We start from the raw sequence: 72,089 nt of genomic DNA, 5'->3' as shown, positions 1-72,089 counted from the left end.
AAAACAACAACAAACAAACAAACAACAACAACAACAACAACAACAACAAAGAGTGATACCTTCATGATATCAGGGATTTTAAAGTATGGCTTCCCATGAGAACATACATCCCTCAAATGAACATTTGCACTTAGCCTTGTACAAAAGACGATGGCTTGGACCTAGGGTCTAGATTGGGCTCATTTTCTCTGCCAGTTAAATAACTAAAACAGGAGAAATCCACAGCATTACAGGCAGCAGTGTTGTGGGGATGTCCATGAGAGAAGACTCCTAGGACATGAGTTTAAACCAATAGAAAGTCTTTATTAGCCAGCAGGCAGTAGTGCTGGGTGTTAGGGATCCCAGGGTTGCACCAAACCTTCCTCAGGATGAGTTTTAAATACCAAAGCCATATTCTAGGTTGACATACTTCAAATGGTAAGAACAGTTAGCCAGAAGCAGAAGTACAATAGCCAAAAATCCTGGTTAGTACATTTAGGGACCTTCCCAGAACTATGGACTTTGATGGATTTTGCTTTTGTTTTATTTATGGTAAATGGTCTATGTGCTCAGTTTTACAGTCTGAATATTAGTTTTATCATATAGACAGTTGTGCTAACTACTAAGTGCGTACTACCATCTATGGCCTTGTTTTATAACCCATTGGTCTTAGTTAATGATTTAAACCATGGACTCATCCTGCTTTAAAGAGGCATAGTTGGTCTTCCTTAGATGATGAACAGCAATAAGGAAGTAGAAGTGAAATAAAACCTTTCCTGCTTAACTTGCTTTTTGTCACTGTGTTTTGTTACAGCAGTAAAAACTCGTAGACAGGGAGTTTGAACAACACTATCTGACTGTGAACAAACAACAACACTTGAAATTCAACTTTGGAGCACTTTCAGGTTCAGGAACAGCCATGCTTGGAAGAAACCATTCTGGGGGTGTTTGGTGATAATTGAGACCTTAAAAGGGGAAGGGGAGGGAATCAGTGAAGGGAGGGAGCTAGGCCACACCCACCCAAACTGAGCTCAGCTATGGTTTCCAGCCAGGCTTGTGTCTCTGCACTCTCTCAGTGTAAAGCTGCTGCTTTGTGTCTTCTGCCCAGTGTGGAACTGTGGAGTTCCCTTTGCATTCCCCAGTCTGTTGCTTTCCTTTTCTCCACATTGGTATTTTTTTCCAAGACATACAATTAATTGTCATTTCCACACAATAAACTCTGCAGTGTCCTAGCCAACCACCCTGCACCCCACGACTCCTGTAACAGCAACTAGAGAGAGGCTTCTGAGCTCTTTGGGCTCTTCTTTCCAAGGAACATTTAGCTACTGTCTCAAGAGTGTTTCTCCTGAAGGATCAGCCAGGTGAGATGTTGATGTGTATACACCCTGCCTGAGAAGCCGCACAGGTCCAGCTCAAGCTGACAGCTCAGCATCATGGGGTTTCAGTACCCTGCCCTCTAAGGCTGGGCCCTAATCACTGCACACTACCTTCCCTAGTGAGCAATTGGCCCTAATTCCAATAAAGAAAAAAATCTTCAAGTGTGTCAAGCAAGAACTTCAGTTCTACCCTGGAGCCTCCCAAGTATAAGATGTTAATATAAGATGTTGGGAAGGTATCTTTGAATTAGTCAAGTTCCTAGGACTACAAAAAGGACAGAGTGGGTCAAGAATATAGATGTTTGTTTTGCTCTCCAGCACTGCAGGTAGAAGCCAGAGTCTGTTAAAACTTTTAGTTAATGTCTCTCATAGTACATTGACTCTGAATGTATTTGTCTAGTTTTGGTACAGAGCTACTACAATAGACAGCCTTGTCCAGTTCCAAGCCTAGGGTGCTACTTAGATGTTTTGCCACATGTGTTGAGGGATACCAGTAGTCTGTTGTTACTGGTTAGAATTTATTTTCTCCTGATGTTGTACTTCAATTTATCACATGATGATGGTGACTGCTGCCAACTCCAAGACTAAAGAATCAAATCCATCATTTTAGGTATCTCCATTTTCCTGTCACCTGTGAGGCTCTGGATACATAGTTCTATAGTTGAGTGTTTGCCTAACAAGTTTAAACTCTTGAATTGCAAAAATGTGTCATGCTGGTTCATATCTTAGGGGGTTAGCATCAGGAGGGTCAGAAGTTCAAAGACATCCTCAGATGCATAGTAAATCCAAGGCCAGCCTTAGTTATGTGACCTCCCATTGAAAGCAAACACATGCAAGACTGAAATAGAATCAGATTCCAGATCCAAGAATAGGAATGCACTGTTTCTGTGTGTAGGATGTTAACCACAGAACAGAAGGTAAGCCTGCCTTATTCCAGTAATGCTGCATGTGGAGTGAGTAGTGGCCACTCTTCAGGGAGCCTACCTTTGGGAACTGCCAGTGCACAGTGATCTTTTGTTTACTTTGTAAATGAAAGTTCAGAAAGATCAGATGTGTGTCACACAGCAAATTAGGAGGCACTGGACACTGTACCCTCCGCCTCATGAATTCACTTTTTTCTTTCCCACCTGCCAGTATGTTTAAGCCCGTGTTGTGTATTTTGGGAAACACCCTGCGAATCATCATTAGGGAGGTCAAAGCATTCTCTTGGGGTTTGTATTCTGGCCTGGAGGTTGTGCTCCAGATTTCACAAAGCTGTTGGACACGCAGGTCATGACATCATAGGCATCTTCATCCTGTGCTCTGATTTCCATTCCATTCAATTTGAGGTAAGTAGGAGGTTAAATATCCAATTTTCAGACTTTCCTTTTTTTTTTTTAATCAAAAAAGACCAAGTCTTATAATGTCTGTTTTGTCTAAACTCTTCCCTGAAGTTATCTAATAGCTAGCACATCTGTAGTTTTATATTTTATTATTTTATAATCATCAGATAATTCATTAATTTATTAGTTGTGGTTCTTCAGAACTTCTTAAATAACTACTTTTTAAGCCTCTGTACATGTGGAAGCCAAATTATGCCCCCCGCCAGAGTCCAAAGAATAAAGCTGTAGAGTTTTTTTGGCTTTTTTCCAAGGGAGCACAGCAGTGTGAATCCATGAGTGCATGTGATATGAAACAAGTCCCTACATATGTGTTGCCTCCATGAGAACTGCTGTTTAGCATGATAAGCTTCTTCTAAATCCACTGTGCTGTGATAGTGTGACTAAACTGTGTATATATGTTACATTTTTATCACAAGATACATTTTATCTTTGTATCTGATAATAAGGCTGGCTGAGTGCAGTGGTTTAGAGTAGGATGAAAGCTGAGTTGTTCAAACAGACATAACAACGTACAATGTGCACACAACCTCTCCTCTATTTTTCTTAATTTTAACCCCATTCTCTTGTTTTCTAAATAGAAAGAAATCCTGTCTTCTGCTTAAACCCCAGCTAATCAAATCTGTTACCTTAGAAGCTTCTTCTGGGACAGTACCCCCTGTGATGGTTAAATCTGTTTGTCACTTTAAGTAGTTTGAAACACACTTGAACTGGTCCCCATGAGTCTGTGAGGGAATTTCCAGAAACAACTGGAACATGACTCAGGAAGGAGTGGGATGGTGTCCACTCCACAGGCAACATCCTTGGATGGAGCGGATACGGAAAGAGTGGAGACGCTTGCACAGGAGTCTAAGTTCTGTTAACCTGCACTGGGGTCTGGGTCTGCTACTCCATCACCCATAGACACCTGACTTGAGTATGTAGCATGGTCTCAGACTTCTGATCCCATCCCCAGCTTTCAGGCTTCACTATAAATTGGTACTGCAACTCCAGCCTGTCTTTTTCTGAGGTTTCCTGAACCTTGAACAGAGTTGCTGTGATTTAGCCTAGATCTCATGCCTAGAGTTAGCCACTAAAGGACCCCTCATCCTCTCAAGTATATGTCAGTCTCATCAGGACTCCATGTTGGGAGAAAGTGGGGAAGGGGAAAACCTGATCAAAACACATTGTATGAAAATTAAAAAATAAAAACAAAAAGACACAGCTGTTTTGGAAGGCGAGAATCCACTATTAATTTAGGAATTCTTGGATTGATCAGGTACACACAGTGATATAAGTCTAGGCAGAGGGAAAATTGGTTTCTCAGCAAGAGGAGTGGAGTCACTTGGTGGCTCCAGCTTAAGAGGAAACTTAAACAAAGGAACACAGGGGCAGGCTCAGCTCACAGGTGCTGGGATTTCCTGCTGTGAAATGAGTGAGGATGGCTGTGCTGAGGCAGAGAGCCAGGCTAAAGCCAGAGCTGCCTGCTTCTTACAAGCTTACAAGGTAATCAAAGAATAGTATCTTAAAGTTTGGTTTAGTTGTTCTTAAAGATAGAAGGGAATACAAATTTTTGTCGGGAATTCTTCCTGGGGTTTGGACTGATTAGAAAGAGCTGCTCACAGGCGCTGGGAGACCTTGCTGTGCAAAGATAGGCTACATGGAGAAAGGCAGAGGCAGACAGTAAAAGGGTGCTGGCCTCCAAAAAGCAGAGAAAAGAGAGAGATAAGGAAATTTGATTTAATTGTTTTTAGGGACAGAAGGGAGTATAATGGTAATCGTTTAAGTACACAGAAATATTAAGCTCCAGAGAAGAGAGATTGAGTGAAAAAATGCTTTAGAAGATTTGAAAAGGTCCTGCTAGGATATACTCAATTTTTTTTTTAAAAAGTGGGCTCCACATGAATTCTGGGATTCCTGGCATGACAGATTAGAAGCTTAAGAATAGGCTTATACAGTAAGCAGAAGGGAATTTAATTATAGATATCAAAATATTGAGGCTTTAGATCTTTAAAAATTAGACTGAAGTCAGGGGATAGAGTGCCTATCTCAGACAGTAGAAATTTAGGCCTTGAGAATTATATAAAAAGAGAGCCTGGAAATAGGCTCATACAGTAAGTAGACAGAGATCTGTTTTTGGGTTTTTTGTTGTTTTTTTTTTCCAAGATAGGGTTTCTCTGTGTAGCCTTGGCTGTCCTGGAACTCACTCTGTAGACCAGGCTGGCCTCAAACTCAGAGATCTGCCTGCCTCTGCCTCCCAAGTTGTGGGATTAAAGGCATGTGCCACCATGCCCTGCAACAGAGACCTTAAACAAATAATTTAGGCCTTGATCTCATGAAGGTTGGAGCAGGACAGTATAAACACTGTACTGGATTTTTGTGTTTTCAGTTTTGTATTTTGTTTGTGTTTTTTATTTTGTTGTTTGTTCTTTGTTTGTGGTTTTGATTTTGTTGTTTGTTGTTTTTTCTGTTTGTTTGTTTGTTGTATTTTTGTCTTTTTTGTGTTTTTGTTTGGTTTTGTCTGCCTGGTCCTAACCCACTGACTGTTTTCTTTTCTTCATTTGCAAACCTTGGCCATTGTCAAATTCCAATCCTATAGTCCTTTTTTGAACTATTTCTGAAGGGAATGCTCATCACGGTGCCATTTCCTGTTGAAGACCAGGAGGGACATCAGCAGGAAGAGGCAGAAGCCCTTCACTAGCATCTCTAATGACAGAGTTGTATGCTGCTAAATTGAAGCAGGGGATAGTGGTGTGGTGGTTTTTTTGTTATGTTTTCATATTTTTTTAAAAGCTTGAAAATAATATGAGAAATGAAAATGAGTTGCACAGGCTGGTGCTATTCTGCACCACCATACTCTGCTGGACCTCTACAGGATGTAGAACTGCAGCCAAACTACTGACTGGACTCCAGGACCACTAAGAAAAGCACCATGGTCATTTAAAGACTCATCCTTTCCCAGACCTGCCTTAGTTTTGGAAGTTGATTTGAAGTAATTATAATGGCAAAAGTCCATTTCTTTTTTCTTTTTCTTTTCTTTTCTTTTGTTTTTTTAATTAGGTATTTATTTCGTTTACATTTCCAATGCTATCCCAAAAGTCTCCCACCTGCTCCCCCACCTACCCACTCCCACTTCTTGGCCCTGGCGTTCCCCTATACTGAGGCAGATAAAGTTTGCATGACCAATGGGCCTCTCCAAAAGTCCATTTCTATCTCAGATCTCATTGAATACAAACCCCATCTATTGCTGTATTGAATTGTTTTGTTTTTTTTTTTTTAAGTTCCAATTAATTAAAATTTTTTTTCTTAAAAAGTTTTGGCATATGTTAAGACAAAAATTGATTTTTTTCTCATTAGATTAATATTCCCACTGTGGGAAATTGGATATTTAGTATTTATGGTTGAAACCACCGGTTATGTAATAATGTAATTTCAAGTGATTGTTTGTATTTAACTTTTCTATTCATTATCTTATGGTTGTGTTTATGCAATTTTTACTTAATAAAGTTTAAAGTTATTTAAACATTTCACAAGATCTGGTGTCTCCTGTTTCTTTTATGGCATAGTAATAAAACCTGGTTTGTGAGGTGACCTGAGAAGCAGGTGTTGAGGGTGTGATTCACCAGCTTAAGCCTTAGATACATTGTCCACACCAGTGATTGTTACTCTGTTCTGGGCCTCTGCAGTGGAGTTGGAATGTTCCAGAGAGCATCCACTCCTTTATAGTGGGTTGTAGAGGGAGAATAATGTGCAGCTCAGTTGAGCTGTGTCCAGCTGAGCTGCAAAGTAGGATCAATGGAGAAATGTATTGATGTGCAAGAGCCCACTTGTCTTTGAGGCTACTCTGCATTACTGTAAATGGGAAGTCAGGCAGGTCCACTCCTGACCCCTACCACAGACTGATACACACACTGGAAAAGGAAACAATATCTTCATACTTTGTACCAAATTTAGGGCCAGAAAACTGGACCAGATTTAGGGTGAGAAAACGTCTCAATTCTCTTTTGTCTATAGCAGCTTGAGTATGTATAGAAAAGACAACACAGAGTTGGGGCAATGGCTCAGTTGGCCAAGTACTTGCCAGTAAGTGTAAGGATCCAAGTTGCACCCAGGGCCCCATTAAGAGAAGCCATGATGGGTGGCCGTGAGCTGGAAGAGCCCAGGTCCTTTATGGCAGAGTGGTTTTCCATCTTATCTCTTTCCTCCTGCCCAACTCCTCCCTTGGGAGTATCTTTTTTCCTAATCAGCCATTCTTGCCTTTTCTGCAAGTATAAATCTGTAATTGATTCCTTGAGGACAGAAGATCCTCAAAATCCTCTGGAAGGTCTTCTGAACCTTGCTATCATCCAATATCAGTAGTGTCTATTTTCAAATGCTTGATGTGTATGTGGAGAGATGGCTGACAAACCTGAAGCTCAGTGGTAGATGGGAGAGCTTACCCACATATGATGTGTGAGTCTAAGTGTTCAGTCATCAGCACCTGCAAAAGGAAGAAAAACAGAATTTGAAACGGTAATGCATACATATTGAAAGAAGTTTTTTCATTGTCAAACTGATAATTACTAAAAACTACAAACTAAAGTTTTATCAAGAAAAAAATACAATATATTAACAGACATACCATCTAATATATGAGCACTTAATAAATAAACGAAGTAAGGCTACAAATGGGGGAGGGCAGTCTCTAGAGAGATGGCTCAGCAATTAAGAACAGTGACTGCTTTTCCAGAGGACATTGGTTCAATTCCCAGCACCCACATGTCACAGCTCTCTGTACCTCTAGTCCCAGGAGATCTGACACCCTCACAAAGGCATACATGCAGGCAAAACACAAACCAATGCTCATACAATAAAAATGAATTATAATTTAAAAAGGCTGATTATCTTAATTTATTTAGAAACCAGTCAATTATGAAGAAACCACCAGAATAAATGTGTCTACACAAAACAGCAAACATTGCAGAGAGTTTTGATCTAAAAATGAGAAAATTATAAAGACAAAACACAAGAGCGTCTAAAGCTTTATTTCATCCTTGCCCAAGGAAGCATTGAGAAGAGTGTTGTTCAGTTTCCACGTGAATGTTGGCTTTCTATTTTTTATGTTGTTATTGAAGATCAGCCTTAGTCCATGGTGATCAGATAGGATGCATGGGATAATTTCAATATTTTTGTATCTGTTGAGTCCTGTTTTGTGACCAATTATATGGGCGATTTTGGAGGAGGTACCATGTGGTGCTGAGAAGAAGGTATACCCTTTTGTTTTAGGATAAAATGTTCTGTAGATATCAATTAGATCCATTTGTTTCATGACTTCTGTTAGTGTCCATGTGTTTAGTTTCTGCTTCCAGGATCTGTCCATTGGTGAGAGTGGGGTGTTGAAGACTCCCACTATTATTGTGTGAGGTGCAATGTGTGCTTTGAGCTTTTCTAAAGATTCTTTAATGAATGTGGTTGCCCTTGTATTCGGAGCATAGATATTCAGAGAAAGCATTTGACAAAATCCAACACCCCTTCATGATAAAAGTTTTGGAAAGATCAGGAATTCAAGGACCATACATAAACATAATAAAAGCAATCTACAACAAACCAGTAGCCAACATCAAACTAAATGGAGAGAAACTCGAAGCAATCCCACTAAAATCGGGGACTAGACAAGGATGCTCACTTTCTCCCTACCTATTTAATGTAGTACTTGAAGTCCTAGCCAGAGCAATTTGACAACAAAAGGAGGTCAAGGGGATAGAAATTGGAAAGGAAGAAGTCAAAATATCACTATTTGCAGATGATATGATAGTATACATAAGTGACCCCAAAAATTCCTCCAGAGAACTCCTACACCTGAAAAACAGCTTTGGTGAAGTAGCTGTATATAAAATTAACTCAAATAAATCAATGGCCTTTCTCTACACAAAGGATAAAAGGACTGAGAAAGAAATTAGGGAAACAACACCCTTCACAATAATCACAAATAATATAAAATACCTTGGTGTGACTCTAACTAAGGAAGTGAAAGATCTGTATGATAAGAACATCAAGTCTCTGAAAAAAGAAATTGAAGAAGATCTCAGAAGATGTTAAGATCTCCCATGCTCATAGATTGGCAGGATTAATATAGTAAAATGGCTATCCTGCCAAAAGCAATCTACAGATTCAATGCAATCCCCATCAAAATTCCAACTCAATTCTTCACTGAGATAGACAGGGCAATTTACAAATTCATCTGGAAAAATAAAAAACCTAGGATAGCAAAAACTATTCTCAACAATAAGAGAACCTCTGGTGGAATCACCATGCCTGACCTAAAGCTGTTCTACAGAGCAATTGTGACAAAAAAACTGCATGGTACTGGTACAGTGACAGACAGGTAGATCACTGGAATAGAATTGAAGACCCAGAAGTGAATCCACACAAGCTATGGTCACTTGATCTTTGACAAAGGAGCAAAAAACATTCCAGTGGAAGAAAGACAGCATTTTCAACAAATGGTGCTGGCACAGCTGGTGGTTATCATGTAGAAGAATGCGAATTGATCCATTCTTATCTTCTTGTACAAAGCTCAAGCCTAAGCGGATCAAAGACCTCCACATAAGACCAGAGACACTGAAATTAATAGAGGAGAAAGTAGGGAAAAGACTCGAAATATGGGCACAGGGGAAAAATTCCTAAACAGAACAGCAATGGCTTGTGCTGTAAGATCAAGAATTGACAAATGGGACCTCATAAAATTGCAAAGCTTCTGTAAGGCAAAAGGCACTGTCAATAAGACAAAAAGGCCACCAGCAGATTGGGAAAGGATTTTTACCAATCCTAAATCTGATAGTGGACTGATCTCCAATATATACAAAGAGCTCAAGAAGCTGGACTCCAGAAATACAAATAACCCCATTAAAAATGGGGTTCAGAGGTAAACAAAGAATTCTCAACTGAGGACTACTGAATGGCTGAGAAGCACCTGAAAAAATGTTCAACATCTTTAATCATCAGGGAAATGCAAATCAAAACAACCCTGAGATTCCATCTCACACCAGTCAGAATGTGTAAGATCAAAAATTCAGGTGACAACAGATGCTGGCAAGGATGTGGGGAAAGAGGAACACTCCTCCACTGCTGGTGGGATTGCAAGCTTCTACAACCACTCCGGAAATCAGTCTGGAGTTTCCTCAGAAAATTGGACATAATACTACCAGAAGATCCCAGCAATACCTCTCCTGGGCATATACTCACAAGAAGTTCCAACTGGTAATAAGAACACATGCTCCACTATGTTCATAGCAGCCTTATTTATAATAGCCAGAAGCTGGAAAGAACCCAGATGTCACTCAACAGAAGAATGGATACAGAAAATGAGGTAGATTTACACAATGGAGTACTACTCAGCTATTAAAAACAATGGATTTATGAAATTCTTGGACAAATGGATGTATCTGGAGGATATCATCCTTAGTGAGGTAACCCAATCACACAGGAAGTTATTAGATATGCACTCATTGATAAGTAGATATTAGCCCAGAAACATAGAACACCCAAGATACAATTTGCAAAACACAAGAACATCAAGAAGAGGGAAGATCAATGGGTAGATACTTCATTCCTCCTTAGAAAAGGGAACAAAATACCCATGAAAGAAGTTACAGAGACAAAGTTTGGAGCTAAGACGAAAGGATGGATTATCCAGAGAATACTGCACCCGGGGATCCATCCCATAATCAGCCACCAAACCCAGACACTATTGCATATGCCAGAAAGATTTTGCTGAAGGGACCCTGTTACAGCTGTCTCATATGAGGCTATGCCAGTGCCTGGCAAATACAGAAGTGGATGCTCACAGTCATGTATTGGATGGAACACAGGGCCCCCAATGGAGAAGCTAGAGAAAGAACCCAAGGAGCTGAAAGGGTCTGCAAGCCTATAGGTGGAACAACAATATGAACTAAACAGTACTCCTAGAGCTTGTATCTCTAGCTGCATATGTATCAGAAGATGGCCTAGTCTGCCATCACTGAGTAGAGAGGTCCCTTAATATTGCAAACTTTATATACCCCAGTATCTGGGAATGCCAGGGCCAAGAAGCGGGAGTGGGTGGGTAGGGGAGCAGGGTGGAGGGAGAGTATAGGAAACTTTCGAGATAGCATTTGAAATGTATATAAAGAAAAATATATAATAAAATAATAGAGTGTCTAAAGCAGAAAAATGGATCAGAAATTACAAAGAAGAGAGAGTGGTATATTTGGTGCTGCTTAGAAACTTAAAATTGATGTCTATCTAAAGACAAGCACTAAGCCAGGGTGGTGGCAAACACCCTTAGTCCCAGCAGGTGTAGGCAAGGCAGACTTTGAGGCCAGCCTGTTGTACAGAGTGAGTTTCAGGGCAGCAAGAGCTACACAGGAAGACCCTGTCTTGAAAATTTAAAAAAAAATAACCCCCAAACTCCAAAAGGCATGCAATTAAAATGCAAACAATATCAAAATTCATAGCAATTGTGACTGAAAAATCTCTATTGTCATACAGTGAGGATGGAGATCTCATAAAACTCAGTAAAATGCTAAGATCTTCCCCTCCCTGAGACAATGAACAAAAATACACAATTGATGAGTAATATGTAAGTAGTCTATAAGCATGGGAAAATATAAACAAAACCAGAACAAAGCAAAGCTTTTCAACCTATACACAGATACGTGTTATCAAACACTTAAAACCAACTGTAGATTTATTTTCTGTGTAGAAGTGTTTTGGCTGCATGTACGTCTGTGTACCACTTGGAAGACTGCTACCCTCAGAAGTCAGAAGAGGGTGCTGGAACCCTTGGAACTGGAATTATGAGTAGCTGCCATCTGATCCCCAGGTTCTGGGAACCAAACCTGGTTCCTGTGCAAGAGCCACAAGTGATCTTAACTGTAGAGCCAACTCTCCAACACCTCCCTCCCATTTTTAAACCATTTTTAAAGAATGCACTTGAAAATACTGAGCTAAGGAACCGGGGATATAGCCTAGTAGTAACATGCTTACCCAGCATGCATAGAGCCCTGGGATTGGTCCTCAGCACACATGAACCAGGCATGGCTGTGCATTCCTACAAATCCAGCCCTGGGGAGGCAGGGCCAGGGAGATCACAAGTTAAAGCAATCCTCAGGAACACAGAAGTCTGAAGCTAACCTGGGGCACATGTGTGTGCGTCTCCCTGAGTTTTCAATCCGCAACAATACTGCTATTGATCCAAATACTGCCCACAGATCCAAAGTCAGTAGTGCCAGGAGCTGGAAGACACGAAGGATATTTTTACAGAAAGCATCAATGGCACAACTGTGTTCTGATGTCCCAAAGTAACTTAAATTGAAGCTATTTCTCATACCCTGTGTTGCCAATGCCATTAACACTCTATTAAACTACTAGAGGTGTCTAATATTTAAGACCCTGGCTATACCCAATGCCAAATGGACCAGAAAGAACATCTGGATTGTTGGACTGAAGGACCTGAAACCCAAAAATCTGTCAGGATATTTCAATAATCAAGAAACATCTGGAAACCTGCTGACATCTCTATTCCCAGGATAAGTCCCTGAGAACCTCTCCATTGAAACCAAAGACTGCAATGCTATTAATAGCATCATCTGTGCAAAACAGCACTGAGGCCTGGCAGCTTAAGAGACCCAGGGATGGGTACCTTTGGTGGGACACAAAGCTGTTCCTTTAAAATGTTTGTGGATGTTCCATTCCACAGGGAGCATGTAGCAGACAGCCAAGCCCAGTAAGAAGATAAAGTTTCCAAACAGTGGTTGTATTGCAGATGGCTCAGTTCCTTCACAGGACAACTCATCATGTTCATGTGGTGTGCCATCGATGTAGCTGGCCTTCAGTAAAGGCAATGCAGTCTTTGGAAGAGCAAAGTGGGCCTGGAAGAGTAGACATGCTGTTACAGTTTTGATTGACATGCTCTAGATGCTTGGAGTCTCTACAATACAATCAGTCCCTCATCCTTTTGGAATTTTCCATCATGAGTTTCATTGAGGCTAAGTAGTGACCTGGGCAGTGATCATTACTGGGCCTGAAAATCCAGCACACTACTGGCCCTGGGTGGATAAAGAGCTTGCTATGCAAGCATGAGGACTTGAGTTTGGATCCTTAGCATTTGTGTGAGAAGCCAGGCATGGCAGCAATGAGTGGAGTCCCAGGATTGGGAGGCAGAGATATGGTCAGACAACTTAGTCAGTCAGTGAGCTCCAGGTCCAATGCACAAGGCAAACAAACATACACTCAGGCCACACACATGAGATAAAAGCAAATAAATCTTTAGAAACAAAGAGCAAGATGAAACCTCAAAAAGGGACAATTACATGTCTTGTAAAAGAGCTTATTTTAAAGCAGGGCATCATGGCCTCTGCCTCTAATCCCAGCATCCAGGACGGAACAACAAAAATGAAATGAAAGAAAACCAGGCTGCTGAGATGGCCTAGCACTTAAGGGTGCTTGCTGCTCTTCTGGAGGATTCTGGTTCAGTTCCCAGCACCCACCTGCTCACTCACAACTGTCTTAACTCCAGCCCATGAGGAGCTGATGAGATCTTCTGGACTCGGTGTATAAACACATAGATCAAGAAAACACCAGAAACATGAAAACCACAAATAAATTTTAAAAAATGAAACAGGCTCAGAGGAGATGGCTCAGCAGTATTCACCCTTAACTGTACATTTTTGTGCAGTTTTACTCCATGTAATGAAAATGTTCTACTGTAGATATCTATTCCTTTTCAATGAGGAACAACTATTAGAAAAATGACTCTGCAAATGACTCTTTATTATCTATCTTGTGCTTGGTCAAACAACTTTGCCAAAATATGATCTCTGCTCCCTGATTAGGACACAAACATGCTTTCAAATACAGAAAAGTGCAATCTTCTGCTTGCTTACACAGATCAATACTCTCTGCAGTGCTCCCCCTGAGGATCTGCCAGTCACACTGTATGGGGTCCTTGGGAATAAAGCAAAATCTGCAGCAGATCTTACTTATGCAAACATGCCTTAAATGCTATCTTTACTGCAGCTCATACACTAGGATATCAGACGAGTCTGTCAAAACCATTATGCAGCAGCTTTCCTTGAGATTTGTCCCGATTTAAAATCTGCCTGCTTTGAAAATTCTTTTCCCTCTCAACATCGAAGTCGGATCTGGGTTCAAAGTTTGCATGCTCTCACTCTCAAGCAGTAATAGCCTGAAACCTATACACTCTGGCACCAGGCATGCTTTGTCTACAAGGAATCTCCTTACTCAGCTCTGCCTTCTGAGAGTTTATGTCACCCTCTGACAACGTTACTGTATGTTCATTGAAATCAAAATACCAAACTGACATGAGATAGATTGATGCTGCTTAAAACAAGGGATGAACTGTAAGTTGACCAGAGGCTTGTGAAATTAGTATATTAGTTAGACCAGAGGTTGCTGTAGTTAGCATGTCACAGTTAGACCAGAGGCTGGTGCAATTAGCATTTTGTAGTTAGATCAGAGGCTGTGGTAGTTAGCATATTATTGTTAGACCAGAGGCTGTGGTAGTTTGCATATTATAATTAGACCAGAGGCTTGTGTAGTTAGCATATTACAGATAAACCAGAAGCTGGTGTAGTTAGCATATTACAGTTCGACTGCTCAGACCTGCTAGGACCAGCAAGGCTGACCAAGGTGACTGTCAATCCTCTGCTTTATTAAAATTCTTTGCCTTTACAATTTGCAGTTCCCATCATGCACCTGACACCAAGGCACATCAGCATCCTGACCCCATCAGTGTAGAAAAGGGAACTAAACCCTATTCTGGAAAATCCCAAACCCATCTTTGGATTTCCCATCTTTCCTCACTTAACTCACTATTTTCCCCATTAACATTTTCCCATAAGTTGAGCTTCCCAAAATCTCAAGATGCAGCTCCTTCAGGAAACCTGAAACAGGCAGGGCAGAAGGAGTTTTTTTTTTTTTTTTGATTTTTAATATTTTTATTACATATTTTCCTCAATTACATTTCCAATGCTATCCCAAAAGTCCCCCATAGCGCCCCCCACTTCCCTACCCACCCATTCCCATTCTTTTGGCCCTGGCATTCCCCTATATTGGGGCATATAAAGTTTGCAAGTCCAATGGGCCTCTCTTTCCATTGATGGCCGACTAGGCCATCTTTCGATACATATGCAGCTAGAGACAAGAGCTCTGGGGTTCTGGTTAGTACATCATGTTGTTCCAACAATAGGGTTGCAGATCCCTTTAGCTCCTTGGGTACTTTCTCTAGCTTCTCCATTGGGAGCCCTGAGATACATCCAATAGCTGACTGTGAACATCCACTCCTGTGTTTGCTAGGCCCCGGCATCGTCTCACAAGAGACAGCTATATTTGGGTCCTTTCAGCAAAATCTTGCTAGTGTATGCAATGGTGTCAGCGTTTAGAAGCTGATTATGGGACGGATCCCTGGATACAACAGTCTCTAAATGGTCCATCCTTTCATCACAGCTACGAACTTTGTCTCTGTAACTCCTTCCCTGGGTGTTTTGTTCCCAATTCTAAGAAGGTGCACAGTGTCCACACTTTGGTCTTCATTCTTCTTGAGTTTCATGCGTTTATCAAATTGTATCTTATATCTTGGGTATCCTAAGTTTTGGGCTAATATCCACTTATCAGTGAATACATATTGTGTGAGTTCTTTTGTGATTGTGTTACTTCACTCAAGATGATGCCCTCCAGGTCCATCCATTTGGCTAGGAATTTCATAAATTCATTCTTTTTAATAGCTGAGTAGTACTCCATTGTGTAAATGTACCATAATTTCTGTATCCATTCCTCTGTTGAGGGACATCTGGGTTCTTTCCAGCTTCTGGCTATTATAAATAGGGCTGCTATGAACATAGTGGAGCATGTGTCCTTTTTACCGGTTGGGACATCTTCTGGATATATGCCCAGGAGAGGTATTGCTGGATCCTCCGGTAGTACTATGTCCAATTTTCTGAGGAACCGCCAGACTGATTTCCAGAGTGGTTGTACAAGCTTGCAATCCCACCAACAATGGAGGAGTGTTCCTCTTTCTCCACATCCTCGCCAGCATCTGCTGTCACCTGAATTTTTGATCTTAGCCATTCTGACTGGTGTGAGGTGGAATCTCAGGGTTGTTTTGATTTGCATTTCCCTGATGATTAAGGATGTTGAACATTTTTTCAGGTGTTTCTCTGCCATTCGGTATTCCTCAGGTGAGAATTCTTTGTTCAGTTCTGAGCCCCATTTTTTAATGGGGTTATTTGACTTTCTGGAGTCCACCTTCTTGAGTTCTTTATATATATTGGATATTAGTCCCTTATCTGATTTAGGATAGGTAAAGATCCTTTCCCAATCTGTTGGTGGTTTTTTTGTCTTATTGATGGTGTCTTTAGCCTTGCAGAAGCTTTGTAGTTTCATGAGGTCCCACTTGTCAATTCTCGATCTTACAGCACAAGCCATTACTGTTCTATTCAGGTATTTTTCCCCTGTGCCCATATCTTCAAGGCTTTTCCCCACTTTCTCCTCTATAAGTTTCAGTGTCTCTGGTTTTATGTGAAGTTCCTTGATCCACTTAGACTTGACCTTAGTACAAGGAGATAGGAATGGATCGATTCGCATTCTTCTACATGTTAACAACCAGTTGTGCCAGCACCATTTGTTGAAAATGCTGTCTTTCTTCCACTGGATGTTTTTAGCTCCCTTGTCGAAGATCAAGTGACCATAGGTGTGTGGGTTCATTTCTGGGTCTTCAATTCTATTCCATTGGTCTATTTGTCTGTCACTATACCAGTACCATGCAGTTTTTATCACAATTGCTCTGTAGTAGAGCTTTAGGTCCGGCATGGTGATTCCACCAGAGGTTCTTTTATCCTTGAGAAGAGTTTTTGCTATCCTAGGTTTTTTGTTATTCCAGATGAATTTGCAGACTGCACTTTCTAATTCGTTGAAGAATTGATTTGGAATTTTGATGGGGATTGCATTGAATCTGTAGATTGCTTTTGGCAAGATAGCCATTTTTACAATGTTGATCCTGCCAATCCATGATCATGGGAGATCTTTCCATCTTCTGAGATCTTCTATAATTTCTTTCTTCAGAGACTTGAAGTTTTTATTATACAGATCTTTCACTTCCTTAGTTAGAGTCACGCCAAGATATTTTATATTATTTGTGACTATTGAGAAGGGTGTTGTTTCCCTAATTTCTTTCTCAGCCTGTTTATTCTTTGTGTAGAGAAAGGCCATTGATTTGTTTGAGTTAATTTTATATCCAGCTACTTCACCGAAGCTGTTTATCAGGCTTAGGAGTTCTCTGGTGGAATTTTTAGGGTCACTTATATATACTATCATATCATCTGCAAAAAGTGATATTTTGACTTCATCTTTTCCAATTTGTATCCCTTTGATCTCCTTTTGTTGTCGAATTGCTCTGGCTAGGACTTCAAGTACAATGTTGAATAGGTATGGAGAAAGTGGACAGCCTTGTCTAGTCCCTGATTTTAGAGGGATTGCTTCAAGCTTCTCACCATTTACTTTGATGTTGGCTACTGGTTTGCTGTAGATTGCTTTTATCATGTTTAGGTATGGGCCTTGAATTCCTGATCTTTCCAAGACTTTTATCATGAATGGGTGTTGGATCTTGTCAAATGCTTTTTCCGCATCTAACGAGATGACCATGTGGTTTTTGTCTTTGAGTTTGTTTATATACTGGATTACGTTGATGGATTTCCGTATATTGAACCATCCCTGCATCCCTGGGATGAAACCTACTTGGTCAGGATGGATGATTGTTTTGATGTGTTCTTGGATTCGGTTAGCAAGAACTTTATTGAGGATTTTTGCATCAATATTCATAAGGGATATTGGTCTGAAGTGTTCTATCTTTGTTGGGTCTTTTTGTGGTTTAGGTATCAGAGTAATTGTGGCTTCATAGAATGAGTTGGGTAGAGTACCTTCTGTTTCTATTTTGTGGAATAGTTTGTGAAGAACTGGGATTAGATCTTCTTTGAAGGTCTGATAGAACTCTGCACTAAACCCATCTGGTCCTGGGCTTTTTTTAGTTGGGAGACTATTAATGACTGCTTCTATTTCTTTGGGGGATATAGGGCTGTTTAGATCATTAACCTGATCTTGATTCAACTTTGGTACCTGGTATCTGTCTAGGAACTTCTCCATTTCATCCAGGTTCTCCAGTTTTGTTGAGTATAGCCTTTGGCAGAAGGATCTGATGGTGTTTTGGATGTCTTCAGGATCTGTTGTTATGTCTCCTTTTTCATTTCTGATTTTGTTAATTAGGATGCTTTCCCTGTGCCCTCTAGTGAGTCTGGCTAAGGGTTTATCTATCTTGTTGATTTTCTCAAAGAACCAGCTCCTTGATTGGTTGTTTCTTTGAATAGTTCTTCTTCTTTCCACTTGGTTGATTTCACTCCTGAGTTTGATTATTTCCTGCTGTCTACTCCTCTTGGGTGAATTTGCTTCCTTTTGTTCTAGTGCTTTTAGGTGTGTTGTCAAGCAGCTAATGTGTGCTCTCTCTAGTTTCCTTTTGGAGGCACTCAGAGCTATGAGTTTTCCTCTTAGAAATGCTTTCATTGCGTCCCATAAGTTTGGGTATGTTGTGGCTTCATTTTCATTGAACTCTAAAAAGTCCTTAATTTCTTTCTTTATTCCTTCCTTGACCAAGGTATCATTGAGAAGAGTGTTGTTCAGTTTCCACGTGAATGTTGGCTTTCTATTATTTATTTTGTTATTGAAGATCAGCCTTAGTCCATGGTGATCTGATAGGATGCATGGGACAATTTCAATATTTTTGTATCTGTTGAGGCCTGTTTTGTGACCAATTATGTGGTCAATTTTGGAGAAGGTACCATGAGGTGCTGAGAAGAAGGTATATCCTTTTGTTTTAGGATAGAATGTTCTGTAGATATCTGCCAGATCCATTTGATTCATAATTTCTCTTAGTTTCTCTGTGTCCCTGTTTAGTTTCTGTTTCCATGATCTGTCCATTGGTGAAAGTGGTGTGTTGAAGTCTCCCACTATTATTGTATGAGGTGCAATGTGTGCTTTGAGATTTACTAAAGTTTCTTTAATGAATGTGGCTGCCTTTGTATTTGGAGCATAGATATTCAGGATTGATAGTTCCTCTTGGAGGATTTTACCTTTGATGAGTATGAAGTGTCCCTCCCTGTCTTTTTTAATGACTTTGGGTTGGAAGTCAATCTTATCAGATATTAGAATGGCTACTCCAGCTTGTTTCTTCATGCCATTTGCTTGGAAAATTGTTTTCCAGCCTTTCATTCTGAGGTAGTGGCTATCCTTTTCTCTGAGATGAGTTTCCTGTAAGCAGCAAAATGTTGGGTCTTGTTTGTGTAGCCAGTTTGTTAGTCTATGTCTTTTTATCGGGGAGTTGAGTCCATTGATATTAAGAGATATTAAGGAAAAGTAATTGTTGTTTCCTGTTATTTTTGTTGTTAAAGTTGGCATTTTGTTCTTGTGGTTGTCTTCTTTTAGGTTTGTTGAAGGATTACCTTCTTGTTGTTTCTAGGGCATGGTTCCTGTCCTTGTATTGTTTTTTTTCTGTTATTATCCTTTGAAGGGCTGGATTCGTGGAGAGATAATGTGTGAATTTGGTTTTGTCGTGGAATACTTTGGTTTCTCCATCTATGTTAATTGAGAGTTTGGCTGGGTATAGTAGCCTGGGCTGGAATTTGTGTTCTTTTAGTGTCTGTATAACATCCGTCCAGGATCTTCTGGCTTTCATAGTCTCTGGTGAAAAATCTGGTGTAATTCTGATAGGCTTGCCTTTATATGTTACTTGGCCTTTTTCTCTTACTGCTTTTAGTATTCTATCTTTATTTAGAGCATTTGTTGCTCTGATTATTATGTGTCGGGAGGTATTTCTTTTCTGGTCCAGTCTATTTGGAGTTCTGTAGGCTTCTTGTATGTTCATGGGCATCTCTTTCTTTAGATTTGGGAAGTTTTCTTCTATATTTTTGTTGAAGATGTTTGCTGGTCCTTTGAGTTGAAAATCTTCATTCTCATCCACTCCTATTATCCGTAGGTTTGGTCTTCTCATTGTGTCCTGTATTTCTTGGATGTTTTGAGTTAGGATCTTTTTGCATTTTACATTTTCCTTGATTGTTGTGCCGATGTTCTCTATGGAATCTTCTGCACCTGAGATTCTCTCTTCCATCTCTTGTATTCTGTTGCTGATGCTCGTATCTATGGTTCCAGATTTCTTTCCTAGGGTTTCTATCTCCAGTGTTGCCTCATTTTGGGTTTTCTTTATTGTGTCTACTTCCCTTTTTAGGTCTAGTATGGTTTTGTTCATTTCCATCATCTGTTTGGATGTGTTTTCCTGTTTTTCTGTAAGGACTTCTACCTGTTTGATTATGTTATCCTGTTTTTCTTTAAGGATTTGTAACTCTTTAGCAGTGTTCTCCTGCAATTCTTTAAGGGATTTTTGTGTTTCCTCCTTATTGTCTTCTGCCTGTTTAGCAGTGTTCTCCTGCATTTCTTTAAGTGTGTTATTAAAGTCCTTCTTGAAGTCCTCTATCATCATCAGGAGATATGCTTTTAAATCCGTGTCTAGCTTTTCCGGTGTGGTGGGGTGCCCTGGACTGGGCGAAGTGGGGGTGCTGGGTTCTGATGATGGTGAGTGGTCTTGGTTTCTGTTAGTAAGATTATTATGTTTACCTTTCGCCATCTGGTAATCTCTGGGGTTAGTTGTTATCGTTGTCACTGTTTAAAGATTGGAGCAGAAGCTGTGTTCCACTCACCAGCAGTCTCTAAATCCTGCGGCGGGGGTCGTGGGTAGCTGAAGGTACCCCGGTGCTGGTCCAGCCGGAAGAGGCCTGTGGTCCTACTCAGGACGGTTTTCTGCTTCCCTAACTAATGCAGTCTCTGGTCCCGCGTGCAATTGGATTGGAGCAGAAGCTGTGTTCCATTCTCCAGAAGTCTTAAGATCCTGTGGCGGGTGTTGTGGGTAGCTGGTGAGTGTCAGCCGACCCTGCGCCCCAGCTGCCCTGGTGCTTTTCTGACCAGAAGAGGGTTGTGGCCCTATGTAGGCCGGATTTCTCTCTCCCCAACCAGAGCAGTCTCAGGTCCCGAGTGACTGGACTGGAGCAGAAGCTGTGTTCCACTCACCAGCAGTCCCAAAATCCTGCGGCGGGGGTCGTGGGTAGCTGGCGGGTGTCAGGCAACCCTGCGCTCCCGCTACCCCAGTGCTGATCCGGCTGGATGAGGCCTGTGGTCCTACTCACGCCGGTTTCTGCTTCCCTAACTAATGCAGTCTCAGGTCCGGAGCAATTGGATTGGAGCAGAAGCTGTGCTCCACTCACCAGAAGTCTTAAGATCCTGTGGCGGGTGTTGTGGGTAGCTGGCGAGTGTCAGCCGACCCTGCGCCCCAGCTGCCCTCCAGAAGGAGTTTTAATCCCAGTACTTGGGAGACAGAAGCGTGCATGTCTCTATACATTCAAGGCCAGCCTGGTCTACAGAAATTTTCCAGGACAGCCAATGTTCCATGAAGAAGCCTCGGCTTGAAACATAGTTCCCCACCAAAAACAAACCTGATCCACCCCTGGGGTGGGATCCTTTGTCCTGTAACAGTCTTCACCCAAATTGCGAACTTTATCTGGTCTCCGAAGTCTTTCTTTGATGGAGACAGGGAATACTGGAAAGAGATTTCTATATGGTTTCTAACTTTATGGTCTTCCCAGCCTACCCCACACACATACCATCTATGAAAAGTCACTGAAGGCCGGGCGTGGTGGCGCAGGCCTTTAATCCCAGCACTTGGGAGACAGAGGCAGGCGGATTTCTGAGTTCGAGGCCAGCCTGGTCTACAAAGTGAGTTCCAGGACAGCCAGGGCTATACAGAGAAACCCTGTCTCGAAAATCAAAAAAAAAAAAAAAAAAAAAAAAGTCACTGAAAGTACAGGGTCTAAACTGAAACAGTAAAAATAGCAATCTACAAAGGATACACATAGCCTATTTTGTTCTGAAATGTGTATTTTCAAGGATTTGATTGTTGGTTTTTTAATTAATTAATTAGTTTATTGAGAAAGGGTGTCTTTATGTAGCCCTGGCTGTTCTGGAACAGTTATGTAGACCAGGCTGGCCTCTAACTCAGAGATCTGCCAGACTCTGTCTCTTGAGTGCTTGGATTAAAGTCGTGAACCATGACCACCTTGCTGAGTTTTTTCTTTAAAAACTTGTTTATTTTTATTCCATATGCAATGATGTTTTGTCTGTGTGAGGGTGTCAGCTCCCCTGGAACTGCAGATATAGACAGCTCTGAGCTGCCATGTGAGTGCTGGGAATTGAACACAGATCCTCTGGAAGAGCAGCCAGATTTCTTAACCCTTGAACAACTCTGCAGCCCTGAAACATGTATATTTCATAATGAAATTACTGTAAACAGAACTGTCGTTACATCAAAGCTGTGTTGATTCATCAAAGCTGTGTTGATTCATAAGTGATGATCCCTAGATAAAAGGAGATGAAACAGAATTCCAGCCTTCAGCAAGAAACAGAAAACCATCAGCTTGGTTACTGCGCCAACAGGCATGCACACCCTCATCCTTCTCCTCAGGGAATCCAGCAAAGCTTACCCACTTCCAGGTGAACCCGGGTCCAGTTCCCAGCACTCACCTTCAGCACACACCCCGAGGCCTTAGGGCTCCCCACTCAGTTTGCACCTCAGGTACTCGGAGTGAACCATTTTCTCTGGCCTGGTGTGGCCAGCAGGCTCTGCTACTGTCCAATCATCTTGTGTGATTTCACTCTCTGCTGGAGCAGCCAGCAGCTCTTACTCTAGGGGATCCAGCAGGCTCTGTTACTATCCAATCATCTTGTGTGATTTCACTATCTGCTGCCAGAAGCTCTTACTCTAAGGGATCTCCCAGCAATCTCCCAAGTACCACTTAGTTTGTGTTAGTATTTTGGTTACAAAGTTATACACCTTCATTAAGTGGGCTCCTGCCACTCTAAACATTCTAATTACATTTTATTCAACTTGATATTTATTAGGCCATAGAAAAACACCCTGTTATAACACTAGAGACTCTTGTTGGTTTCTATGTAACTCTGCTGACTTGAGACTTGCTGGGATTGGCTTTGAACTTGCTGTGATCTTCCTGCTTCTGCTTCTGGGGTGCTAGCATTCCAGGACTACACTTTAATACTGGCTTTTTACAATAAAACTTGCCATAAAACAATTTAGTGGTTGAGAGTCAACTTTTTTTTCAATAAAACAGGAAAAATTCCTGCAATAACTACACTTCCCATAAAGAGAAACAAGTGGTATATGATTAAATGAGCGTGTTTTGTTTTTCTGACACAGGGTCTCACTCTTCAGCCCTGGCTGGCCTGAAATTTGCTATGTAGCTCAGAATTCACAGAGATCTGTGTGCCTTATTCTCCTCTTGAATGATGGGACTAAAGGCACATGCCATCAGGCACAGCATAAAATATTCTGATTTTATATGGGTGATAATCAAAATGGTTTATTTCAAATTGACATGTATTCCTATAATATTTCAAAATACAAGACATTGCAAAGTGGCTTAAAAGAAAATCTTAGTGTTAGATATTGAAATGTTATAGAAATTTTTTATAGAAATGACGACTAGTTTTAGATTCAAAATGCCATTGAAGGAAGGAATGTGCTAGTCTTGTAATTTCCTTCCTTTCCTTATTTCCTCCCTCCCTCCCTCCCTCCCTCCTTCCCTCCCTCCCTCCCTCCCTCCCTCCCTCCCTCCCTCCCTCCCTCTCTTCCTTCCTTCCTTCCTTCCTTCCTTCCTTCCTTCCTTCCTTCCAGTCTTCTGTCTTAGGGTTTCTTTTATCGTGAACAGACACCATGACCATGGCAACTCTTATAAAGGAAAACATTTCATTGGGACTGGCTTACAGTTCAGAGGTTTAATCCATTATGATAATGGCAGGGAGCATGGTGGTACACAGACAGACATGATGCTGGAGAAGAAGCCAAGAGTTCTATATCTGCATCAGCAGGCCAGGGGAGAAGAGTACCACACTAGGCCTGGCTTTGAGCATCTTAAACCTCAGAGTCTGTCCCCAGTGACACATTTCCTCCAACAAGGCCACACTTCCTAATAGTGCTGCTTACTCCCTATGAGCCTATGGGTACCATGTTTTTTCAAATCATTGCTCATTCTTTCTTTCTTTCTTTCTTTCTTTCTTTCTTTCTTTCATTCTTTCATTTTTTTTCATTCTTTCTTTCTTTGATACAGGGTCTCTCTATGTACTCCAGGTTGTAGTGAAACTTCCTATGCAGCCCAGGCTGGCCTCAAACTCATAGAAATCCCTTTTCCTTTGCCTCATGTGTGCCAGGATTAAAAGTGAGCTCTAACATGTCTAATGATGCAACATTCTTAATGGACCAGTCAAGCCTGAAACACCCACATTTGACACAATGAAAAAAAAAGGATTATTTTTCTAGAAAATAATTATTAACTGTGAACCCAACACTGCCTAGAGGACCTAAAAAAAAAAAAAAAAAAAAAAAAAAAAAAAAAAAAAAAAGGTCTCAACTGAGTAATTAGCTGTATAAAGCTGGGCTGTGGGCATGTATCTGAGAGCTTGTCTTCATTATCTTAATTGATACAGGAGAGCTTAACCCATTGTGGGTGGCACTATTCCCTGGGCAGGTGGTCCTGGGCTGAACAAGGAAGCTAACTGAGCACGGCTGGAACATCTTTCCTGCAAGGGTCTTCCCTCAGGTTCCTTCCTGCCCTGACTTTATTCAAACATGGATGTGACCTAGACATGTAAGCCAAACACACCTTTTCTTCCCTAGGCTGATGTTGGTCAGTGTTTTATCACAGCAACAGAAAGGAAACTAGGACATGTATGTTTAAGAAGAAGTTAGAATAAGGCAAAAGTAAAATAGGCTATTAGGTTTCTTTGCAAGTTAAAAAAAGAAAATGGAGCCAGGCGTAGTGGCACAACCCTTTAATCCCAGCACTTGGGAGACAGAGGCAGGTGTATTTCTGAGTTCCAGGCCAGCCTGGACTACCAAGTGAGTTCCAGGACAGCCAGGGCTACAGAGAAACCCTGTCTCGAAAAACCAAAATACCAAAAAACCAAACCAAAACAAAAAGAACAGACTTACTCTTTCTTTGAAATAATTCTTCCATACCAATTATATTATATAGCTTATATTTAAACATACCCAGATAAACAATATAGAGGTTCAAAAACAAGTTTTCAAGTACATCTGTTTTTCTTCAGTGCTGGGACTGAATCCAGGACCTCACATATGGGGAGCAAGCACTCTGCCAACCTACAATACCAGCAACAACAAAAAACCTTCCAATTATGAAAACGAAAAAATAAAAACAAAATATCAATTCTAGAGGGATGTAAAGAACAGACTTCGAAGCAGAACATGATTATGATCGGCTGCTTCTAGGTGGTAATTTCCAAAGTAAAAACTGTGGCTCAACAAATCTGTGAGTCTCACTTTCACATAGCTAGGGCACAAAGCGCCACCTACTAGGAGTTCCTGACTGAATTCGAAAGCTCACTTTTAATTTATACTTGAGGAGTTTAACACCAATGTTTGAAACTTTAAGGGATTTTACAACTCATCGACGTATAGTTATTTGTTTCTTGTTCCCATACAGATAATTTTCATCATTTCCCGTCAGAACCATCCTAGCCTCACCACAAACGTCAGGGCCTCCATATTTCTCTGTTTTTCCACTACCTCTCTGCAACATCTCATCATGCCTTCCATTCCCTCCCACCCTAGGTGCGTCTCCACGTGGGTGCTGAGAACAAAACCCAGGTCCTTTGCAAAAACAGGTGCTCTTAACCTCGGAGCCAACGCTCCATCCGCCTCCCACACTAGGATCCGCACCTTCCAAAGCCCACTGAGGGATTTCCGCTCTGACCCCCTGAGCCCCCGCGAGTTTCCGGAGCTCGGCTGGGTGGGTGGGAATGTGGTGCGCTGGGGAGGTATAGATCGCTTTGCTCAGCGCCTGCCCGGAGGGGTAGGGAAACTTCTGCCCTCCTCCTGTTGCTCCACACTAGGACTCTGCCTGTCCCGCTCCAAGCCCCTCCCTCAATCTAATTGCTCTACACCTGGACTCCGCTTTCTGTGCTCCTAAGCCCCGCCCTTGGCCCAATTACTACAGACCCGGGCTCCGCTTTCATCGTTTCTAAATTCTGCCCTCATAACTGTTGCTCCCCTCTGGGCTCTGCCTCTCGCGCACCAAGCCCCGCCCTCAGCCTATTTCTCCACATCCGGGCTCTGCCCTCTGGGCCCCTGAGCTCCGCCCTCAGCCTCTGACTTCACACCGAGGCCCCGCCTCCCACGTGCGGGCTCTCCCAGGGCTCGCGGGTCCTTCCAGCTGTCCTCCTGTTGCATGCAACCAGCAGTGAACTTTAGTAGGGGTGGGAAGCCGGTGACTCCGGGCAGCCGTGATAACCCGGCACAGAAGCAGAGTCGCATTTCGGAGCGTCCACCCGTAACGCGGTTTCTCGCACACGGAGCCCGTAGTCCAGGGGAGAGGAGGCCAGAGCGGCCCTGGAGAGGTTGTAGGTGCAGGCGGATCGGCGGTGGAGACCCCGTCGGGCACAGAAAGGCACTGTTAGCCGCACCGAGCTGAACCCCTTTCCCAGACAGTAGAGTCTCCCTTCCCCCTCCGGGGACCTTTACCTGTCACCTCCTGAAGGATCGAACTGGGATTGTTCACTAAAGTGGCCTTAGGCACCATTTGTCTAGAGCACGCTGGCTTGTGACCTCAGAAGCTGCCATGTGGGTGTGGGAATTGAACCCAGGTCTCTGGAAAAACAGCCATTGCTCTTGAGTCATCTCTCCAGCCCCTAGAATATTTATCAAGACATTTCTCATCTGTGCCTTAAAGACTAATAGAACTGTTACTTTTAAGTGTATCTTAAAGGTTATTTTTTTTCCTGGAAGAAAGGTTTATTGCATAAGGAAATCAATAGTGTGAAGGTAATTGAAATATTTTTAATTTATGCAAAACTTTCATGTGTATGAAAGTTTTTCTTTGCTGCATTGTAGTATTCAAGAAGTTCTGGAGATTTTCAGATTTTCAAGATTTGGGACATTTAATCGTTTGGTTTTTTATTTTTTGTTTTCTTTGAAGTTTTGGGTAGTTTTACTTTCTATTACTTTCACATTTGGGGGTGGGGGGCTGTCTCAATATATGGCCTGTACCTGTCTCTAACTCCAAGGCACAAGCAATTCTCCTGCCCCCATCATATGCTGGAATTACAGGATTGTGACTTCATAAATTTTTACCTATATTTTGATAAGATTTTGGATTTATAATTTGATAGTGAAGTGGAATAAGAATTTGGGGACTGTCAAAGACATATATGAGAACTTAGAAGTCTCAAGAGCAGAGTGTTATGGATTGAATTAGGTTCCTTAAAAACTTATATGTTAGCCTGGTACGGTGCCACATATCTATAATCACATCACTTGCAAGGTAGAGATATGAGAATTCTTGGATAAGGCCATTCTTGGATATATATATAGTGATTTTGAGGCCTGGCTTGGCTACATGAAACCTTGTTTCATATGTGTGTGTGTGTGTGTGTCAGTCTGTCTGTCTGTATATATACATACATATATATGTGTGTGTGTGTATATATATGTATATGTGTGTGTATATATATATATATATATATATATATATATATATGCCAAGAAAAATTTTACACTCCCCAATGATATCATATGGCTGCCCTCACAGACTAATACAGCCATTGTCAAGAAAGTAAAATGGCCCAGGTACAGGGTGTATGCCTGTCATCCCAGAACCCGGTACAGCAGGGCAAGAGCCTGGGTTACATAATGGCACTACCTGAAGAAGCAAATGGAAAGACAATACAGAAGGCTGGAGAGATGGCTCCCTGGTTAAGAGCTCTTGCTATGCCAGGCATGGTACAGAGTCAGGCTGATCTCTGTGAGTCCAAGGCCAGTAAGTAGAGGGACCCTTTTAACCCCCCTCCAAACAACAACAAGAATCAGCTCCTGTTGCTTTTGCAGAAGACCTAGGTTTGGTCCCCAGCACCGACATGGTAGGTTACAGTCTATTATAACTACAGATGAAGGGGATCTGATCCCTCTTCTGACCTCCGTGTGCACCACCACACCTGTGAAATCACACAGATACATGCTGGCAAAACACTTGTACACATTAAATCTTTAAAAAGTTTTCTTTTTAAAAGATAATACAGATTGGGAAAACAATTTGCACATTCTGTCTCTTAGAGTCTGTCTTAAATATATGAATAACTCTAAACTCAACAAAAGACATCCCTATTTAAAAATGAGAAATGAAGCTAGGCAAGTGGCTAAACTCTGTAATTCTAGCTACTGGGGAGGTAGAGGCAGGAAGATCACAAGTTCAAGGCCTGCCTCAGCAACTTAGTGAGACCCTGTCTCAAATTTTAAAAAGGAAAATGAGGACAGAGTGTATAGCTATAGTAGAACAGTGAGGGGAGAGAGAGAGAGAGAGAGAGAGAGAGAGAGAGAGAGAGAGAGAGAGAGAGAGAGAGAGAGAGAGAGAGAGAGGAAAGGATAAGAAGGAGTTGAAGAGATATTTCTTCTTTCTTTCTCCTTTCTTTCTTTCTTTCTCTTTCTTTCTCTTTCTTTCTTTCTTTCTTTCTTTCTTTCTTTCTTTCTTTCTTTCTTTCTTTTTGTTTGCTTTTTATTGGATATTTTCTTTATTTACAATTCAAATGTTTTCTCCTTTCCAGGTCTCCCCTTCAGAAATCCCCTATATCATCCCCCCATCCCCCTGACTCTATGAGGATGCTCCCCACCCACACACCCACTCCTCTCTTTCCTCCCTGGCCTACACTGGAGCATAGAACACCCTCAGGCCCAAAGCCTCTCCTCCCACTGATGTTCAACAAGGCTACCCTTGCCACGTATACAACCAGCACCATGAGTCCTTTCATGTGTATTCTTTGGTTGGTGGTCTAGTCCCTGGGAGCTCCGGGGGTGGTGGTCTGGCCTGTTGACACTGTTGCTCCCTCCATGGGGGCTGCAAACCCTCTCAGCTCCTTCAGTCCCTTCTCCAACTCCTCCATCTGGGGCTCCTGTGCTCAGTCCAATTAATGGTTGGCTGCAAGCATCTGCCTCTATTTGTGAGGCTCTGGCAGACCCTCTTAGGGGACAGCCATATCAGGCTTCCATCAGCAAGCACTTCCAGGCATCCACAATATTATCAGGGTTTGGTGGCTGTGTATGGGATGGATCCTCAGGTGGGAGAGTCTCTGGATGGCCTTTCCTTCAATCTCTGCTCAACACTTTGTCTCTGTATTTTCTTCTGTGAGTATTTTGATCACCCTTCTAAGCACTGAAGCATCCATATTTTGATCTTCCTTTTTCTTAGGCTTCATATAGTCTGTGAATTGAATCCTGGGTATTCCGAATTTTGGGCTAATATCCACTTTTCAGTGAGTACATACCATGTGTGTTCTTTTGTGACTGAGTTGCCTCACTCAGGATGATATTTTGAAGGGCCATCCATTTGCCTGCGAAGTTCATGAAGTCGTTGTTTCTAATAACTGAGTAGAATTCCATTGTGTAAATGTATCATGTTTTATGTATCCATTCTTCTGTTGAGGGATATCTGGGTTGTTTCCACCTTCTGGATGTTATAAATATGGCTGCTATGAACATAGTGGAGCATATGTCCTTATTACATGTTGGAGCATCTTCTGGGCATATGCCCAGGAGTGGTATAGCTGGGTCCTCAGGTAGCATTATGTCCAATTTTCTGAGGAATTCCAGACTGATTTCCAGAGGGGTTGTACCAGCTTGCAATCCCAGCAGCAATGGAGAAGTGTTCTTTCTCCACATCCTCACTAGCATCTGCTGTTACCTGAGTTTTTAATCTTGGCTATTTTGGCTGGTGTGAGGTGGAATCTCAGGGTTGTTTTGGTTTGCATTTCCCTGATGACTAAGGATGTTTCTTTAGGTGCTTTTCAGCCATTCAAGTCTCCTCAGTTGAGAATTCTGTTTAGCTCTGTTCCCCATTTTTTAATAGGATTATTGGGTTCTCTGGAGTCTAACTTCTTCAGTTCTTTGTATATATTGGATCACATCTATCAGATGTGACATTGGTAAAGATCTTTCCCCCAGTCTGTTGGTTGTTCTTTTGTCCTATTGACAGTGTCCTTTACCTTACAGAACTTTTGCTATTTTATGAGGTCCCATTTGTTGATTGTTTATCCTAGAGCGTGAGCAATTAGTATTCTATTTAGGAACTTTCCCCCTGTGTCCAAGTGTTTGAGACTTTTTCCCACTTTCTTTTCTATTAGATTTAGTGTATCTGGTTGTATGTGGAGGTCCTTGATCTACTTGGTCTTGAGCTTTGTACAGGGAAATAAGAATGGATCAATTTGCATTCTTCTACATGATGACTGCCTGTTGAACCAGTACCTTTTGTTGAAAATGCTGTCTTTTTTCCAGTGGATGATTTTAGCTCCTTTGTCAAAGATCAAGTGACCATAGGTGTGTGGGTTCATTTCTGGGTCTTCAATTCTATCCCATTGATCTACCTGCCTGTCTCTGTGCCAATACCATGCAGTTTTTATCACTATTGCTCTGTAGTACAACTTGAGGTCAGGGATGGTTATTCCCACAAAAGTTCTTTTATTTTTGAGAATAGTTTTCACTATCTTAGGTTTTTTGTTATTCCACGTGAATTTGAGAATTGCTCTTTCTAACTCTATGAAGAATTGAGTTGAAATTTTGATGGGGATTGCATTGAATCTGTAGATTGCTTTTGGCAGGAGAACAATTTTTACTATATTAATCTTGCCGATCCACAAGCATAGGAGATCCTTTCAACCTCTGAGGTCTTCTATTTCTTTCTACAGACACTGAAAGTTCTTCTCATACAGATCTTACACTTGTTTGGTTAAAGTCACACCAAGATATTTTATATTGTTTGTGACTATTGTGAAGGGTGTCATTTCATTCTCAGCCTGTTTATCCTTTGAGTAGAGGAAGGCTGCTGATTTGTTTGAGTTAATTTTATATCCATCCACTTTGCTGAAGTTGTTTATCAGATGTAGGAGTTATCTGGTGGAGTTTCTTTTATTTATTTATTTATTTATTTATTTATTTATTTATTTATCTTTTAAAAAAATTAGGTATTTATTTCATTTACATTTCCAATGCTATCACTTAAGTCCCCCACCTGCTCCCCCACCCACCCACTCCCACTTCTTGGCCCTGGTGTTCCCCTGTACTGAGGCAGATAAAGTTTGCACGACCAATTGACCTCCCTTTCCACTGACGGCCGACTAGGCCATCTTCTGCTATATATGCAGCTAGAGACACCAGCTCCGGGAGTACTGGGTAGTTCATATTGTTGTTCCACCTATAGGGTTGCAGATCCCTTTAGCTCCTTGGGTACTTTCTCTAGCTCCTCCATTGGGGGCCCTGTGATCCATCCAATAGCTGACTGTGGGCATCCACTTCTGTGTTTGCTAGGCCCTGGCATAGTCTCACAAGAGCCAACTATATCAGGGTCATTTGAGCAAACTCTTGCTAGTGTATGCAATGGTGTCAGCGTTTGGAGGCTGACTATGGGATGGATCCCCGGATATGGCAGTCTCTAGATGGTCAATCCTTTCGTCTCAGCTCCAAACTGTGTCTCTGTAACTCCTTCCATGGATGTTTTGTTCCCAATTCTAAGAACTGGCAAAGTGTCCACACTTTGGTCTCCATTCTTCTTCAGTTTCACGTGTTTCGCAAATTGCATCTTATATCCCCGGTATACTAAGTTTCTGGGCTAATATCCACTTATCAGTGAGTACATATTGTGTGAGTTCCTTTGTGGTGGGGTTACCTCACTCAGGATGATGCCCTCCAGGTCCATCCATTTGCCTAGGACTTTCATAAATTCACTCTTTTTAATAGCTGAGTAGTACTCCATTGTGTAAATGTACCACATTTTCTGTATCCCTTCCTCTGTTGAGGGGAATCTTGGTTCTTTCCAGCTTCTGGCTATTATAAATAAAGCTGCTACGAACATAGTGGAGCATGTGTCCTTCTTACCAGTTGGATCATCTTCTGGATATATGACCAGGAGAGGTATTGCGGGATCCTCCGGTAGTTCTATGTTTCTGAGGAACTGGCAGACTGTTTTCCAGAGTGGTTGTACAAGCTTGCAATCCCACCAACAATGGAGGAGCGTTCCTCTTTCTCCACATCCTTGCCAGCATCTACTGTCACCTGAATTTTTGATCTTAGCCATTCTGACTGGTGTGAGGTGGAATCTCAGGGTTATTTTGATTTGCATTTCCCTGACGATTAAGGATGTTGAACATTTTTTCAGATGCTTCCCAGCAATTCTGTATTCCTCAGGTGAGAATTATTGTTTAGCTCTGAGCCCTATTTTTTAATGGGGTTATTTGATTTTCTGGAGTCCACCTTCTTGAGTTCTTTATATATATTGTATATTAGTCCCCTATCTGATTTAGGATAGGTAAAGATCCTTTCCCAATCTGTTGGTGGCCTTTTTGTCTTATTGATGGCATCTTTTGCCTTGCAGAAGCTTTGCAATTTTATGAGGTCCCATTTGTCAATTCTCGATCTTACAGCACAAGCCATTGCTGTTCTATTCAGGAATTTCCCCCCTGTACCCATATCTTCAAGGCTTTTCCCTACTTTCTCCTCTATAAGTTTCAGTGTCTTTGGTTTTATGTGGAGTTCCTTAATCCACTTAGATTTGACCTTAGTACAAGGAGATAGGAATGGATTAATTCGCATTCTTCTACATGATGACCGCCAGTTGTGCCAGCACCATTTGTTGAAAATGCTGTCTTTTTTCCACTGGATGGTTTTAGCTCCATTGTCAAAAGTCAAGTGACCATAGGTGTGTGGGTTCATTTCTGGGTCTTCAATTCTCTTTCATTGGTCTACTTGTCTGTTACTATACCAGTACCATGCAGTTTTTTATCAAAATTGCTCTGTAGTAAAGCTTTAGGTCAGGCATGGTGATTCCACCAGAGGTTCTTTTATCTTTTTTGCTATCCTAGGTTTTTTGTTAGTCCAGATGAATTTGCAGATTGCCCTTTCTAATTTGTTGAAGAATTGAGTTGGAATTTTGATGGGGATTGCATTGAGTCTGTAGATTGCTTTTGGCAAGATAGCCATTTTTACTATATTGATCCTGCCAATCCATGAGCATGGGAGATCTTTCCATCTTCTGAGATCTTCTTTAATTTCTTTCTTCAGAGACTTGAAGTTCTTATCATACAGATCTTTCACTTCCTTAGTTAGAGTCATGCCAAGATATTTTATATTATTTGTGACTATTGAGAAGGTTGTTGTTTCCCTAATTTCTTTCTCTGTCTGTTTATCCTTTGTGTACAGAAAGGCCATTGACTTGTTTGAGTTAATTTTATATCCAGCTACTTCATTGAAGCTGTTTATCAGGCTTAGGAGTTCTCTGGTGGAATTTTTAGGGTCACTTATATATCGTATCATATCATCTTCAAAAAGTGATATTTTGACTTCTTCCTTTCCAATTTATATCCCTTGGTCTCCTTTTGTTGTCGAATTGCTCTGGCTAGGACTTCAAGTACAATGTTAAATAGGTAGGGAGAAAGTGGGCAGCCATGTCTAGACCCTGATTTTAGTGGGATTGCTTCCAGCTTCTCACCATTTACTTTGATGTTTGCTACTGGTTTGCTGTAGATTGCTTTTATCATGTTTAAATATGGGCCTTGAAATCCTGATCTTTCCAAGACTTTTATCATGAAGAGGTGTTGGATTTTGTCAAATGCTTTTTCTGCATCTATTGAGATGATCATGTGGTTTTTGTCTTTGAGTTTGTTTATATACTGGATTACATTGATGTATTTCTGTATAATGAACCATCCTTGCATCCCTGGGATGAAACCTACTTGGTCATGATGGATGATTGTTTTGAAGTGTTCTTGGATTCGGTTAATGAGAACTTTATTGAAGATTTTTGCATCGATATTCATAAGGGAAATTAGTCTGAAGTTCTCTATCTTTGTTGGGTCTTTTTGTGGTTTAGGTTTCAGAGTAATTGTGGCTTCATAGAATGAGTTGGGTAGAGTATCTTCTCCTTCTATTTTGTGGAGTAGTTTGTGAAGAACTGGAATTAGATCTTCTTTGAAGGTCTGATAGAACTCTGCACTAAACCCATCTGGTCTTGGGCTTTTTTTGGTTGGGAGACTATTAATGACTGCTTCTATTTCTTTTGGGAATATAGGACTGTTTAGATCATTAACTTGATCTTGATTTAACTTTGGTACCTGGTATCTGTCTACAAACTTGTCCATTTCATCCAGATTCTCCAGTTTTGTTTAGTATAGCCTTTTGTAAAAGGATCTGATGGTGTTTTGGATTTCTTCAGGATCTGTTGTTATGTCTCCCTTTTCATTTCTGACTTTGTTAATTAGGATGCTCTCCCTGTGCCCTCTAGTGAGTCTGGCTAAGGGTTTATCTATCTTGTTGATTTTCTCAAAGAACCAGCTCCTTGATTGGTTGATTCTTTGAATAGTTCTTCTTTTTTCCACTTGGTTGATTTCACCCTTGAGTTGGATTATTTCCTGCTGTCTACTTCTCTTGGGTCAATTTGCTTCCTTTGGTTCTAGAGCTTTTAGGTGTGTTGTCAAGCTGCTAGTGTTTGCTCTCTCTCTCTCGTTTCTTTTTGGAGGCACTCAGAGCTATGAGTTTTCCTCTTAGAAATGCTTTCATTGTGTCCCATAAGTTTGGGTATGTTGTGGCTTCATTTTCATTAAACTCTAAAAAGTCCTTAATTTCTTTCTTTATTCCTTCCTTTACCAAGGTATTATTGAGAAGAGTGTTGTTCAGTTTCCATGTGAATGTTGGCTTTCTATTATTTATTTTGTTATTGAAGTTCAGCCTTATTCCATGGTGATCTGATAGGATGCATGGGGCAATTTCAATATTTTTGTATATGTTGAGGCTTGTTTTGTGACCAATTATGTGGTCGATTTTGGAGAAGGTACCATGAGGTGCTGAGAAGAAGGTATATCCTTTTGTTTTAGGATAAATTGTTCTGTAGCTATCTGTTATATCCATTTGTTTCATAACTTCTGTTAGTTTCACTGTGTCCCTGTTTACTTTCTGTTTCCATGATCTGTCCATTGGTGAAAGTGGTTGTTGAAGTCTCCCACTATTATTGTATGAGGTGCAATGTGTGCTTTGAGCTTTACTAAAGTTTCTTTAATGAATGTGGCTGCCCTTGTATTTGGAGCATAGATATTCAGACTTGAGAGTTCCTCTTGGAGGATTTTACCTTTGATGAGTATGAAGTGCCCCTCCTTGTCTTTTTTGATAACTTCGGGTTGGATGTCGATTTTATTTGATATTAGAATGGCTACTCTAGCTTGTTTCTTCAGACCATTTTCTTGGAAAATTGTTTTCCAGCCTTTCATTCTGAGGTAGTGTCTGTCTTTTTCCCTGAGTTGGGTTTCCTGTAAGCATCAAAATGTTGGGTACTGTGTATGAAGCCAGTCTGTTAGTCTATGTCTTTTTATTGGGGAGTTGAGTTCATTGATATTAAGAGATATTAAGGAAAAATAATTGTTGCTTCCTATTATTTTTGTTGTTAACATTGGCATTCTGTTCTTGTGGCTGTCTTCTTTTAGGTTAGTTGAAGGATTACTTTCTTGTTTTTTTCTAGGATGTGGTTTCTGTCCTTGTATTGGTTTTTTTCTGTTATTATCCTTTGAAGGGCTGGATTCATGGGAAGATAATGAATAAATTTGGTTAGGTCACGGAATACTTTGGTTTCTCCAGCTACAGTAATTGAAAGTTTGGCTGGGTATAGTAGCCTGGGCTGGTATTTGTGTTCTTTTAGTGTCTGTATAACATCTGTTCTGGATCTTCTGGCTTTCATAGTCTCTGGTGAAAAATCTGGTGTAATTCTAAAAGGGTTGCCTTTATATGTTACTTGACCTTTTTTCCTTACTGCTTTTAATATTCTATCTTTATTTGGTACATTTGTTGTTCTGATTATTATGTGTCGGGAGGAATTTCTTTTCTGGTCCAGTCTATTTGGAGTTCTGTAGGCTTATTGTATGTTTATGGGCATCTCTTTCTTTAGGTTTGGAAATTTTTCTTCTATAATTTTGTTGAAGATATTTGCTGGCCCTTTGAGTTGAAAATTTTCATTCTCATCTATTCCTATTATCTTTAGGTTTGGTCTTCTCATTGTGTCCTGGATTTCCTGGATGTTTTGAGTTAGGATCTTTTTGCATTTTGTATTTTTTTTTGATTGTTGTGCCGATGTTCTCTATGGAATCTTCTGCACCTGAGATTCTCTCTTCCATCTCTTGTATTCTGTTGCTGATGCTCGCATCTATGGTTCCAGATTTCTTTCCTAGGGTTTCTATCTCCAGTATTGCCTCACTTTGGGTTTTCTTTATTGTATCTACTTCCATTTTTACGTCTAGTATGGGTTTGTACTTTTCCATCATCTGTTTGGATGTGTTTTCCTGTTTTTCTATAAGGATTTGCAACTCTTTAGCAATGTTCTCCTGTATTTCTTTAAGTGAGTTATTAAAGACCTTCTTGATGTCTTCTGCCATCATCATGATATATGCCTTTAAATCTGGGTCTAGGTTGTCGGGTGTGTTGGGGTGCCCTGGACTGGCTGAGGTGGGATTACTGGGTTCTGATGATGGTGAGTGGTCTTGGTTTTTGTTAGTAAGAATTCTACGTTTGCCTTTTGCCATCTGGTAAACTGTGGAGTCAGTTGTTATAGTTGTCTCTGGTTAGAGCTTGTTGCTCTCGTGATTCTGTTATTCTCTACCAGCAGATCTGGGAGACTAGCTCTCTCCTGAGTTTCAGTGGTCAAAGCACTCTCTGCAGTCAGGCTCTCCTCTTTCAGGGAAGTTGCACAGATATCTGGTCTTCAGACTTGCCTCCTGGCAGAAGATGAAGGCCCGAAACAGGACCTGTCCCAGAATCTGTTAGCTTCTGTAGTCCACATTCTTACCTGTGCAGACTAGTCTCGGTGGAGTCCAGGATCCAAGAAGTCTCCCGAAGATTCTCAGGCAAAACCCTCCCGGGCCGGGTGGACACCTATCCTCTGGCAGGGAACGTGCCCAGATGTCTGGATCCCGAAAAGGGGGCTGCCTCAGAAGCTCTGTGTCTCCTGCCTGTCCCAAAAGCTGTTAGTTTCTGTCCTGGTGGAGTTTCTAGGGTTACTTAAGTAAACTATCATATCATCTACAAATAGTGATATTTTGACTTCTTCATTTCCAATTTCTATCCCTTTGACCTTCTTTTGTTGTCTAACTGCTATAGCTAGAATTTCAAGTACTATGTTGAATAGATAGAAAAGAGGAGACAGCCTTGTCTAGTCCCTGATTTTAGTGGAATTGCTTCAAGTTGAAGAGGTATTTCTTTAATGTTATACAAGTAGTACTCTCTGCAAAGACCCAGTGCTAAATGGTACATAAGGAAGCAATACTGTCTATTTAGCTTTTATCGCTGTTAGACTGTCCCTAAGACCCCAAATGAATACATGATCACCCACTCGTCTCTGCTTTGGAAAGGTATTCTGGAGGCTCTCTGCCGACTCCCTAGCCCCTCTTGCTCTTCCTGGCACTCTCCTACCAGAGCCTTAGAATCCGTCCCCCATGTGTGTCAGGGTGAGACAGAGAGATGACAGACTGACTTATGTCAAGGTTTCCAGTTTTAGATGCCATTTATCTCCATCTTCTTGAGCATAAAGGGGAAGCCAGGCTGTACCCTTAAAGTGGATTGCAGCCTAGAGAGGGACCAAAGAGCTGGGTGTCCCTGGCAATGAGGCAGACTGGACCGGTTTCTTCTTATTTCTTCATCACACTTGTGAGTGTCAAGAGAAGGAAGTAGCAAGAGAGAAACTGATAAAACTCTACACCTCCAAAAAAAGACAGGAGAATTGAGGGGCACAACTTGGGAGGAAGAAGTAGCCTGGGAAGAGGAGTGGAGAGGATAATGATGAAGCTAAATATAATAAAAGTATATTTATGAAGTGTCATAACAAAAACTATCATTTTCTATAATTAAGAAATTATTTTTATCAATTATAAAATAGTATAAATGGTCCTGTTTTATAAACATGTAATACATAAATAATATATAACACGTACAAGTATATAGTGTTATATATGTAATAAGTATATGTCAAAATATAAAATGATATAAACATATAAAATAATAAAAATTAACAAAATAAACTCGCCACAGATGAGGAAACACCACTTGGGAAGTCACCAGACTAATCTGCTCTGATAGGGGAAGGATGTCTGCCTCTGAGGCTCTGGGAAAGAAGTTTCCCCTTGGTGTGGGAAGCAGTTTCCACTGTGCCTGCATGGCCTAATTGGTAGACAAGCAGTGTGCGCATGTGCAAGAGTGTGTTCGCGCCAAGTCACTGCCCATGCTGGGGCGTGCTGAGAGAGCAGCCAATCAGGTGTGGACACACCGCACTGAGGTGTATATAAGCAGTGCCTTTTTGGGGCTCGGGGTCTTCCTCTTCATGCTGAAGCTAGCGTAATAAAGAATTGCTGCAGAAGGATCCGGTTGTTCGCGTGTGTGTTCTTGCTGGCGAGACGATAGTGCGCGAGAGAAGTGATGCCAAAACCCGGGAACGCCTTACCATCGCCGGCATGGAGGAGACACTCCTTCGCGGGGTGGATTCAGAACTGCAATCAGGTTGGTTTTTCAAGGTAGGCTCTGAGAGGCATGTTTGGTTTTGGTCTTTCTCCACAACTAGAAGGGGGCAGTGGAAGCCTTCGTAATTGTTCTTGTGGCACTTATCCTTTTCCTTATAGTGAAAGCAGGACAGGGAGTGCTGGAGGAGGTTCAAGACAGCATGTCAGAAACAGAGCGGGGTAAAAGATTAGGAGCTCAAAGGAAAAAGGATATACCTAAGAAAAAAGGCCCTTCCACAGACCCTGAATTCGAGGAAGTGAGAGAATGGTGAAAGGACGCCCTGGGAGAGAAGAGAGAGGAGCGGAAAAAGAGGCCCCCAAAAAGAAGAGCCTTTATCTGGTAAAGGAACTTGAGGCTCTGGGACTTGATGGTTCGGATTCAAGTGAGGAGCTTAGTCCCACTGATGAGGAAGATCTGGAGGAGGAAGCAGCTCGTTATGAGGAAGAGAGATATCATCCTGATGAAAGACGGCCTAGCGAATCAGAGAGGAAGTCCAAAAGGAATGGAAGCAAGGGTCAGGTCTTTGTTCGGTCTTTAGGCCCTAGTGCCCCTCCACTTTATGTGGAAAATTTTTGCTCAGATTCTTTTATCCCTTGAGACGAGCGGCAAAAATTACAGCAGATGTTTCCTGTCTTTGAGGCAGCAGATGGAGGACGCGTTCACGTATCTGTGGAGCACATACAGATCAAAGAACTTGCCAAGTCAGTCCGTAATTATGGAGTTAGTGTGAATTTCACTTTATCTCAAGTCGAAAGACTTGCTACTTTGGCCATGACTCCAGGAGACTGGCAAATGGTGGCAAAGGCTGTGCTCACTAATATGGGGCAGTATTTAGAATGGAAAGCTGTGGGACGCCTGACTTGCCAGCAAGAAAGACACCACAATAGGATCCTTCTGCACAGGTTTATTGGGCTGCACATTGACTGTGTAGGTGAAAGACTCCGAGCCCTGGGTCTCTCACTCTTATATACTATCAGTTCCCATCCACTCACAGCAGGCCACATCACCTCACCAGGTACGCAGCTTCAGCTAATCAGGGCAGCAGGGGCATATCTCCATTAAAATGGCTTCGCCAGTAACCTGGTACACCTGCACAGCTCTCACGATGTTTGTGGTTTATATGAGGAAGTCAGGTGCAAGTCATACGACTTAGCTGCAGTCCCTGGCGCCTTTGGAACTGCCGCCACACCCGTTCCCCACAGAAAGCCTTATGGTATGACGCCTCTCAAACGCTAGCGAGGGCTAATGCCGCCGCTGAAGGTGATCAGAGAAATTGGACGTTTGATTTGCTGACAGGTCAGGGACCATATGCAGCCAATCAGACAAATTATAATTGGGGAGCATATGCTCAGGTTCCACTGCTGCCATTAAGGCGTAGAAAGCACTTTCAAGGAAAGGAGAGGCAGGAGGACATCTGACAAAAATTATACAAGGACCTCAAGAGTCATTTTCAGAATTTGTAGCCAGGATGATGGATGCTGCAGGAAGAATCTTTGGGGATCCAGAGCAGGCAATGCCCCTAATAGAGCAGCTGGTCTTTGAACAGGCTACACAGGAGTGCAGGACAGCAATTACACCTAGAAAGAGCAAAGGATTGCAGGACTGGCTAAGGATTTGCCGAGAGCTTGGAGGACCTCTCTCTAATGCAGGTTTGGTGGCCGCCATTCTGCAAGGGCAAAAGCACTCGAATATAGCGGAGTGCAGAGTTTGTTATAACTGTGGTAAGCCAGGACATTTAAAGAAGGATTGTCATGCCCCCACCCGGCGGCAGGCACCAGGGCTGTGCACAGCATGTGCAAAAGGTTATCATTGGTCCAATGAGTGCCGTTCAGTTAGGGACATTAGAGGACAGCCTATTTAGAGGAAAGGAAGTGAGGAGGAGTCAAAAAACGGGTATCAGGGCCCCATGCTTCTAAGAAACTATCAATATTTGGAATGAATCTGTAATGTGCATTTCCCCTCATGGTATGACTGTTGTGCAAGAGCTAAAGGGGGAAATGGAGGTTTCCATTAGAAGCAGGGATATTTGGTCTGCAATTTTATAAATGGTGGTAATATCCTAAGTGGGTAACTGTGAGTTACACCACGTAAGGCTTTCAATGGCGAACTTTGAAGCAAATGGCACACAGCCTATTTGTATACGGATTTCTGAGAAAACCTGTTGTGGGGAGCCATTCCGGACTTCCAGGCCAGCTGAACAGGAAATTTGCTCCAGGTAGTAAACAAGCCCATGTTTGGTGGATGGCCCGCCCTTAATCCCTGATTGGCTGAGCAAGCCTGCCTGGTGAGGTGATGTGACCTGTGGTAATTGGTGGGGGCATGGTTGTGGCTGGAGTGGAGAAAAGCACTTGTAACCAGGGAGGCTGGGGGATTTTTAAAGAGAAGCTGCCTGAGTAAACTGCTTTAAGAAGAACCTGGTGGTTGCATCTTTCTTGCTGGTCAAGTGGGATGCGACAAGCTGTAAAGAAAGAACTGTTCCTTGGAAAGTCTGGAGAAAACCTGAACTGTGTTCAAGAAGCAATAGCTGACGTTCCTCCCCTCCCCTCCTACCTTGGCTGAGGCCAAGGCAGCAGCTGCCAGAGCAGGGCTCTAACTTTCCCTTGAAACGACTGCTCTTTGAAAATGTTATTTCAGGCACTAGGAGTTAGTTTCTGATTTCTTTTTTCCTCCCAACCTCAGACTTTATTTTTTTCCAACTTCATTTGTGCAAGTTTGGATTAGTATGGGATACAATAGACAAACACAATGTCAAAGCCATTCCAGTGGAACCTTGCATCCTGTGGACAAATTATTAAAAAACATAACCAAGGCCCGAGAAGAAAACAACATGGTCAGAGGGTTCACAACATCAAAGCGATGGTGTTTCTTTTAACCCTCAAGTATAATGATCTAGCTAGGTCACCATTTGATAATTGGAAATGCCAGAACTTGAATATTAATATGAACTTCAACTTAAAAAATTATCTTGTTACTAAATCGACTTTCTGAAAATCTTTCCTTTGCATTTTTCTGCTAACCCTGTCTACCTATCTCTCTGTACACACTCAAGAAAGAAAGAAAGAAAGAAAGAAAGAAAGAAAGAAAGAAAGAAAGAAAGAAAGAAAGAAAGAAAGATGAGAAAGGTTTTTAAGAGTGTGGAGGCTTTTGAAACTTGCCCTGCAGGCTAATGCCTCAGAGTCTCGGAAAATCTTTTCTATACTTACACCCGTTACTGCGATTTCTCACTTTCTTGGCGCACTCAGGCAACTCCAAATAAAACCATCCCAAGAGAAACATCCCAGGAGGAAGAGGAGAGGGCAGGAGCAGGAGCAGCAGTCCGGGAGCCTTCCCCAGGGCGGAGAGTCAGCCCACTGCCCGCCCCACTCTGCCCGCCATCGATCCAGCCTCCCGCATCGCCTGCCCTGGAGAGCTCGTCCCATGCCCACCATGCATGCTGGCCAGCTTCTGCTCAGCCTCCTGCCTTGTCCTCACTCTGCAGCTGATTTTCTCTGTCTACTCTGTGGGTCCTAGGGCTTGAATTCTGCTTATCAAGCTGGTTCCCAAAACACTGGCCTGGGTTAGTATTTAAAACACACAGAGAAGACCTTTTAGAGGAAGGCTACTATTGGACCTGCAGGGACAATGGTCTTGTGTCCTGTCTCTTTAGGATATTTAGCAGTTTAGTGCTCACACAGATAGCAGTTACCTGGGATCAGGATCTCTGGTCCCAGAAGGAAGAGTTTGAGACAGAGCTCACTGGAGTCCACAGAAGCACTAGTCTAGGGACTATATTAAAAGAACAAAACATTCGCTCAACTTAAGGGTTAGTCAACTCAATAACAAATGATTAAATCATAAACACCTGGCCCAGAAACACATCTTCCCACTTTAAAAACTAAAATGCCCATGTTCCTTATGAACAACTGTCCCAAGAGCAGTGATGGTCCCTGGCTGGTCTGCAAACAGCTGTAGGGGAAGGAAGGCTGGCAGAGGGCCAGGGTTGTGGAGCCCTCCAGAGGGCTGAGCTGCACAGAAGATGTGGAGTCTAGGTGACCAAAGCCAGTGCACCCATTGATCACATTATCAGGTGGCACCACGTGGTACAGAAGTGACGTGATAGCATCGCTCCTGGGCTGGAGGTCCTACCTAGGCCCCTGCCACTTTTTTCTTTTTGGCGTAAATCCCAGAATTTGTAGCAAGGTATGTGGTTGTTCCTAATAGTCTGTCCCTGACTACTGCACACTTTAAAAACATTAAATACTTACAAAACCAGCAAGTTGAGAACTCGATTTTTACCTAGAAAAGGGGCTACTGATTTCTGGCTTCTCTTCAGCATATTCTAGAAGAGTAGCATGTTTTTTAGAGTTTAGATACTGACATGATAGGTTTTGTTTTTTTGTTTTGTTTTGTTTCTTTGTTTTTGTTTTTTTCTTTTTTACATATGCTTGCTTTTGTTCCACACCTATAGAAGTTTATTAGTAAACTTGATCTTAGTAAATTTGGTCTTAATCAGACCAAACATAGAGTGCAGGCTGCTTCCTAGTCAGCTTCAATTTTATTAACCTATTGCTAGAGATCTCAGCTTGATTCAACAATCTATTATGGCTACTTCTCATAGCTTCAGGTTCCCCAGAAGTCAAAGTTGCCCCGACACAAGGACTTCAGGGCAAGCCATTTACTTGGAAGGCCACATAGAGGCATATCTTTTGGGAGTGTGACAGATAGGAAGTGAACAGTAAGGAAGGATGGCAATAAAAGATACATATATTGGTGGCAGTCTCCTGTGGGTCTGTGTGTCCCTGTGTCTGTATGTCCATGTGAGTGTGTTTCTGTGTGTGTGTGTGTGTGGGGGGAGTGGTTCAGGAGGCTATGATTGCAGTCACAGGGGTGGGGTTGTTCCCCAGTCTGTAAGTCCTGTATCAAAGCTGTCAATGAGGACTCAAGTATATGTAACAGTAAGCTCCCTTCTCTGACCCTTACTGCTAAGCCAGCAAAACCAGCAATCAGAGTTCCCTTTGTGAAGGGGCACCTAGTCTGTGGTAGGGTCAGTCAAGCTGAAAGAGATGAAAAGAGAAAGAGACTTGGTTATCTAGAGAAAAGGGAAAAGAGGCAGTTTTAGTTACGATCTCAATAAGTATGGGAAAGGCATTTGACAAAACCCAACACCATACCTCATAAGAATGTTCCTCTCACTGGAAACAAATGGGCATTTAAAGAGAAATTTAACACTTCCCTTCCAAGTGAGATGTTGTCATCTGCTCGGCTTCAGATTGAGCGAAACGAAGGGCTAGAGTGTCCACACCAGGTTATGTCACATGCAACAGAGATACGTTTGCCTCTTTCTGTTTAATATGGGGCCTTTCATTTTATTTCCTTCCCCTGGAAAATACCATTCATTTCCAGTCAGATGAACATTCGTATGAAGAGGCATTGGGTTTTGTCAAATGCTTTTTCCACAGCTATTGAGATAGTAACTAAAAATACCTCTTATTTTTATCAACATGATATGTTTCATTGATTTATTTTTTATTTTTTTGTCTTAGTTAGGGTTTTGCTGCTGTGAACAGACACCATGACCAAGGCAACTCTTATAAGGACAACATTTAATTGGAGCTGGCTTACAGGTTCAGAGGTTCAGTCCATTATCATCAAGGTGGGAGCATGGCAGCATCCAGGCAGGCATGGTGCAAGAGGAGTCTTCTAAGAGAACTCTGACTTCCAGGCAGCTGGGGTGATAGTCTTATAACCCACATCCACAGTGACATACCTACTCCAACAGGGCCACACCTTCTAATCCTGCCACTCTCTGGGATGAGCATATACAAACCATCACATTTTTGAATGTTAAAATCATACTTTCATTCCTAAAATAAATCTTGCTTCATCATAGTATAAAACCTCCTTTGTGTGTTTTTGGAATTTATTCTTTAGAATTTTTTTTTAATCCTTGTTTACTATCCATAAGAGATGCTGGTTTTGGGCTGAAGAGATGGCTCAACAGTTAAAAGCACTGACTGCTCTTCTGAAGGTCCTGAGTTCAAATCCCAGCAACCACATGGTGGTTCACAACCATCCGCAACGAGATCTGACACCTTGTTCTGGAGTGTCTGAAGTCAGCTACAGTGTACTTACATATAATAAATAAATAAATCTGAGAGTTGGCTGAAACCCGCCAGCTATCCAAGACAACCGCCACGGGATCTTAAGACTTCTGGTGAGTGGAACACAGCTTCTGCTCCAATCCAATCGTGCGGGACCTGAAACTGAATTAGTTAGGGAAGCAGAAAACCGGCCTGAGTAGGGGCACAAGCCCCTTCCGGTCCAACCAGCACCGGGGTAGCTAGGGCACAGAGTCGACTGACACCCGCCAGCTACCCAGGACACCTGCCAAGGGATCTTAAGACTTCTGGTGAGTGGAACACAGCATCTGCTCCAATCTCTAAACAAAGACAACTATAACAACTAACTCCAGAGATTACCAGATGGCGAAAGGCAAACGTAATAATCTTAGTAACAGAAACCAAGACCACTCACCATCATCAGAACCCAGCACTCCCACTTCGCACAGTCCAGGGCATCCCAACACACCGGAAAAGCTAGACCCGGATCTAAAAGCATATCTCATGATGATGGTAGAGGATATCAAGAAGGACTTTAATAACACACTTAAAGAAATACAGGAGAACACTGCTAGACAGGTAGAAGACATTAAAGAGGAAGTACAAAAATCCCTTAAAGAATTGCAGGAAAACCAGACCAAACAGGTGATGGAATTGAATAAAGCCATCCAAGACCTAAAGAGGGAAGTAGACACAATAAAGAAAACCCAAATTGAGGCAACGCTGGAGATAGAAACTCTAGGAAAGAAATCTGGAACCATAGATGCGAGCATCAGCAAAAGAATACAAGAGATGGAAGAGAGAATCTCAGGTGCAGAAGATTCCATAGAGAATATCAGCACAACAATCAAAGAAAATGCAAAATCCAAAAAGATCCTAACTCAAAACATCCAGGAAATCCAGGACACAATGAGAAGACCCAACCTACGGATAATAGGAGTAGATGAGAATGAAGATTTTCAACTCAAAGGGCCAGCAAATATCTTCAACGAAATCATAGAGGAAAACTTCCCAAACCTAAAGAAAGAGATGCCCATGAACATACAAGAAGCCTACAGAACTCCAAATAGACTGGACCAGAAAAGAAATTCCTCCCGACACATAATAATCAGAACAACAAATGCACTAAATAAAGATAGAATACTAAAAGCAGTAGTAAGGAAGAAAGGTCAAGTAACATATAAAGGCAAGCCTATCAGAATTACACCAGATTTTTTCACCAGAGACTATGAAAGCCAGAAGGGCCTGGGCAGATGTTATACAGAAACTAAGAGAACACAAATTCCAGGCCGGCTACTATACCCAGCCAAACTCTCAATTACCATAGATGGAGAAACCAAAGTATTCCACGACAAAACAAAATTCACACATTATCTTTCTATGAATCCAGCCCTTCAAAGGATAATAACAGAAAAAAAAACAATACAAGGACAGAAACCACATCCTAGAAAAAGCAAGAAGGTAACCCCTCAACAAACCTAAAAGAAGACAGCCACAAGAACAGAACGCCAACTCTAACAACAAAAATAAAAGGAAGCAACAATTACTTCTCCCTAATATCTCTTAATATCAATGGACTCAACTCCTCAATAAAAAGACATAGACTAACAGACTGGCTACACAAACAGGACCCAAAATTTTGCTGCTTACAGGAAACTCATCTCAGAGAAAAAGATAGACACTACCTCAGAATGAAATGCTGGAAAACAATTTTCCAAGCAAATGGTAGGAAGAAACAAGCTGGAATAGCAATCCTAATATCTTCATACTCATCAAAGGTAAAATCCTCCAAGAGGAGCTATCAATTCTCAATATCTATGCTCCAAATACAAGGGCAGCCACATTCATTAAAGACACTTTAATAAAGCTCAAAGCACACATTGCACCTCACACAATAATAGTGGGAGACTTCAACACACCACTTTCACCAATGGACAGATCATGGAAGCAGAAACTAAACAGGGACACAGTGAAACTAACAGAAGTTATGAAACAAATGGATCTGACAGATATCTACAGAACATTTTATCCTAAAACAAAAGGATATACCTTCTTCTCAGCACCTCACGGTACCCTCCCCAAAATTGACCACATTATTGGTCACAGAACAAGCCTCAACATATACAAAAATATTGAAATTGTCCCATGCATCCTATCAGATCACCATGGACTAAGGCTGATCTTCAATAACAAAATAAATAATAGAAAGCCAACACACACGTGGAAACTAAACAACACTCTTCTCAATGATACCTTGGTAAAGGAAGGAATAAAGAAAGAAATTAAGGACTTTTTGGAGTTTAATAAAAATGAAGCCACAACATACCCAAACTTATGGGACACAATGAAAGCATTTCTAAGAGGAAAACTCATAACTCTGAGTGCCTCCAAAAAGAAACTAGAGAGAGCACACATTAGCAGCTTGACAACACACCTAAAATCTCTAGAACGAAAGGAAGCAAATTCACCCAAGAGGAGTAGACGGCAGGAAATAATCAAACTCAGGGGTGAAATCAACCAAGTGGAAACAAGAAGAACTATTCGAAGAATCAACCAATCGAGGAGCTGGTCCTTTGAGAAAATCAACAAGATAGATAAACCCTTAGCCGGACTCACTATAGGGCATAGGGAAATTATTCTAATTAACAAAATCAGAAATGAAAAAGGAGATATAACAACAGACACTGAAGAAATCCAAAACACCATCAGATCCTTCTACAAAAGGCTATACTCAACAAAACTGGAGAACCTGGATGAAATGGACAAGTTTCTAGACAGATACCAGGTACCAAAGTTAAATCAAGATCAGGTTAATGATCTAAACAGCCCTATATCCCCTAAAGAAATAGAAGCAGTCATTAATAGTCTCCCAACCAAAAAAAGCCCACGACCAGATTGGTTTAGTGCAGAGTTCTATCAGACCTTCAAAGAAGATCTAATCCCAGTTCTTCACAAACTATTCCACAAAATAGAAACAGAAGGTGCTCTACTAAACTCAGTCTATGAAGCCACAATTACTCTGATACCTAAACCACAAAACGACCCAACAAAGATAGAGAACTTCAGACCAATTTCCCTTATGAATATCAATGCAAAAGTACTCAATAAATTTCTCGCTAACCGAATCCAAGAACACATCAAAACAATCATCCATCCTGACCAAGTAGGTTTCATCCCAGGGATGCAAGGATGGTTCAATATACGGAAATCCATCAATGTAATCCAGTATATAAACAAACTCAAAGACAAAAACCACATGATCATCTCGTTAGATGCTGAGAAAGCCTTTGACAAAATCCAACACCCCTTCATGATAAAAGTCTTGGAAAGATCAGGAATTCAAGGCCCATACCTAACCATGATAAAAGCAATCTACAGCAAACCAGTAGCCAACATCAAAGTAAATGGTGAGAAGCTGGAAGAAATCCCACTAAAATCATGGACTAGCCAAGGCTGTCCACTCTCTCCCTACCTATTCAACATTGTACTTGAAGTCCTAGCCAGAGCAATTAGAAAACAAAAAGAGATCAAGAGGATACAAATTGGAAAAGAAGAAGTCAAAATATCACTATTTGCAGATGATATGATAGTATATATAAGTGACCCTAAAAATTCTAGCAGAGAATTCCTAAGCCTGATAAACAGCTTCAATGAGGTAGCTGGATATAAAATTAACTCAAGCAAGTCAATGGCCTTTCTGTACACAAAGGATAAACAGGCGGAGAAGGAAATTAGGGAAACAACAGCCTTCTCAATAGTCACAAATAATATAAAATACCTTGGCGTAACTCTAACTAAGGAAGTGAAAGATCTGTATGACAAGAACTTCAAGTCTCTGAAGAAAGAAATTAAAGAAGATCTCAGAAGATGGAAAGACCTCCCATGCTCATTGATTGGCAGGATTAACATTGTAAAAATGGCTAACTTACCAAAAGCAATCTACAGATTCAATGCAATCCCCATCAAAATTCCAAATCAATTCTTCAAGGAATTAGAAAGGGCAATCTGCAAATTCATCTGGAACAACAAAAAACCTAGGATAGCAAAAACTCTTCTCAAGGATAAAAGAACCTCTGGTGGAATCACCATGGCTGACTAAAGCTTTACTACAGAACAATTGTGATAAAAACTGCATGGTACTGGTATAACGACAGACAAGTAGACCAAAGGAACAGAATTGAATACCCTGAGATGAACCGACACACCTATGGTCACTTGACTTTTGACAAGGGAGCTAAGACCATCCAGTGGAAAAAAGACAGCATTTTCAACAAATGGTGCTGGCACAACTGGCGGTCATCATTTAGAAGAATGCGAATTGATCCATTCCTATCTCCTTGTACTAAGGTCAAATCTAAGTGGATTAAGGAACTCCACATAAAATCAGAGACACTGAAACTTATAGAGGAGAAAGTAGGGAAAAGCCTCAAAGATATGGTTACAGGGGAAAAATTCCTGAATAGAACAGCAAAGGTTTGTGCTGTAAGATCGAGAATCGATAAATGGGACCTCATAATGTTGCAAAGCTTCTGCAAGGCAAAAGACACCGTCAATAAGACAAAAAGACCATCAACAGATTGGGAAAGGATCTTTACCTATCCTAAATCAGATAGGGGACTAATATACAATATATATAAAGAACTCAAGAAGGTGGACTCCAGAAAATCAAATAACCCCATTAAAAATGGGGCTCAGAACTGAACAAAGAATTCTCACCTGAGGAATACTGAGTGGCAGAGATGCATCTGAAAAAATATTCAACATCCTTAATCATCAGGGAAATGCAAATCAAAACAACCCTGAGATTCCACCTCACACCAGTCAGAATGGCTAAGATCAAAAATTCAGGTGACAGCAGATGCTGGCGAGGATGTGGAGAAAGAGGAACACTCCTTCATTGTTGGTGGGATTGCAAGCTTGTACAACCACTCTGGAAATCAGTTTGGCGGTTCCTCAGAAAATTGGACATAATACTACCAGAAGACCCAGCAATACCCCTCCTGGGCATATATCCAGAAGATGTTCCAACCGGTAAGTAGGACACATGCTCCACTATGTTCATAGCAGCCTTATTTATAATAGCCAGAAGCTGGAAAGAACCCAGATGCTCCTCAACAGAGGAATGGATACAGAAAACGTGGTATATTTACACAATGGAGTACTACTCAGCTATTAAAAGGAATGAATTTATGAAAGTCCTAGGCAAATGGATGGATCTGGAGGGCATCATCCTGAGTGAGGTAACAGAATCACAAAGGAACTCCCACAATATGTACTCACTGATAAGTGGTTATTAGCCTAAAAACTATATTACCCAAGATATAGATACAATTTGTTAAATGCATGAAACTCAAGAAGAATGAAGACCAAAGTGTGGACACTTTTCCCTTTCTTAGAATTGGGAACAAAACACCCATGGAAAGAGTTACAGAGATAAAGTTTGGAGCTGTGATGAAAAGATGGACCATGTAAAGACTGCCATATCCAGTGATCCATCCCATAATCAGCTTCGAAACGCTGACACAATTGCACACACTAGCAAGATTTTGCTGAAAGGACCCAGATATAGCTGTCTCTTGTGAGACAATGCCGGGGCCTAGCAAACACAGAAGTGGATGCCCACAGTCAGCTATTGGATGGATCACAGGGCCCCCAATGGAGGAGCTAGAGAAAGTGCCCAAGGAGATAAAGGGAACTGCAACCCTATAGGTGGAACAACATTATGAACTAACCAGTTCCCCAGAGCTCTTGACTCTAGCTGCATATGTATCAAAAGATGGCCTAGTCGGCCATCTCTGGAAAGAGAGGCCCATTGGACTTGCAAACTTTATATGCCCCAGTACAGGGGAATGCTAGGGCCAAAATGTGGGAGTGGGTGGGTAGTGGAGTTGGGGGGGGAGTGTATTGGGGACTTTTTGGATAGCATTGGAATTGTAAATGAGTAATACCTAATAAACAAATTAATTCAAAAAAAATTAAATAAATAAATCTTTTAAAAAAGAGATGCTGGTTTTGCCTTATGACTTTGGTTTTGCTATTATGATAATAGTGGTACCATGCAATGAGTTAGAAAATATTTGCACATCTTTTATTTTGGGGGTGGGGAACTGATCTCTGAATAATTAATAATAAATCTTTGGTAGCTTTCTTGAGTGAAGCTTTTCTTCTTGAGAAGTTATAAAATTACTAATTCTTTTATTTATTTCCTTCCTTCCTTCTTTTCTTCTTTCATTTGTTCTTCCCTCCCTCCCTCCCTCCCTCCCTCCCTCCCTCCCTCCCTCCCTCCCTCCCTCCCTCCCTCCCTCCCTCCCTCCCTCCCTCCCTTCCTTCCTTCCTTCCTTCCTTCCTTCCTTCCTTCCTTCCTTCCTTTTCCAAGATAGGTTTCCCTGTGTAGCTTTGGCTGTCCTGGAACTCACTCTGTAAGGTGGGTGACCCCACCACCTGGTCTTCTACTTTTTATTAAACTTTTGATAGGCCTGTATAGTCTGTTGGAGTTGCTATTACAAAGTACCACATACTGGATGGCTGAAACAATAAGAATTAATTTTCCCACAGTTCTGGAGTCTCCAAGACAAGTGTGAAGACTCATGAGAAGGTGCTGCTCTAGGCTGCTTTCTGGCTTTCACACAGCCACTCTCTCTCTACTCACCTGTCTACAGCTCTTTGTGCACACACAGCTTTGATACCAACTCAAGAAGAAACAGAAAATAGGAAAATCGACCTATTTTGGGTTAAATCTCCCTCACTTCCTCAAACTCATCTGGGGAAGCCCTAATTCCCAACTCATCAAATACTACTGCATTTGTACATAGAGGCTTTGAAGATCCTGAGGTCGATGAATGGGGTCCAATGTGCCTCACTAGAAACTACTGAAGGAAAAAGGAGGAGACCCTAGGGTGTCATTCACACAGAGAAAGGCCAGTGAAGGTTCAGCCATCTGCAGTCCCAGGAGAGAGGCGCCAGAGAAACACCCTTGCCACACCATGGTCTTAGCCCATCCCTTTGCAGAATACATCTGTGAAGTAAGCCATGCATTTTGGTGCTGAGTTATAGCAGTTCTAGGCAGTCAGCACACCCAGGCCATAACCTGGTGGCTTTGGGGAGCCGGGGATGAGAGTCTAATTCTTTCTTGTCCATGTCTCTTTCCTCCCTCTTCTCATTTTGGTGTGTGATCTCAAGGCTAGGTCGGAGAAGGACCGAGAAAGAGGAGGAAGCTCCTGTCTCTATGAATCTGACTCTTTATAACAGTCCTTTCATTATTGCTGCTGATTTTATAGTCACACGGAGTACTCATGGATAATTGGTATGAGGCAGGTCTCCAAAGACTAGCTCTCTTGTAGGGCCCAGATGTTGATTCCTTGAAGGGCCTTTGGTATCTCTTCATAGCACCGTCCACTGGCACATGAGAACAGACCAACGCAGCTGATGTCCAGGAACTGAGCCAATCTCACAGCTAGTCCACAGGGTTTTTACAGGTTGACCTGAAATCAGCAGCTAGGCCTCAGTATTATTAGAAGCCCAGCTGATGCTTGCAACTGAGCCACACTGTTGTCCTGTGGGGCATAATCAACCTCACAGATCATCTTCTTTAGGCAAGGTCATTGTGTCACCCAGAAATACCAAGTGTCACCTCCACTGCTAAGTGAGACCGCTTTACAAACTACAGCTCTATCTTGCTGCCGTCCGCCTTCCTTCCAGATAAGATATTCCTAGGGAAGACCTCCCAAGAGTATGCTTGGAAGCTTAGATGGTATCAAACTATATGTGCTATGCTTTTTTTTATTCTCCAAATGTGCAAACTTCTGATAAAATTTAATTTGTAAATCAGTCATAGTAAGAGATCAGGAACAATGATAATTAAAATGGAACAATTATAACAACATATTGCAGTGAACTTCTTTAAAAAATGTATGCATGTTTTACTTCTGGAATTTTCTGTTTAGTATTTTAGTGTTTTGAGTGTGGATAATTGAAATGGGGAAAGCAGAGTTTCAGTAGAGGAGGGGTGACTGTGCTCATGGGACAGTCCCTGTGTCACAGGACTGCCCTGTTCCCTGGCAACACCAACCCACAGCCAGCGCCTCCCTCCCTTCACTCAGCTGAAGTTCAAGCCCTCTAATAGGTTCTTCCAACACTCTTTCACAAGAACCTTATGGTTCCGCTTGGTATCCACTCTCCTGTAGTAAATCTTGGACTTTCTTGACTTATTCAACTATAAATGTGACCCTCGTGATCATTGACCAAAGGCCAGTGAGACATGGATGATTTCCTGTCTCATGTCTTTCACAGACTCCAACCCATAATACACTCTGGAGCTCTTTGCTGATGGATCTTTGCTGAGCTGTGGCTGACACATCCTGCTCCTCTTCCTTCTCCTCCTCTTCCCTCTCCTCTGCATCTTTCTCCTCTCCTTCTCTTCTTCCTTTCTTTCCCCTCCTTCTCCTTTTTGAGACCACTGCCACTCAGTCTAGCCTGGAGTTATCTATGGAGCTCAGGGTGGTCTTGAACTCATGATCCTTCTAGAAGTAGCACAGGTATCTGCCCTCAGGCCTGGCTCATGAACTATTTTTCTTATTGAGGCATCTCCAACATTTTTCAGTCCAACACTCTTCATGGCTTCTGTGGAAAGCACCTGGTACTGTGCCTCTTTCCTCTGCTATATCCTCTATTCTGAGCCTGCGCGTGGTAGACTTCTGTTCTTGGGCAGAGCCTGACTTGAGAGTGGGATGCTTGTCTCCTTACAAGAATCATGAATCCCAGAGTTCCTCTCTTCTTGGTTTGTTTGCTTTGGGTCTTGCAAGAATGGGGAAAGCAGGCTGGAAGGGGAGTGGGAATTCCTTCTGCATTTGCCACTGGGATCTCACTTATCCCAACCTGCCTTGCAGGGACTGGGAGGATAGCGCACAGGGTTGGGTTCATCATGATAGTGACACTTTGAACTGTGGAGGAATCCAATTTTTGGGTGGGCTTTCTTTAGCATATGGGGGTGTATAGCACCTTTTGAATTGTGCATCCTAGGGCTGTTATTTGGTGAGGGGAGAAGTTCTAATCCCTACTCTGTTGTACTAGTACAGCATCTTTTGTCTTCATTTTTCTCTCACATCAGCATCACTGTCATCATCATCATCAGTAGGAGGGAGATTGTCAGGGTGTGATCAGTGTATATGATCATTGTAGTCCAGACAACAGTGCATGAGCAGGAGCCAAGCCAGTGCAAATCACTTAGGCACCCTCCAGCAACCAGAGGAAGCCCAGTCTAGCTGAAGAGAGTTGGTAGAAAAATGAAAAGCAATGGGGCTAGAAATAGGGCAGATATTGGTAGCTCAAGGTCCTTGCATACAATGTGTTGAACTTCCGACTGGACCTTATAGAAACTATAGTATAGATGATGGTGAGCTATTGAGAGATGCAGGTGAGAGGCAGGATCAGGTCTGTAGGGTACAGAGGTTGCCATATAAGTAAAAAGGAACGGTTTCTAACAGGAATAGACTTCAAGAAGGAATGGGATTTCCACCCTGTGTACATGGTGCCGTTTGGGGAATTAGAAAACAGTAACCACATTGGGGGGACTGTGATGCAGAGGATTAAAGATATAGCAAGTGGGTGGTACCATTGTGGAAGCCCTGTGGGAGGTAGGCCCAGCCTGTTCCAAGGTGAATGGTGTAGCATTTAGAGACGAGGTCAAAGTGCAGACGCACCTTCTGGGTTGGGAAGTAATCCAGCAGGGAGGTTCAGAGCCAACCTTGTTTCTGGTACAGAAATGGTGCTTAATTAAAAGAATTAAATGTTTGTGGATAAAAGACAAGGATATCTGGACAGCTACTCTGACAGGACTCCCTGAAAACTTGAAGTTTGGTCACAGAATAGAAGGCAGAGACTATCACGTGTGCCCATTCCTTCACATGTTGTGACAGAAAGGGTTCACTCTCCATAATTACTGCAGGGACCAGGCCTGGATGGAGATGGCATTAGACGATGAGAGACAGGGTTCCCTCACACAGAGGGGTGTGGTAGACAAGAGAGTTTACAAGCAGAATCTGCAGGCCTTGAAAAGTGGCTGATTGTGAGATATCAGTAGAGGCCCTGGCATTTCTCTTATGGGGGACTGAGGTAAGGAGGAAGCTGTTTGTAAACTGGACTGTGTTGGGGGAAGAGAGCAAGCAGAGCTTTCTCACTGTTTATTTGAAGTCTGTCCTTTGGGAGTGGGAAGCTGGACCCTCCCCAGTGATCATATCATATTGTTTTAGAAACATTTGTAAGATATAGATTTGGCATAAGTTCTTGAAATACCCTCTTTTCCCCATAGAAAAGTCTCATTGGTAAATTTTCTTGGTGTGGAAAAGGACAGAAGCTGATTTTTTATTAGTGTTTGTCTCCTCTCTTAAAAAGAGGTGCAGCTAGATAGGGAAATCCCTAGTGATATAACTGAAAGGGGATTAATAGCTTACAGAGTTCACTGTCAGAGAACCTGGAGGCGTCTAGAGGTCACTTAAAGCTCACTGAATATGTAGCAGTCCGTGAGCCCTGATCTTCAGGTGCCATGGGCCAAAATTATCTGAAGAATACCATCAAGGAGAACACTTTCGGTGGTCTTTCTGTACTCTGATCCACTCATGGCAAAAGCATTGCAGAATGGCACTGTATAACAGCTAACTTGCAAATGTGCAGAGGATATGCAAAGAAAAACTAGATTTTTTTCAACTCTAACCCTCTCTTACCTCTACCACACAGGCCTGGTAAGTCTCTAACCACTTTGTTTTCTGCCTTGGCATTCATTGTTTTACATTTTAGCGTTTGAATTAGCATAGGGTTTTACACGTATGCCACCCTATTAAATGAACAGGAGAGAATGTCTTTTTGTGACAAGTTGAAAAAAGTGTCTTTGGGTTATTCCATGATGAGGCTTCATCCTCACTTTGTAGTGAGTAAGGTAAAAGGGAATGGTTTCTAACAGGAATAGACTTCAAGAAGGAATGGAATTTATTTAGTAGGAAAGGGGGCAGGGCTCCCTGTTCATCATCTCTCAGATATCCGATTCCACAGTTCACCTTGGCAGATAGACAAACAAACAAAAAAGCCTCTTCACTACCTGGGTGATGAGGCACCGAACCTGGGTGAAGAAAACGTGTCAGTGGGTTAGTTTCAATCACAGCTGAGAGAAGCTGGTCTAGGAAGGTGCCTCTGAGGGGCCTTGGAGGGTTGGTGAGGGTGGGTCTCAGCACCCAGCAGGTGCCAGCAGCTGGGACAATCAGCTGGTAGAATAGGATCTTGAATGACAATGCTCTGCCAGGGATACTGTTTGTTTTTAAGCTTGTTAAAGTGTCAGGGCAACAACATCCCTTTCACCAAACCAAAAGGCTCACTTAAAAAAAATGCCTGACACACAAATGATGTTAGTGAGTGTTTGCTAAAGCTTCATAGGCACCTGGGGGGCTTGTCAGCCTCTGGGAAGAGAGGGGAGTGGGAGAGATGGAGGGAGGGAGGGAGGGAGGCAGGGAAGGAGGGAGTGGGGAAAGAACAGACAGACAGATGGACAGAAACACACAGAAAGACAGAGAGATAGGCAGAAAGAGAGAAAGGCAGACACACACACACATACACAGAGGGACTCTAAAGAGCAGTGATGTTTATTTGCCAATGGCAGGGCACTACAATGGGAACACCTGTCAATTCTGAGCCTGTCAAGGGAGGTTGAGGCAATCGGAAGTTGTTACAGGGCGAAGCAAAGAGGAGAGGATTGCAGGAGAGGTATCAAAACACTCACTCTTGGCCACCAGGATTAATAACAGGGAAGCATCGGTCCAAGACTAGAAAGTTAGCTGTGAGGATTAGTAACAGGGTAGCATAGGTCCAAGACTAGACAGTTAGCTGTGAGCCGAAGTCTGTGAAGGGGTATTTTGCCTGTTTGCCCTGGCTCCTGCCCAGGTGGGATTCCAGCAGAGCCTTCTGCTGTGATTCTGTTCCTTAGTCATTTGTACGAGAGCTCCTCTCCTTCACAACCTCCTGGCTTCCTCTTTCACTCACTTTTGTTGGAGCTTGATACAAATTACTTCATTTTGGTGCCGACACATTTGGCACTGCCAAGCTTCAGATCGAAATCTCTTAATGCCAAGGCACTACCCTCGGTGATACTGGCTCCGGAGTCAGTGTTTGCTCACCGCACTTGTTTTGAAAGAGAAGTGCTGACGGCTACGTTCATGGGAATATTGGAAACTAAGAGGCCATGTTTGTACTGCCTTACTGAGAGGTGGCAGTTTTAGGCTTTCCCCCAAGGTTTAAAGGTAAGATTTCTGTCCTTACTTTACTTAGTATGGGTTCCTGAGAGCCCACAGAAAGCATCAATAAAGTTGGTTACTGGCTTGAGTGTCAAGGTCTTCAGAATTAGACAGGTTGCTCCACAGATTTCTGATCCTTGGCAAAATGATTGGAAGATGCCAGTAACTGACTCCATAGGCCTTAGAGAATTTTCTGTTGTTCTTCTGGCTCCAGTTTCAGGAATTCACATGGCAGGTGAGTATATTGCTGGTAAGATCTGTTGGGGGGGGGCGCAGAAGAGCCGGGGTGGGGGTGGAGGGTGGGAAGCGTTGGTCTGTTGTTAAGTATATAAATGCTAAATTCTGCCAGGTGGTGGTGGCGCATGCCTTTAATCCCAGCACTTGGGAGGCAGAGGCAGGCAGATTTCTGAGTTCGAGGCCAGCCTGGTCTACAAAGTGAGTTCCAGGACAGACAGGGCTACACAGAGAAACCCTGTTTCAAAAAGCAAAGCAAAACAAAACAAAACAAAAACAACAACAACAAAAGGCTAAATTCTGAACCCTAAGATCTATCTGGTTGCCATCCAGATAGGGACATTCTCACATACATAGGCCTGTGTTGTATAAACCTTGCTTCCCACCTTAAAGCTATTGGTTAATAAAAGGCCAGTGACTGGACAGTAGAGAGAGAAACACAGGACTTGTGGATCTAGTGAGGGGTCTTAGGAGAGACCACAGGAGAAGGAAAAAAGACAGAGGGAGGAGGAGGTTGCCATCAGAGGAGATGGACCAGGAGCAAGTGGCTGATAGGAGTGCACCCTGAGGAGTGACTGATGGAACGGAAACAGCCTGGACAAGACTCAAACAGCAAGTAACAGGGGGCATATGGTTTGGATAGAGGGGAGAAGAGCATAGAGCCTGCCCAGTCGAGGCTTACAGCCTGTAAATAAAACACCAGGCTTTTGTGTCTTATTTATGGGCAAGCTAGAATAAATAATTCATTTATAGAGATTGGTGGAGGCCTGACCGGCTCTAAGAATGGGATACAGACACAGTGTAGGTTTCTGGGAGGCCAACAACAGAGTGTTAAGAAGGGCTATTTAGGGGAGAAAGGCAACCTCCACCTCTTTAGTCACTGGGACTAAAGGATAGGGACTGAGGGATAGATACAGATGTTTTCCAGATCCGTGTGTCTCTCAGAGGCTATCTTATCAACCTTTGAAATCCTTTTGGTCACAGATTTTAGGTAATTCTACACCCACAGTGTTAGTGTCAAGTGGCTCATTGAGGACTGAGTGTATGCTATCTCCAATTGAGTATAGTGGCTGATGCCTTAACAATTGGAAGGCTGAGGCAGGAGGAATACAAGTTTAAAGCAAGTACGGGCTACATAATGAGTTCTAGACTAGATCGTGCTACAGGGTGAGACCCTATTTTAAAACCAATCAAACAACAATCCAGATCAAACCAAATGAAACCAACCCATTTCAAGGTATATCTGCCTCAACCCAACAGAGATTCTTATTCTTGGCTTCTTAAGCATTCCTGGACAATGGAAAGTTTCTACTATGAAAACTTGCATGTAAAAATGGAATCTTTCCTGGCACGGTCTATTAAAATGGAGCCAAGAAGCCTCTTAGGCCTCAGCTGCCTGCTTCAGGGAATATCTTTTCAGCTCAAGCCAATGGAACAGCTGGCATAGCTTTACATTGCAGCTGACGATGGCCGTGACTTTGTTCTTATGTGTAACTGCTGCCACTGGGCAATCAGCGCTTGCTAGCTTTGACCACCCAATACAGAGATTCCTTTCAAAACAACACATGGCTTTCTCTGTCCTAATAAAACCTGTCTTTTCATGGTCTTTAATATATCTGACTGCACTTTGGCCTGCACACACACATGCCCCAATTGGCAAGCCTATTTTGTGTTGTTTATTCTGAACTAGAATTTTTTAATTGGCTTTGCATTTTTTTATTCTGGCAACACCCATAAGAACCCCATTATTTTCTAAGGAACAGAGGCTCATTCCAGTTGTTTTAAAGAGAAGCTTTGCAGTCCTGGTCTCTGACTGCACTGCCCCAGCGTTGCCCCATTCTAGGCTCTAGAACACCCATCTCTTCCAGAGCTCCCATGAGCTCTTTTTTAATTTCTGGAATTCCCCAGAGGCTGATTTCTTGTTTCCTTCACTCTTGGAGTCTGGCGTTGGGTTCAATTCTGGGAATCTTCTTGCTCCTTAACCCCAGCCAGGTCTGGAATCCTGGATGCCAGCCACTTCCACACGATAGATGTCTTCAGTTAGGAAGCCCAGCTCCTCTTGCTGCCAGCCTGGGTTTGGCTGACATTGGGATGGCTTGCCTTTGTCTCTGGTTGTGTCTTTCAAATGCATGTGTACCTACCACCTACCAGGCTGTGCACTTCTTCTTGAACAACTCAGACAGACAGACAGACATCCTTCCTGTCTGCCTTTCTTCCCTCCACATCCCAGCTTACAGCCTTTCCCATCTATCTACCAGCTTGACCTGGGTGAGCAGTCTTTGTTAAGCCTCTTTTCTTTCCCTGGGGGCCTTTAAGGTGGGAGTGAAAATGAACTCTGACTGGGCTTCTCTGGAATCTTGCTGTGCTGTGTTTTCCTTTCGAGTTTATTTTAAGGGATTTTTAAGAGTTGATTTAAATGTTTACTCAGGATCCGTGGGAAGGAAAGGAACCCTTCCCAAAGCAGAATTAAGAATATGCACCTTCGCTTGGACCACACTATAAGACACCAGAGAAGCAAAAAGGCAGTCACAGAAGCCCAGACCTCTGCTGAGCACGCACACCTGTGCTAGTGTCCCAAGTGCGTAGGAATTGGTGGCACATTCACAGACCCCATATGACCATAAATCATGGACCTCTTTAAAACATTAGTACTTATAAGCATTTGAAGACATTGAACTTAGGAAGCCACAAAATGGAGAAATTCTGGAAATGAAATATCTAAGTAAGAAAACAGGGACTACAGATGCAAGCATCCCCTATAAAATACAAGAGATGGAAAAAAGAATCACAGGACTGAAGTTACAATGAAATATATCCATCAAAAATGTTGAATTCCAAACTCCCTGAAACAAAACAACAGGAAACTGGGATACCATGAAAAGACCAAACCTATGAATAATAGCAAGAAAAGGAGAAGAACCCTGGTTCAAGGGCCTCGAAAATATTTTCAACAAAATCAGAGAAGATAATTTTCCACTCTAAAGAAGGGGATGCCTATAGAGATACAAGCAGCATACGGAACAGTAAATAAATTTTACCAGAAAGAAGGCCTACAGAGCCAATGGACTGGACTCAAGTGGACTCACTACCTGGATCTGAGTTAGATACTCTGCATGTATTTTATGGTTGTGTAGCTTAGTGTTCTCACAGGACAGACCACTGTAGCAGTGAGTGCTTCTCTGACCCTCTTGGATGCACTTAAGACCCTCTTCCTCTTCCTGGTTTACCTCGTCCAGCTGTGATACGAGGGTTTGTCCATAGTTTTCTTGTAACTTGTTAGTCCATGTTCACTGGATCCTTGAGAGGCCAGCTCTTTTATATCAAGGGCTCTGGAGGAGGAGGTGTGAATATAATAGAGACAAGAGGTGGGGAGGGGAACGTGGAGGAATGGAGAGAGAAGAGACTGTACTCAGCATTTAATGTATGAGAGAAAATTGAATAAAATAAATTTAATAATGGAAAATCACAAAAGGATTCCTGAAACAAGGAACTCTATATTTGAAAGGAAAAAAAATGATGAGACATGTTAGGACTCCGTCTTCTCTCTCTCTCTCTCTCTCTCTCTCTCTCTCTCTCTCTCTCTCTCTCTCTCCCTCTCTGTGTGTGTGTGTGTGTGTGTTTGTATGTTGTGTGTCCAACCAGATGTAAAGAATACCCATCAAATGTAAAGTTTAAGGGCAAATGCACATTCAGAGACTAGAGGTGGAAGATTTGTGAGGGCTTCAGGATCTCTTTCAGTGTGAATGCTGTAGTAATGATGTAGTAATGATGCTTTGGAGACCTGCAGCAGAGCTGTAGGGCTAAGCTGTCTCTGTCCACTTTGTATTCACTCATGGACTCCAATGGACACTTATGGCTTATCAGTTCTGTTGCTACCTCTAACTTGATCAAACATATCTATTGGTCACGTGCAACAGGTCAGGTCCTCTGGTCCTTGCTCTGCCTTCAGGACCATTGACTGCTCAGCTGACAGGTAAACCTGGAGCCAGCCAGCTGAACTGACATTCTCACGGTGCATGAAGGTTCTCTAAAATCTGCTGTTTCTTCTCAGTTTTCTTGGTAATCACCAGCACTCCATGGATCTTTGATCCAGGGGCTTCTGAGTCCTGTGAAGAATAAGAAGAATACACTGGGCCATGGCTATTCTGGGACTTTGCCAGAATTTGCATTCAGTCCTCAAGGAAAAATCTTTTCCTCTTTCTTTCTTTCTTTCTTTCTTTCTTTCTTTCTTTCTTTCTTTCTTTCTTTCTTTCTTTCTTTCTTTCTTTCCTTCCTCCCTCCCTCCCTCCCTCCCTTCCCCTCTCTCTCTCTCTCTCTCTCTCTCTCTTTCTTTCTTTCTTTCTTTCTTTCTTTCTTTCTTTCTTTCTTTCTTTCTTTCTTTCAACTAGTTCATTAATGGATGCGCCACACATACACATGAGAGCTTCAGGGAGTAACCTGAAAGGGAGGTTAGAATTTGCTCTTATTTAACATTGCAACCAAGAACATAAATTTGTCTAAAAATGACAAGACAACTGGAAGGCACTTTGAGCTTCTGAGACAGCAAACTATAGGTAGACAAAAGGGGTAAACAAAAACAAAAACAAGGTGAGTTAGTGGGGTGTGAGGAGCCACCCTCATAGTCGCCGTTAATATCCGTTGCTCATAGTAAAGTGTGCGCAGGCGTCAGGGTATCTTTCCATTACCTGAGCCCTGCCTCTCTCGTGGCATTAACTGACTGATAGTGAGCAGCCAATCCGGGTGGTGCACGTCTCCAACCGTTCTTCACAGCCTATGAAAGGGAAGGGTTTTCTGCTCTCTGGGTCTCCTCTCCTGAAGCTGATCATCTATCTCTCAAGACGTATTAAAGCATTACTGCAGAAGGATCCAACTTCAGGGAAAAGGTAAGTTCGGAGAGGTATGTTTGATCGTGAACCTCTTATCCCTTTTGATTTCAGTCTTAATCTAGATGCACCCTAAGAAGGGGCGGTAGAAGCTCTAGTCCTGGCTGCTGTCCATCGAGGCTGGTGCTGAAATTTTCTGTCCATCGAGGCTGGTGCTGAAATTTTCTGTCCATCGAGGCTGGTGCTGAAATTCTTATTCTGTCCATCGAGGCTGGTGTTGAAATTTGAGGTGTGGTCAGTCTGATGTAGATAAGTGGCAGCACCGAGGTATCTTGTAAGCCTCCCGTAGATAAGGGAGCGGAGCACAATGTTTACTTTCGGTTTTGCTTAAGGAGTACCATAAGTCGGGCGTAGATCAGCCGCAGGCACTCACTCTATCATGGGCTCCTCACAGTCAGTGATCACCGCGTTACAGGCAGTGCTAAAGCAACGCGATCTGCAGGTCGCCTCCCATACGCTGCAGAATTTTGTTAAGGAAGTGGATCGCGTTGCTCCCTGGTATGCCTGTTCGAGGTCTCTATCTGTAGCCTCATGGAATAAGCTAGGAAGGGACCTTGACCATAAGCATGAAGACGGAGACTTAACGCCTGGGCACCAAGGCAATTTGGAAGCTGGTAAAAACCTGTCTAGAGGATGAAACCTGCTGACCCGCCATTGTGGAGGGACAGGGAACACTAGAAGAGGTTCAGGACAGTATGTCAGAAACCGAACGGAGCGAGAGAATAAGAGCTCGAAAAAAGAAAGACATGTCTAAGAAAAAGGGACCTCCCCGGGATTCAGAAGGAAGGGGAGAGAGAAAGAAGGGTAGTGAAACTGAGCCCTCTACTAAGAAAAAGCCTTATACTAATTTTTATCCTATCCATGATTTGGAGGCCTTAGAAATTGATAGTTCAGGGTCCGAAGATCTAGACCCCAGTGAGGAGGCTGAATTAGAGGAGGAGGCCGCAAAATATAAAGAACAAAGATATACCCCTGACTGATGGTCGCGATCAGGAAGTAATAAAAAGGATAGCATACCAGCTACTGTGCCCACAGTGCCACCGCTTAATGAATTGCGGTATAGTGCTAACTCTTTTTTTCCTCAGGAAGAGTTAAAAAAGATACAGATGGCATTTCCAGTCTTTGATACTGGGGAGGCGGGGCATATGCATGCCCCAGTGGACTATAAACAACTTAAAGAACCAATGCCAATTTTACTCTGGTTCAGGTCGAGAGATTCGCCAATATGGCCATGACCCCGTCAGACTGGCAAATGATAGCAAAGGCTACACTCCCTAATATGGGACAATATATTGAAACAGAAAGGGGGAGTCGATGAGGCTCTGCACGTAACACCGAGAGTGGCCGTCTCTATGGCACTCTTTACTCTTAATTTTTTGAATCTTGATGAACAAGGCCGCACTGCGGCTGATCATCACTGTTCAGAACCAAACAGACCTAGAGAAATGATCAAATGGAAAGATGTCTTAACCAGAAAATGGAGAGGCCCGGATCCTATTTTAATAAGATCCAGGGGAGTTATTTGTGTTTTTCCACAGGAAGAAGACAATCCTCTTTGGGTTCCAGAATGCCTCACCCGAAGGATCTCCCCTTCAGAAGATGTGGACAAAAGAGGGAACACTGAAACAACGATGGATGCTGACCCTTCTACTGGAGATCCTGGTTCCTAGTATATCGGGGAAATTGCGTTGGGGTATTATGTCCACCTTTCCCCTGCCCATGCCTGTCATGCACAGTGCACAAGTATTTCCACGTTTCTTTACTACTGATAGGGAGCTGGGACTTGTCTTTTTACCATTAGATGGGCAAATTCAGGCTCTGATGGAAAATACAACTTTTCCCTCAAAGGAAGCCTGTGCTTTGTGATGATCTCTGACTTGAAAGACCAAAGCCAGGTTATATCCTTATATAGTGTTTGGCCCCCTTTCTGTGGGTGGTAAGTAAAAAAAGTTTAAATAGTAATCAATTAGAGTTAGATTACTTGCTTAATGAATGTTTCTATGCCCTGTGTTGGGATGCTACTAAGTATCCCTTCGCTTTGGTTACTCGCATGCCTAAATTTGTTCCAGTTTCTGTGGAAACCCCTAGCAGTTTAAGCTTATTTAAAGAAAAGAGAGATTTTGGAATCTCTGCTATTATAGTTGGCTTGGTAGCAACAGCAGCAATAGCTGCCTCTATCACTGCTTCGGCCCTTGCCTTGTCTGCTGCGGTTCAGACAATGCAAACCATCAATGACCTTTCGGCAAGAGTGACATCGGCCCTGGACAGGCAGGCCATGGCCAACTCCCAGATATAGGGAGGCCTCATGTTGGTAAACCAACAGATCGATCTGGTCCAAGAGCAGGTGGATGTCCTGTGGCAAATGGCTCAGCTGAGTTGTGAACATAAGCTGCCTAGCCTCTGTATCACCTCAGTACAATTTGAGAATTTTACAAGAGCAACTAACCTGTCAAAGGCTTTGTCTCGTTATTTGTTACAGAATTGGACCATAGAGGGAGCTGAGGATCGCTGTCTTACAAGTCAATTCGACACGTCTTGACCTGTCATTGACGGAAGGATTTTCTACCTGGATTTCTGCAGCATTCTCCTACTTCAATGAATGGGTGGGGGTGGATTTATTTGGAGTGGCTGTCTGTGTGCGGTGGAGTACTGCTCCTACTATGGATGATCTGCAAACTTAAAGCCCAAACAAGGAGGGACAGGATGGTAGTAACCCAGGCGCTTGTTGCTTTGGAGCATGGTGCCTCCCCTGATATACGATTATCGATGCTTAAGCAATAGGTCGCTGGCTGCTCAGCTCTTGTACCCCACGAGGCTAGTCTCATTGCATGGGATAGAGTGAGTGTGCTTCAGCAGCCCAGGAGAGTTGTACGGCTAAGCACTGCAGTAGAAAGGCTCTACGGCATAAGATGAGCCTATTCTAGGGAGACATGTCATCTTGTATGAAGGTTGAGTGTCCAAGTGTCCTTCCCCCAGGAAAAACGACACAGGAGCAGATCAAGACCCCTCCGGGTGACGAGCCTGGGAGGAGGTTTTGTGTAAAGCCCCTATGCTTGCACACTGGGGATTTGACCTCTGTCTTCACTCTCAGTACTGGGTGGCCGGTTGCTTCTAAAATAAAAGAAAAGGGGGAGATGTGAGGAGCCGCCCTCACAGTCGCCGTTAACATCCGTTGCTCATAGTAAAGTGTGCACAGGTGTCAGGGTATCTTTCTATTACCTGGGCCCTGCCTCTCTCATGGCATTAACTGACTGATAGTGAGCAGCCAATCCGGGTGGTGCACCTCTCCAACCGTTCTTCACAGCCTATAAAAAGGAAGGGTTTTCTGCTCTCTGGGTCTCCTCTCCTGAAGCTGATCATCTATCTCTCGAGATGAATTAAAGCTTTACTGCAGAAGGATCCAAGTGGCCTGCATGCGTTTGCGCTGGCGAGACAGTAGCATGGGTCAGTGGGGTAAGTGGGGTAGGTGGGTCCCTCTGGTGCCTCCTGAGGAGGTTAAGACCTGTGGAGTCTCAATGATTGACAGCTGGTGAAGAAAGAGAGACACATCTACCCATCAAAATAGTTCTACCAAATTGGCCTGCAAGATATGTCAAGAAACCCTGAAAAATTAGAAAATTAAAAACTCACACTGAAGGACCCCAAATATGGTTAGAAAACCTGAAAAAAGTAGAAAATTAAAAACCTGAAAAACGTGGAAAATTAAAAACTCACACTGAAGGACTCAGAATTACGAAAAAAAACCTTGAAAAAAGTGGAAAATGAGAAAATCACACTGCAGGACCCAGAATATGCCCAGAAACCCTGAAAACCGTGAAAATCAAAAATTCACACTATCAGACCCAGAATATGGCGAGAAATCCCGAAAAAAAGTAGAAAATTAAAAACTCACACAGAAGGACCCCAAATATGGGGAGAAAACCTGAAAAAGTGGAAAATGAGAAAATCACACTGCAGGACCCAGAATATGCCTATAAAACCTGAAAAACGTGAAAATTAAAAATTTACACTGTCGGACCCAGAATATGACGAGAAACCATGAAAAAGTGGAAAATTAATAATTCACACAGTATTACCCACAATATGGCGAGAAACATTGAAAAACGTGGAAAATTTAAAATTCACACTGTAGGACCTGGAATATGTAAGAAAACCTGAAAAAACATGGAAATGAGAAAATCACACTTTAGACCCCAGAATATGACAAAAAAAAACCCTGAAAAAGGTGGAAAATTAAAAATTCACACTGAAGGAACCGGAATATGTCAAGAAAACCTTAAAAACAAATAAAATTAAAAACTCACACTGAAGGACCCAGAATATGGCGAGAAAACCTGAAAAAAGTAGAAAATTAAAAATTCACAGTGTGGACCAGAATATGGCGAGAAAACCTGAAAAAGATGGAAAATGAGAATAATCACACTGTTAGGAACCTGAATATGACGAAAAAAACTTAAACAGGTGGAAAATTTAAAATTCACACTGTAGGACCTGGAATATGTAAGAAAACCTGAAAAAACATGGAAATGAGAAAATCACACTTTAGAACCCAGAATATGACAAAAAAAAACCTGAAAAACGTGGAAAATTAAAAATTCACACTGAAGGAACCGGAATATGTCAAGAAAACCTTAAAAACAAATAAAATTAAAAACTCACACTGAAGGACCCAGAATATGGCGAGAAAACCTGAAAAAAGTAGAAAATTAAAAATTCACAGTGTGGACCAGAATATGGCGAGAAAACCTGAAAAAGATGGAAAATGAGAATAATCACACTGTTAGGAACCTGAATATGACGAAAAAAAATTAAACAGGTGGAAAATTAAAAATTCACACTGTAGGACCAGAATATGGCACGAAACCTTGAAAAACGTTGGAAATTAAAAATTTACACTGAAGGACCCGGAATATGGCAAGAAAACATTAAAAACGAGGAAAATTAAAAACTCACACTGAAGGACCAAGAATATGGCAAGAAAACCGAAAAACATGGAAAATTAAATATTCACACTGTAGGACCCAGAATATGCCAAGAAACACTGAAAAACGTGGAAAATTAAAAATTCACATTGTAGGACCAGAATATTGAAGGAAACCTTGAAAAACGTGGGAAATTAAAATTTCTCACTTTAGGACCAAAAATATGCCGAGAAAACCTGAAAAAGGTGGAAAATGATTAAATCACACTGTAGGACCCAAATATGACGAAAAAAACTTAAATACTTGGAAAATTAAAAATTCACACTGTAGGACCCAGAATATAGGGATAAACCCTGAAAAAAGTAGAAAATTAAAAACTCACACTGAAGGACCCCGAATATGGGGAGAAAACCTGAAAAAGGTGGAAAATGAGAAAATCACACTGTAGGACCCAGAATTGCGAAAAAACTTGAAAAACGTCGAAATTGAGAAAATCACACTGTAGGACCCAGAATATGCCGAGAAACCCTTAAAAACATGAAAATTAAAAATTCGCAATGTAGGACCCAGAATATGGCGAGAAAACATGAAAAACGTGGACAATTAAAAATTCACACTGTAGGACCCAGAATATGGCAAGAAACCATGAAAAACGTGGAAAGTTAAAAATTCACACTGCAGGACCCAGAATATTGTGAGAAACAGTGAAAGACGTGGAAAATTAAAAATTCACACAGTAGAACCAGAATACGGCAAGAAACCTTGAAAAACGTGAAAAATTAAAAATTCACACTGAAGGACCTGGAATATGGCAAGAAAACCTGAAACACATGGAAAATTAAATATTCACACTGTAGGACCCAGAATATGAAGAAAAAACCCGAAAAACGTGGAAAATTAAAAATTCAAACTGCATGACACGGAATATGGCGAGAAACACTGAAAAACGTGGAAAATTAAAAATTCACACTGCAGGAATAGATTATGGCAAGAAACCCTGAAAAACGTTGGAAATTAAAAATTCACACTGTAGGACCCAGAATATGCCAAGAAACCTGAAAAAGTTGGAAAATGAGAAAATCACACTGTAGGACCCAGAATGTGAAGAAAAAACCTGAAAAACGTGGAAAATAAAAAATTCACACTGAAGGACCTGGAATATGGCGAGAAAACATGAAAAACATGGAAAATTAAATATTCACACTGTAGGACCCAGAATATGGGGAGAAACACTGAAAAATGATGAGAATTAAAAATTCACACTGTAGGAACCAGAATATGCCCAGAAAACTTCAAAAAGTTGGAAAATGAGAAAATCACACTGTAGGACCCAGAATATGGCGAGAAACCCTGAAAAATGTGGAAAATTAAAAACTCACACTGAAGAACCCCGAATATGTTGAGAAAACCTGACAAAGGTGGATAATGAGAAAATCACACTGTAGGACCAGGAATTATGAAAAAACCTGAAAAACCTGGAAAATGAGAACATACACTGCAGGACCCAGAATTTGCTGAGAAATCCTGAAGAACGTGAAAATTAAAAATTCACACTTTCGGACCCAGAATATGGCGAGAATCCATGAGTAAAGTGGAAAATTAAAAATTCACACTGTATTACCCAAAATATGGCAAGAAACACTGAAAAACTTGGAAAATTAAAAATTCACACTGAAGGAACGGATTATGGCAAGAAAATCTGAAAAACATGGAAATGAGAAAAATCACAGTGGAGGACCAAGAATATGGTGAGAAACCATGAAAAACGTAGAAAATTAAAAATTCACCCTGTTGGACCCAGAATATGCGGAGAAAACCTGAAAAAGGTGGAAAATGAGAATATCACACTGTAGGACCCAGAATATGATGAAAAAAATCTTTAAAACGTCGAAAATTAAAAATTCACACTGTAGGACCCAGAATATGGGGAGAAACGCTGAAAAATGTGGAAAATTAAATATTCACACTTTAGTACCAGAATATGGCAAGAAACCTTGAAAAACGTGGAAAATTAAAAATTCACACTGTAAGACCCAGAATATGCCCAGAAAACCTCAAAAAGTTGGAAAATGAGAAAATCACACTGTAAGACCCAGAATATGGCGAGAAACCCTGAAAAACGTGGAAAATTAAAAACTCACACTGAAGAACCCCGAATATGGCAAGAAAACCTGAAAAAGGTGGAAAATGAGAAAATCACACTGTAGGACCCAGAATTATGAAAAAACTTGAAAAACCTGGAAAATGAGAACATACACTGCAGGACCCAGAATTTGCCGAGAAAAACTGAAAAATGTGAAAATTAAAAATTCACACTGTCAGACCCAGAATATGGCGAGAATCCATGAAAATAGTGGAAAATTAAAAATTCACACTGTATTACCCAAAATATGGCGAGAAACACTGAAAAACTTGGAAAATTAAAAATTCACACTGAAGGAACTGGAATATGGCAAGAAAACCTGCTGAAGGATGCGGAACGTGGCGAGAAAAACTGAAAAACATGGAAAATTAATTATTCACACTGTAAAATCCAGAATATGGGGAGAAACACTGAAAAAGGTGGAAAATAAGAAAATCACACTGTAGGACCCAGAATATTACGAAAAAAACTTAAAAACGTGCAAAATTTAAAATTCATACTGTACGACCCAGAATATGTCGAGAAACCCTGAAAAAAGTAGAAATTTAAAAACTCACATAGAAGGACCTCGATTATGGCTAGAAAACCTGAAAAAGGTGGAAAATGAGGAAATCACACTGTAGGACCTAGAATTGCGAAAAAACTTGAAAAACGTGGAAAACGAGAAAATCGCACTATAAGACCCAGAATATGCCAAGAAACCCTGAAAAACATGAAAATTAAAAATTCACACTGAAGGACCCAGAATATGGCGAGAAACCATGAATAAAGTGGAAAATTAAAAATTCACACTGTATTACCCAGTATATGGTGAGAAACACTGAAAAACGTGGAAAATTAAAAATTCACTCTGAGGGACCTGGAATATGGCAAGAAAACCTGAAAAACGTGGAAATGAGAAAATCACACTGTAGGACCCAGAATATGACGAAAAACCCTGAAAAATATGGAAAATTAAATATTCACACCGTAGGACCCAGGGTATGGCGAGAAACACTGAAAAATGTAGAAAATTAAAAATTCACACTGTAGGACCAGCATATGGCAAGAACCTTAAAAAAGGAGGAAAATTAAAAATTCACACTGTAGGATCCAGAATATGCTGAGAAAACCTGAAAAAGTTGGAAAATGAGAAAATCATACCGTAGGCCCCAGAATATGACGAAAAAAACTTAAAAACGTTTAAAATTAAAAATTCACACTTTAGGACCCAGAATATAGCGAGAAACCGTTAAAAAACATGGAAAATTTTAAATTCACACTGTAGGACGCAGAATATGGCAAGAAACCCTGAAACAAGTAAAAAAATTAAAAACTCACAGTGAAGGATCCCGAATATGGCATGAAAAACTGAAAAATGTGGAAAATGAGAAAATCACACTGTAGGACACAGAATTGCGAAAAAACTTGGAAAACGTCGAAAATTAGAAAATCACACTGTAGGACACAGAATATAGGGAGAAACCCTGAAAAAAGTAGAAAATTAAAAACTCAAACTGAAGGACCCCAAATGTGGCGAGAAAACCTGAAAAAGGTGGAAAATGAGAAAATCACACTGTAGGACCCAGAATTGTGAAAAAACATGAAAAACGTCGAAATTGAGAAAATCACACTGTAGGACCCAGAGTATGGCAAGAAAACCGAAAAACATGGAAAATTAAATATTCACACTGTAGGACCCAGAATATGGCAAGAAAAACTGAAAAACGTGGAAAATTAAAAATTCACACTGTAGGACCAGAATATTGAAGGAAACCTTGAAAAACGTGGGAAATTAAAAATTCACACTCTAGGACCAAATATATGCCGAGAAAACCAGAAAAAAGTGGAAAATGATTAAATCACACTGTAGGACCCAAATATGACAAAAAACTTAAAAACTTGGAAAATTAAAAATTCAGACTGTAGGACCCAGAATATGGCAAGACACCTTGAAAAAGGTGGAAAATTAAAAATTCACACAGTATTACCCAGAATATGCCAAGAAAACCTGAAAAGGTGGAAAATTGAAAATTCACACTGAAAGACCTGGAATATGGCGAGAAAACCTGAAAAAAATGGAAAATTAAAAATTCCCACTGAAGTTCCTAGGATATGTCAATAAACCCAGAAAAAAGGTGGAAAATGAGAAAATCACACTATAGGACGCAAAATATGCCAAGAAACACTGAAAGAAGTGGAAAATTAAAAACTCACACTGAAGGACCCAGAATATGGTGAGAAAACCTGAAACACATGAAAAATTAAATATTCACAATATATGACCCAGAATATGGCAAGAAACACTGAAAAACGAGGAAAATTAAAAATTCACACTATAGGACCAGAATATGGCAAGAATCCTTGAAAAACGTGGAAAATTAAAAATTAACAATGTAGGACCCAGAATATGCCGAGAAAACCTGAAAAAGATGGAAAATGAGAAAATCACACTATAGGACCCAGAATATGGCAAGAAACACTGAAAAATGTGGAAAATGAGAAAATCACACAGTAGGACCCAAATTATGGCGAGAAACCCTGAAAAAAGTAGAAAATTAAAAACTCACACTGAAGGACCTGGAATAAGGCTAGAAAACCTGAAAAAGGTGGAAAATGGGAAAATTACACTGTAGGACACAGAATATGGCAAGAAAACCTGAAAAAAGTAGAAAATTAAAAACTCACACTGAAGGACCCCAAATATGGCGAGAAAACCTGAAAAAGGTGGAAAATGAGAAAATCACACTGTAGGACCCAGAATTACGAAAAAACTTGAAAAAAGTCGAAAATGAGAAAATCACACTGCAGGACCCAGGATATGGCGATAAACAATGAAAAAAGTGGAAAATTAAAAATTCACACTTTATTAACCAAATATGGCAAGAAATAAAAAAAAAACGTGGAAAATTAAAAATTCACAGAAAAGGAACTGGAATATGGCAAGAAAACCTGAAAAACGTGGAAATGAGAAAATCACACTGCAGGATCCAGAATATGCCGAAAAACCGTGAAAAACGTGGAAAAATTAAAAATTCACACTGAAGGACCCAGAATATGGCGAGAAAAACTAAAAAAGGAGAAAATAAAAAATTCACACTGAAGGACCCCAAATAT

This window comes from Mus caroli, unplaced genomic scaffold, assembly GCF_978045245.1.
Source record: "Mus caroli unplaced genomic scaffold, Mus_caroli_1 scaffold_12, whole genome shotgun sequence".
Lineage (NCBI taxonomy): Eukaryota > Metazoa > Chordata > Mammalia > Rodentia > Muridae > Mus > Mus caroli.
The sequence above is the reverse complement of the archived record's forward strand: the minus strand, read 5'-3'. Positions refer to the sequence as shown.